At 45.8% G+C, this 60,948-nt stretch overlaps 1 protein-coding gene across 1 annotated transcript; it reads right to left on the bottom strand.

Moving 5' to 3' along the window:
- Nucleotides 1-16,480: 16,480 nt before the first annotated feature.
- LOC129401676 (ral-GDS-related protein-like) lies at nt 16,481-29,405 on the bottom strand. Its single transcript, XM_055124419.1, has 13 exons — nt 29,400-29,405; nt 21,977-22,087; nt 20,454-20,509; nt 20,073-20,163; nt 19,656-19,868; nt 19,043-19,261; nt 18,664-18,767; nt 18,327-18,396; nt 18,012-18,077; nt 17,648-17,719; nt 17,205-17,237; nt 16,764-16,885; nt 16,481-16,589 (listed from the first exon to the last, which is right to left on the bottom strand). The coding sequence occupies exons 1-13, from the start codon at nt 29,403-29,405 to the stop codon at nt 16,481-16,483; spliced, it is 1,272 nt and encodes a 423-aa protein (XP_054980394.1).
- Between the last annotated feature and the right edge of the window lie 31,543 nt (nt 29,406-60,948).

Raw genomic sequence — 60,948 nt, 5'->3', positions numbered from 1 at the left:
CTTTAAAGAGATGTCAACATGTAAAGGCAAGCAAAGCATCTTGCCAAGAGAAGTCACTCACTAATGTTCTATAGTTCTTCCCCAAGGAGAACTAGTCTTGATTTTTCCTTTCTCTGTTAGTAAAAACCATTGTTTTTGTATTTGCCATCCTTCAGAGGCTCTCTGTAATGTCCAGTAATGCTGCCATTTTAAGTCACCGTCTTATCTTATGCTTAACGTAAGCAAGTTCTTTCTGTTATAAGGTTGGGGGAGGTGCCAGCTAATGCCAGCTAGTTGGGAGAGAAGCAAAACACCGGTCATAGAGGCAGCCTTGGGGGGGATTTGGGGGTGACGGGAGGGAACCTGGGGACACTGGTGCTGGAAATAGGCACCGGTGGATGCATGGTTGTTGGAACACTATGACTGAAACCTAATCATGAGCAACTTTGTAAAGGGTCTGTCTCAGTGATTCAAAATAAAACACTACCAAACAACAAACTAATAAAAAAAAGAAGAGCCTGACTTTTACTGGAGGAGAGGATCAAAAGTGTTCATAAAAAAATCAGAGACGCATATTTTGTGAGACTCGAAACACGATCATATTGTAAATTTTCATGTCAACGATTGAAGAAGTATGTTGTCTTTGATATGTTTATTGTTTAATTTTGTGATAAATCTAATGAATGTTATAACCACTTTTTCCCCACTTATCTTTTATACCTTTTGTCTGTTTTTTGGGGGGCCAGACCCAAGAGTGTTTGACTTAAACTCCTGACTCAGTTTTCTTGGCTTAGTCTTGGCTCTCTGGTCAGGAATCTTTCTTGGCATGTTCAGGACCATACTGTGACGTAGAGTTTCCAACCAGGGTCATCTATGTGCAAGGCGGGAGTCTGAACCCCTTCACTAACTTTCTGGCTCTCAAATATCTTGTTAGATTTTCAATATCTTCTTTTCTTTTGAGGGTATAAAATTTAATTAGCTTGTTTTCATTCTTACACTGTTTGGTTTTATGCTATTAGTAATCAGATCAGCCTCTAAATATGTACTAATTTTATTTAGGGACGAGTGATTACTAATTAGTAAGTGAGCCACTGAAGTAACTTGTTCAAACACCACATTTGATAAGGGACAAAATAATAAAAAAGTTTTCTTATTTACATATATACTTTCTTAAGGAAGAAAATGAAAACCCCTGAAAACCATAGATATTCAGAACCCACTAGTTTGGGTAAATTGTGAGCAAATACAGTTTCACAAATTTAAAATATATTACAAAGCATTTTCAAATGTGGAATTTCATTATGACATCAAGTATATTTTCTATGATGAAAATTTTTCCTCTAAACTATAATGTAAAATTAACAAAACAATATGGGGGTTTACTTGCATGAATTTTTTTACTTCAACTAGTAGTTTTCTGTAGATTTTCCTTTATTTTTTGCCAATATAATATTAGACTAATAGATAAGCCAGACTAATGTTCTAAGCAGAGGGACGAAACCCCATGCTATTTCTATAATACTTAATTCCTCTTTTCAAACTTCTTTTGTGAATTTACAGTTTAAAGGTTCACTTGAGACTTGTTTATTGGACACACACAGCAATGCTCAAGGATTACTCCTGGCTCTGTGCTCAGGGATTACTTGTAGTGGTGCTTGAGGAACATCCGAGGTGCTGGGAATTGAACCTGGGTCAGCAACATGCAAGGCAAGTGCCCTACTCACTGGACCATCAGTACTTCATAAAAGAAGTACAACACTTGATTCTTCTCTCTATATATATTTTTTCTTTCTTTCTTTCTTTCCTTCTTTCTTTCTTTCTTTCTTTCTTTCTTTCTTTCTTTCTTTCTTTCTTTCTTTCTTTCTTTCTTTCTTTCTTTCTTTCTTTCTTTCTTTCTTTCTCTTTCTCCCTCTTATTTCTTTCCTTCTTTCCTTCTTTCTCCCTTCCTTCCTTTCTTTCTTTCTTTCTTTCTTTCTTTCTTTCTTTCTTTCTTTCTTTCTTTCTTTCTTTCTTTCTTTCTCTCTCTTTCTTTCTTTCTTTCTCTTTCTCCCTCTTATTTCTTTCCTTCTTTCCTTCTTTCCTTCTTTCCTTCTTTTCTTCTTTCTTCCTTCCTTCCTTTCTTTCTCTCTTTCTTTCTTTCTTTCTTTCTTTCTTTCTTTCTTTCTTTCTTTCTTTCTTTCTTTCTTTCTTTCTTTCTTTCCTTCCTTCCTTCCTTCCTTCCTTCCTTCCTTCCTTCCTCCTTTTCTCTTTCTCTCTCTTTCTTTGAAGTAAAATTGTGTTACTAAAGGAAATCTAAGACCTTGGAGATAGTACCAGAGGCAGGGCACTTGCCTTGCAGGTGGCTTACTTCAGTTCAATCACCAGCACCTCCCACAGGGTCTCTGGAGCTCCACAGGACTGGACACTGAGCACAGAGATAGAAGTCAGTTTGTCTGCTTCATCTATCTGAACACTGCTAGGGTTGGCCCCCAAGTCAAAACTAAAGTAAAGAAACTGTTTAAATAACTGAAAAGGGAGAGAAAGAGAAAGGGAGAGATGCACATCCACGAGAGGACAGAGGGACAAGCCAAGAGGCTACACCACAGTTTGAGGTACGGGCACATCTCCAGTGTCGAGAAGCCCTTCCACGTGCCTTTTAGTTTTAGAGCAGGGCCCTGGCCCGGAGTGCTCTGCATGCTGAAAGGCTAATCGCATCAAACAGCCACTTTTCCACCCATTGAATATACGTGGTAGTTAAGTGGGATAAATTTGAATGACTAGTAACAGAAACAGAGCTGCTACTGAAAATGGCTCGAATCATACATACTGAATAGGAGGATTTTTAGTATCTTTGCAATATGCTATTTTTTCCCCCAGAATGTTGGAATTGCTCAGCGGTGCACAAAGGAAGTTAACTGATCTCTGAAACTCCTGCAGTCACTTGCTTTCGTCTGACTCCAGGCGAAATCCCAACTTCAAGCTGAAGGCTGTGTTCCCTTCCTGCTCCCCGGGACAGAAACCAGAGGGTTCGTTCAGGGGGCAAACCCGGAATGGCCTTGCTGTGGCCTGGCCGAGGGTCTGCTCTGCTCCCTGCACGGTCCATCCGGTCAGGACTTGAGCACCGTGAGTGAGGGACCCAACCCAAGAGGGCAAACCCTCTGCTGCCTGCACTCGTGCAGTGCTCCCCCAGCTGTCGAAACATAAGGAGACTCTTTCTTCCTAGCTCTAACCTTGGCTGTGACAAAGAAGAGGTGGGGCTGTACTCACCTACTTTTGTGAGGATTAAATAAGATAGTATATTTTGTTAATTTTATCGCTTTTTAAATTAAGGTACTTTAATTCAAATTAAAAAATTTGTATTCAGTGTTTTAAAAATTAAGACAGCATGATTTGCAACGTTATTCATAGTTGAGATTCAGGCATCCAGTGTCCCAATACCAGTCCTATCACCAATGTTGATTTTCCTCCACCTGCGTTCTCAGATTCCCCCACTTCTCAGCTTTATTTCCGTGTGTGTGTGTGTGTGTGTGTGTGTGTGTGCGCGCGCACGCGCGCTAGGGTTGGGGTAGCATATGGGATGCCGGGATTGAACCTGAGTCAGTTGTGTGCAAGGCAGGTGCCCTGCCCACGGGACTCTTGCTCAGGCCCTTTTGTGCTAGTTTTGTGTTACATCACAAGATCTTGTTTATGTAGGAAAATATCAGATACGAATACATGTAACTGTCATATACAGTCTGTGTTCACTGGTATTGAGATTCATCAGCCACAGACTGCTCCTTATGCCTAAGATGGATTTGTCTAGATATACTTTCATTTTAGGCAGACTTTTGAAAACCAAAATCTAGCCCATGGTTATACTCCTTAGTTCTGGTTTTGTTTTTGACTTTCAGTTATGACACTGAACATAGCCTGCTATTACATGTGTGTCAGTCTCTTTAGTAGCATGTGTCACGCGTGTCATTCTCTTTAGTGGCATACTGTCACACGTGTGTCATTTTCTTTAATGAAATGCTGTCACACGTGTGTCATTCTCTTTAGTGGCATGCCATCACATGTGTGTCATTCTCTTTAGTGGCATTTGTCACGTGTGTGTCACTCTCTTTAGTGGCATGCTGTCATGCGTGTCATTCTCTTTAATAGCATGCTGTCATGCATGTGTCATTCTCTTTAGTAGTCCCGGTTCTTTTTTTTTCTTTTTTGGGTCACACTGGTGATGCACAGGGGTTACTCCTGGCTCTGCACTCAGGAATCACTCCTGGTGGTGCTCAGGGGACCATATGGAATGCTGGGAATTGAACCCGGGTCGGCCGCGTGCAAGGCAAATGCCCTACCCGCTGTGCTGTCATTCCAGCCCCTAGTAGTCCCAGTTCTTGAGCCCACGTGGCACCTTCGTTTTGTGGGACTGTTTGGTGGTACGTAGTGGTGGGCACTGAAGGCCATTTTTATGTCCTGCTCGTGCAGTCACCTTCGCAGGGAGCTGCCTGAGAAGGGTCTCCTGTTTGGACAAGCAGCAGCAAACAGCTATTTTCCTCAAGGCATTCTGAAGGATTTCTCCAACATTTGCGTTTTCTCCACTTGAATTTGCTGAGATGATATTTATGTTGCTAAAGACACAACTACTGCTGAGGCCCATTATGTCCTATTCAGGGTAAGAAGAAAGGCTCTGACTGAGACGGGGCTTCCTGAGTCCAGGGGGAAAGGCCAGGCAGTTTCTGCAGCAAGCAAACGGTATTAGGAAAATAGATCTTCAAAGCAGCTTCCGCGGTAGCACAGCCCTGTGCAGAATCCCTTCTGTCTGGACTCGTCTGTTTCCTCAGTGAGTGTACATGCCTGTCTTTCTTTGTCGCTTCAGTAACAGCTTCTCAATTTAAAGTTTCTGAGAGAATGCTGCATGGTGGTTCTAAGTTTCTTTGAGTACAAAGCTTCTATTGCATCAAAGTGTGCCTGAAGAGAAAAGCAGAACATCATCCAAGAAGCGGTGTCATTGGATTTCTAAAGGCATGTCTCTTTTGAATTCGAGAGAAGAGAAGGTTTCACAGTAAATGTTTGAGAATAGCAAGGTGAGATCAGCACCAGACGCGAATGATCCTGAAGCAGGATCAAGTGTGCTGAGTACTACAGACAGAGACGGGACGGAGAGCTACAGAGAACCCCCATCCTCACCCAGATCCTCACGCCTTTCAAGAGTTGAGACGAGAACGCGGCTGGCAGCCAAAAGTAGCACAGAAATTTGAAGTCATCAGCTTTTTATGTTAGTGGGGCTGTTTCCTTTTTCTTTTCTTTTCTTTTTTGTCAATCGCAACTACTGAATGAGTTTTATTAGAATGAACATAGGTTGGTTAGGAGTCTTCAGTGTTTCTGCATTAAAAGTACAAATTCTAAACGTGTGATATTTCTTCTTATACAAACTATTAGGCAAATAGAAAATAATAAATGAAGAATTGAGTGGAAGCTGTACTTTAATTGAACTTTGACATAAAATGTGCACTTAATTTCACAATCCACCTGCTTGCCAGTGATATAGATTTAATTTATTCCATGTTTTGGTTGATTTACAACATATAAAATGGTGGTTGTTTGTACATGCAACAAAATGTCTTTTAAAGTTGTCACGCTTCCGCCAGGAGTGATTCCTGAGTTCAGAGCCAGGAGTAACCCCTGTGCATCACCGGGTGTGACCCAAAAAAGCAAAAAAAAAAAATGCTTGTATGTCAATATAAAGAGTACTCATTAGGTTCAAACATTCTTTTTTTGAATTCCTCATTGTTTGTTCTGGACTCTGCATTTGTGAGAGTATATGAAAACATCAACTTGACTTTTATTGGCTTTATGAGTTTTCTCCCAAGTTTTCTTTATCCCAGAGGTGTACTGATATACTCATTTGAATATAACAAGTCAATTAGATTTTCTTGGCCATGGGAAGCCCTTTTTTGTGGGGGGCTTTTTGGGTCACACCCAGCAATGCACAGGGGTTACTACTGTCTTTGCACTCAGGGATTATTCTGGCGGTGCTCAGGGGACCATATGGGATGCTGGAAATTGAACCCGGGTCGGCTGTGTGCAAGGCAAACATCCTACCCGCTGTGCTATCGCTCCAGCCCCAGGAAGCACTTTTTTTTTTTCTTTTTGGGTCACACCCAAGGGATGCTCAAGGGTCACTCCTGGCTCTGCACACAGGAATTACCCCTGGCCCTGCTCAGGGGACCATATGGGATTGCTGGGAATCGAACCCGGGTCAGCCGTGTGCAAGGCAAACGCCCTACCCGCTGTGCTATCACTCCAGCCCCGCAGGAAGCACTTTTGAACTTCCCAAAATGCATTTCTTTATAAACAACATGAACACTGACAAAATTTGACTTCCCCTAGTCTTCAGAAATCTAGATATTAAATACATTTGCAGAATTTCAAGGAAAGTTTTTGTAAGCAAATGACTGGTCTTGGTAAGACTAGTGATTTCTGTAATGTTTTATTCATGAAATCCCTTCTTTTACGCCCCAACTCCATATTATTCTTGCACACCAGCAGCCTTACTGTTAGGATAACTATAAACACAGGCTGCTTAAAAGCCAGATAGAGGAAATAAATATTGTGGAGATCTTTGAAAAAAGATCGGTTCCTAGAGAATTGTCACCATTTGGCCTGATTAGAGGATCTATTGTTTATAGAATGCCATTATCAGTACTAGACAAATGTACATTGCTGTTATCATACATCTGTGCCATGCTTGTATGTCTGGCATAATTAAGGTACTAAGGCTATCTCAAGGACACAAACTTCAATTTAAAGGTACTTAAAAATGCAACTCAGATGATAGCTTTTGAGTCTGAGGTGGGCATGTGGGATATCTCTTTCTAGGCTATCAAATTGAAGAATGCTCAATGCTCATGATTATTACTATAATTTTATGTCTTGCACATGAGACTTTTAGAAGGTTTGCTGTGCTCATCTTTCACGTTCTTAAGTGAGTACTAATTTTGTCATGTAGTATAAGTTTTGGTCTCAGGAACATCATGCCTGATTTAATCCTGATTTAATTTTCTTGGAGGTTTTAAGGAGCAGAGCAGAAAATAGTGTTTGTACTTGATTTATGAGGTGTTGACCTAGGAAATACCAGATGTTTATTTGTTTTTTGCCTTACATTTAAAATGAAAGGAATACTTGTTTGAAACCATCAGACAACGTGACCATGCATATTGTCTTTGCTTTCTTTTTTGCCCCATTAGGATGTTAGCTTATCATGTAAATATTATGTATTGCTATTATAAATTGTACATTCCTGAATGCTAAGCACTATCCAGCCATTCTCTTTGATTGACCTACACTATGCAACCAAATTATTTCTATTATTTTGCAAAGACAAGCAGGACTTAAGCCATTTTATCCAGGTCATTATAGAAAGGAAGCTAGGGCACTGGAAGATTTTTCTGAGACATGTTCTCTATTTTTACTTCAGTTTAAAAAATTATTTCTTATTGTAAAGGTTATTGAATCATTTTAAAGCTAATTATTTGTTTATCTCTACTCTTCCCTAAAAAATATCCTAAAAAAATTTTTTTTTGAGTTTTAAGTCCTGAAACTATTAATACACCCAGAAAGCAGCTTAGTAAGATGGTCAGAGCTGGCGAGATAGTACAGTGGATAAGGTGCTTGCGTTGCGTGAGCACTACTTTTGACCTCCTGAACACTGCAGGAGATCCTTGAGCACAGAGGTAGGAGTAAGGCCTGAGTACTCTTGGGTGTGGCTCAATACCCCCACCCAACCCCACGGTCCATCAAAAGAAAGATGGTGACCCAAGTTCCATAAAATACTGACAATAAAGTTTCTTTTAATGATGAAAATTTGTTACTCTTTGTATGGTTAGAATACCATTCCTCAGATATACTTTTAGTTAAGGACGTACATTGTTAAGCACAGAATAGGCATATGTTTATTACCATAAAGAGAAATAATCTGCGCAGACATACTGCTTAAAGTTCACTGTGACACAAGCAAACTTGTATCATGTCTTCACCTTTTTTTCTTATATTTCTACTTTACCTTTTAGATATCATATTCTTTTAAAAATCATTAAAAATTCATTTCTATTCCTGATAAAGACATGGTGTGAAAATCTCCTATTGCTGTAGCTTTTCTAAATTAAAATCCACTCAAATGAATTCACTTGTTCTATTTTACCCAGATCAATCAATTCTGGATCAGCCTCTTGGGCATAAGGTGGGAGACATAATCATTGCTTTATAAGGATCCTTCAGAAGGATTAAAAGCAGAGATGGGGGATGAAAAAAATGTTACAAATCTGTATTCTTCAGTGTTAATCAATATAATTTACAGTCTGAAGTAAGGCCAGTTCAGCATTTTCCCTTTTTCCCTTTGCCTTGTATTTACTTCCAGGTTAGATCATGTGCCAGTTGTTCTCAAGAGTTGCCATCATTGCTGGAGTGATAGCACAGCGGGTAGGGTGTTTGCCTTGCACGCGGCCAACCCGGGCTCAAATCCCAGCATTCCCTGAGCACCGCCAGGGGTGATTCCTGAGTGCATGAGCCAGGAGTGACCCCTGTGCATTGCTGGGTGTGACCCAAAAAGAAAAAAAAGAGTTGCCATCATGCCACAGATAATTTCTGAGTACCTAATGTTTGATATTCCCAGAACAAATCATGCACACAGAATTTAGAGATCATTATAGATATTAAGAAACAAAGTACTCCAAATAAATATGCTGATATAAATATCTAAAATAAAATATACTGATAGCAAATAATATCTATTATATAATAAGCATATTGTCACTTGTCACTTGTCATCCCATTGATCTTGAATTTGCTCGAACAGGCGCCAGTAATGTCTCCATTCATCCCTGTCACATGCTAGTGTAGCCCAATAGGATCTGCTCGCTCCAGGAACAGGAAGAGCCTCAAACCGTTCATTAGGGGTTTTGACGAAGAAGTCTGACCATCTCGTTGGTGGGCGGCCACTCGGTCTTTTGACATTCTGTGGAATCCAGTCGGTAACAGCTCTAGTCCAGCAGTCATCTCTAAATTGCATTACGTGTCTGGCCCATCTGATTTTCGATGTCTTAGCAAACGAGACAGTGTCCCTGATAATTGTTCATCGACAGAGGTCAGAACTTTGGATTCCTTCTCTCACTTGAGTGAAATGTGATATTCCAAGCAGAGCTCTTTAGATTCATCTTTGGGAGACCCCAAAGCATTCTCATTCTGTTTGTGTAGGGCCCAGGTCTCTGAGGTGTATATGTTAGTGCAGGAAGAACGGTGGAGTTGAAAAGATGTGCCCAGAGCCAGAGGTTCTTTGTACTCTTAACCACTTCTTCAACGCTCTTGAAGGCGTTCCACGCTGCTCTCTTCCTCCTGCGCAGTTCTGGCACCAAGTCTTTCCACACATTGAGTTCTTGACCCAGGTACACATTGCTGCATTCAGAGATGTTCATTCCATTGAGAGCAAATGGAACGTCAGAGACTAGTTCGTTTTTCATGAACATTGTTTTGCTGAGATTCAGCTGCAGTCCGACCATTCCACACTCACGGTCGAAGTTGGCCAGCATTTGTGCCGCTTGGCTAATGTTTGGTGTTATTAGAACGATGTCATCAGTGAAGCGCAGGTGGTGTAGTTGCCGACCATCCATCTTCACTCCCATTCCTTCCTATTCCAGTCGTCTCATGACATTCTCAAGGGTGGCACTGAAGAGTTTTGGTGAAATGGTATCACCCTGCTGAACCCTTCTCTTTTTGTCAATGATCATTTTTTTGTAGAATGGTGAGATCCTGGTGGTGAATCTGTAATACAACTCACAGAGGATCCTGATGTAAATAAATATATTATAGACATATAATATCTATAGGCTCCCCACTTCCTTGGAGCATCCTGCTGACCCTTGGCAATTACAGAGGCTGGAAATGATGGTAATCTGCCATCTGACGCACTGTGCTCAGGACATAATTTCCTTCCCTGATGTGGCCGTGAGATTCTCCCCGGAGAAGTGGACATGCCTGGCAGCTGATCAGAGAAAGCTCTACAGGGACGTGATGCTGGAGACCTACCAGCACCTGTGGGTCCTTGATTTACATACCCCCTGGGACAAGACTTCTGCATTGAATTGCTAGCCCTGGCAGTTGAAGACCTACGGAACCCAGGCACAGCCATGCTCAAGGCCATTCTCCACATGTTCGGACGAGCCTCACACATAAAGAATCGGCAGAGGAACCCAGGTGTGTGGGACCCGGGGCCGAGATCTCCAAGGCTGCTCGAATCGGGACTAGGCCTCTTCCACCCAGATCTCCCATTTTCCAGTACCTAGGCGGTCACACCCAGAAACTGCCCCCGGTGCCGTGTAATCCCATCGACGGCCAACATCCAGAGACTATAAAACCAAGCTCCCCGAAGCCCATAGCCGCTCATCTGATAGCCTAGTTCTACCTCTTGCAGAACGTGGCAAGCTACTGAGAGTTTACTGCTGCATGGTGGAGAGCCTGACAAGTTGTCTGTGGCATATTCATATGCCAAAAACAGTAACAATGATGGGTCTCATTCTCCTGACCCTGAAGAGCCTCTAATGAGGCCCTGTTTGGAAGTAAAGAGAGGCTGCTAAAATCTCAGGGCTAGGATGAATGGAGATGTTACTGGGCTTGCTCGAGCAAATTGATGATCAATGGGATGACAGTGATACAGTGATAATAAACATATTATAACATATATATCAATAGACATAATATAGATGTTATTAATATCTATAATAAACATAATATAGATAATTGTAAGAGTTTCCGGGTCTTGTTATTAATAGATATAATAATATAGATATTATTAATATATAATAAACACTATAGATATTAAAAAACAAAGTACTCAAAACAACCCAGAGGCTTGTCTGTGGAAAGCAATAGAGAAGTAAACAGAGTAGAAGCCTTAATACTATTTATTTCCACAATATATAGAACAATCAGTGGTTTTTAGTCAATAATTAGTAAGCCGTTCATAGACTAATTTGTGATTACTCTCCTATTTCTCCAAAGTCAAACTAACACTGGAGAAAATCCAGATATGAAAACAAAATAATTATTTACAGAGTATGGCATGATTATAAGCTGGTTATATAGTTTGGGATGTATAGTGAAAGAAATTTTAAAAACATAAACTTGGCTGTGTATGCTTTATTAAAATAAATTTTATCTTTTGAGGTTTATAGCATAGTTTAGTGGAAAGTAAAGGCAGTGCTCATAAACTCACTGCTCTTCCTTTCACCTATATGACCCTTGCCTCAGCCCCCCACTGTCAACATTCTTCAGGAAAGTAGTGCATTAGTTCCAGTTAGTGAACTTCAGATTGACATATCATCTTTAACCAAGGCCTATACAGGATTTCCTTTTGGTGTTATACATTCCCCAGTTTCTGACAAATATAAACAATATGCTGCCTGCCTTAATATTTTTTTTATTTCTTTGCAATTTCACTCTTCCAAAATTTGTGCATTCACCGTTTTTGCTTCCCTTCTTTCTAAACCGTAGCAATCACTGATCTTCTAAATGTCTCTATAGTTTTGCCTTTTCCAGAATGTCATACAATTTGAATCACAAAGTGCGTAATCTTTTGACATTGTCATCTTTCATTTACCACTATGCATTGAAGTGTCCACCAAACTTTTTATGGATTATAGAAGGTTTAAATTTTCTATTAAAATTGGAATTTGAAATAATGTATTTATTTTTAAGTTTTTCAATATTGCTTGGTCACTATGTACAATTTCTTTATCCATTAATGCTGTAGGATTTTCTGCTTCTAAGTGTCAGCAATTTATGAACATTTTTAGTAAACACCAGTGATTATTGTCATAATAACTTTTCAAGTTATTTGCCTAAATACCAAAGAGCACAATTATTGGATCATCTAACAATAATGGCACATTTATTTATTTATTGGTTTTTGCTTTTGGATCTCACTCCGAGATGCACAGGGGTTACTTCTGGTTCTGCACTCAGGAATTACTCCTGGCGGTGCTCAGGGGAGCATATGGGATGCTGGGAACTGAACACAGGTTGGCCACGTCCTACTCATTGTCCTATTGCTCAGCCCCCAGGCACATTAATTTTTGTACAACTGCTAACTGTCCGCCATTTTGCATTCCCATCTGCAATGAATGAAAGTTCCTGTTTTCACATATCCTCCTCAGCATTTGATATTGTCTGTATTTTGGATATTGGTCACGTTAGCAGCTGTGTAATGGCATCTCATTGTTTTAATTTATAGTTCCTAAATGATATGTGATGCTAGGTTTCTTTTCATGTTTGTATGCCATCTGTATATCTTTGGTTAGGAGCCTACTTAGGGCTTTTGTACATTTTCTTATTTTTTTAATTGAATTACCGTGAGATACAGTTATAAGCTTTCATGTTTGAGTTTCAGTCATACAATGATCTAATACCCATCCCTCCACCAGTGCATATTCTCTGCCACCAATGTCCCAAGCATATCCCCCGCCCACGCTTGTCTTTGATGTTTTTGACTAAATTTTTGCATTCGATTCCATTTCAAGCATTTACTGTCATATGTGTGTGTATCAATCAATCAGTCAATCACTGTATCACTGTCATCCGTTGTTTGTTGATTTAGTTGAGTGGGTGCCAGTAATGTCTCCATCGGTCCCAGCCCTGAGATTTTAACAGCCTCTCCTTACTCGTCTTTCCCAATGATTAAAGGCTCTTTCAGGGTCAGAGGAATGAGACCTGTTATCATTACTGTTTTTGGCATATCGAATATGCCATGGGGAGCTTGCCAGGCTCTGCTGTGTGGGTGGGATACTCTCGGTAGCTTGCCAGGCTCTCTGAGAGGCATATATATATATATGAATTTTGCCATTTCTGCACAGGTCTGTCCATGCAGTCCACGTATCAGTCATGTCTGCCCTTTGACAGAAAAGTTACTCTCTTTGCCAAGACTTTTGCCTACACATAGGGCAGTGCTGAAATTGATGGAATCAACCCCTTACAGATTAACCAGTGATCCACGGGGCTTGGTCTGAGGCATGATGTCTTAGTGCTTTTATTGCACTCGGGGGCCCATAACTTCTTAGTGGGATTAGGATGCTGTGGCTCAGGTGGTTTGTTTTCTTGAGGATGCTCCTCTGTTGGTCATTTTCCCTTCCCTTCCCTGCCCCCCTAGGACTTTAGTGTATGTGATGGTTACTCCCAGGTGGCCCTAGTAGTTGATAAATCACTTCTGTGTCTCTGTGCGGTATCTGGGGAAGAGATGGCCCTGGGGGCCGGAGTAAGGAGGACCGTGCCATGCCCAGTGCAGATGGGCACCATCCAGTGCACTGAGGACTGAGATAGATCCCAGAAGGTGGGAAGGGGTGAGTTTACCGCTCTGCTTGATCCAACACCCATCTTCTCCTGTTCTTGGGCATTTTCAGTGTGATCTTTGCATTCATATGGGGACTTCACACTGTCGGGCCCCAAATCTCTGTCCTTTCCACTGGAACTGAACTCTACCTGCTTTTCTGATCCTCCAGCCTATGTACTGATAGCAGCTGGGGATGACAGCTCTAGTTGTCCAGTTTCTCTAATGAACGTCTGTCTGTCCTCTTACTGTTACTGGGTAACACTAATATAAAAATTCTGCCTAATGTTAATGACTTTCAAACAATACTACTTCCACTCAGATCCACATCCTAGATATGCTTTTGGGTAAAAGTGTCAAGTCGGGATTATTCTATACATATGTGATAAACAATACCAAGATATGGACATTGAAAATGGATTGAAAGGTGGTCAGAAGTTACAGACTTCTAGTATAAAAAATAAGAAATGCACAAAATGATTATAACTAGCCATCTGAAGGATATAGAAGAAAGTGGTGAAGAGTAAGTCTTGTTTCAGGAGATATGTTACAGCGGGCAGGATGCTTGGCAACCTGGCAGCCCTGATGGTCCTCTGAGCCCAGCAAGGAATTATCACTGAGCACGAGGCAGGAGTTAGCCCTGAGCATCATCAGGTGTGTCCCGAAAAACAAAATTTTAAATGAGTTAGGTCGCTTTTAAAAACAGATTGACTTTTGTTGTAGTGTTTAAACTATTCTGTGGACTTTCCATAACTCAAGTCTACCCTTCTCTTCTTCCTCCTCCTCCTCCTCCTCCTCCTCCTCTTCCTCTTCCTTATCTGCATCCTCCTTCTCCTACTTCCCCTCCTTCCCCTCCCTCCTTGTCATTAACATTGTCATCCCCCTCCAGCTCCTCTTCTACTGATCATCTATCCTTCCTCCTTCTGATCTTTCATCCTCCTCCTCCTCCTCCGCTTACTCTTCTCCTTGCCCTTTCTCTACTACTCCCCCTCCCCCACCATCCACCTCGACACTTCTCTCCTGCACCTGAATATTGCATCATCTCCTGTGGTCTTGTCCTTTAGAGAAACTCTCCTGAGTTTTGATCCTCTAAGGGACATATTTTGTATTTGAATCCAGGGGAAACCCAAGCAGTCTCACGCTGGAGGTCAGCATGTCCTAGAACTGTGTGAGGTTCCCTCTCCAGCCTCTTGTGGTCTCCACATTCCAAGTCCAGATGTTCTCTGAGGCCACCAGACCTGTAGCCTCAAACTTTTTGCTTCTGCTGGGGTGGGAGGAGGGGAGCTGTTGGTCATACCCAGCAGTGCTCAGGGATGACTTCTGGCTGTGTGTTCAGGCATCTCTTCTGGCGTGATTCAGGGGGATATAGGCAGGGCGGGGGATAAACAGTGACGCCCACATGTAAGGCAGGTGCCTTTACCAACTGTCTCTTTCTTCCCTTCAGATCAGTGGGAAGAGCACGGGGCCAGGGGTCGCCAAGGAGAGTTACAGCTGGAGCCTGTGGCTGAAATTCCTGCTCCGAGAGCTCCTCAGTGAGAGTCTTCAGAGCAGGTGCTCTGACCGTGGATCTTGCCGAGAGAGTGGTGAATGCGGCGTGAGGGGGCGGTTCTCTGGGGGCTGCTCTTGCAGTCCGTGTGGTGGGACTCTCTCTCCACTGGGAGGCGAGGCCACACTGCCGGTCAGCTTGCAGAAATGGAAGCGTTCATCTCTCTAGTCGGTCTACTTTGGTCGAGTTGTCATTCATTTCAATTTTCAAGGCGGGGCAGTTGGTTCTCCAAATGCAAGTTCCCAAGGCGGTAGTGCTCCTTGGCCCTGCTGGCCAGGGCTCCCCAGGCTCCTCCATTAGTGCTCTGGGGAGTCCAGCATGGCGCCCACCTACGGGATCCTGAATCAAACCCAGATGGTTTGGTGCCTGAATCAGACCTGGATCAGGCATTGCTGAGTTGCCCTCTGTCCCATCCCGAGGACATACTTCACCCTGAGAGGTCCCTCCTTGGGAACTCCAGCCAGATTCACATGAAGTATAACCCTTGCTCTTCTACTTGGTCTCAGTGGGCCAATAATACCGAAGGTGAAAGCAGATTGATTGACACTGGACAGTGTGTTTGATGGGGTGTGTGGGGGTGCTGAGGGGTGCACTTTGGAGCTTACTTGTAATAACTGCATTTCTCCTGTTCCCTTCTCCCTGCTTTACATGTGACGGAATTTCAGGGGAGCAGCATCAGCCCTTCTCTCTGTCCCGTTGCTCCCAACCCACCCCATGTGCCTTTTCAGAGCCACGAAGCCCTTCCTGTGCTGCGCTGCCTCTTTCTCTCTGGGAACTATGGCCTTTTCACAGAGCCTGGGAGCTTAGGTCCTTGCAAGTTCATTTGTTTCAGTAGTTCATGAGCAAGCTTAGAGTTGTGCTCCGTTTCCTCGGTAGCTCACGTCCACCTTGTGGCCAGTCTCCCCTGTGTAGCAGCGTGGTCATGCTCAGTTGAGCGTCAGTGCCCCAGCCACCTCCCACAGTGGGTCGCTGATGGGCGTTCCGTTGGATTCTACGTCTGAGTGCCGTGAAGAACACAGGATTGGAGGAGCGAGAGCAGCCGCGGGGAAGCAGAGCACACCTTCCTCTCAAACGGACGGATAGGCTGAGTGCACCGGTGTAGCTCTTAACACGTGTCATGCTTCAGTGTGCGGAGGCCTTTCCTGACGCATGCCCAGGCAGTGCTCAGGGCTTCCTGTGGGGCTGTGACCCGAACCCTTCATGATAACCACGTACTTCAACAGTTGAGTTTTTTTTTTTTCTTTTTGGGTCACACCCAGCGATGCTCAGGGGTTACTCTTGGCTTTGCACTCAGGAATTACTCCTGGTGGTGCTTGGGGGACCATATGGGATGCCAGGGATCGAACCCGGGTCGGCCGCATGCAAGGCAAATGCCCTACCCGCTGTGCTGTCGCTCCGGCCCCAACAGTTGAACTTTTTGCAAAACCCATAAACAACTCCTAATTCAAGAGAAAGGAAAGATTGTGCCTGGTGAAAGTGGAGAAGAGGAAGTGGAGGAATCAGCAGCTCTCAGGCCTTGACGTGAATAGGGCTTTAATAGAATCTGATTAAAGTAGAGCATATCGAGACCTACGTGTCTGTGTCCATGGACAGACGGCAACATGCTCTCCGAATGTCCCAAGGGGCCATCAGGAAATGTCTAGCAGGAAGAAGGTGGCAGTGTTCCAGGGCTCCGGGTCTGCGGCTGCCCTCCTGCCTGGCAGGGGTCTGGGCTCCAGCAGGCAGGAGAGGGCATAGCTGAGGGGCAGAGGGACAGACAGGCCTCGTGAGGCAGAGTCCTGTCACAGCCCCGTGTCTGCCCAGGGCTGGCATCTGGCTTCAGCTGTTCCCGCACAGTGAGCCACACGTGTGACCCGAGTGGGGCCCAGCAAGAGCCCAGGCTGGCCCTGCCCCGGCCGTGCCTGCGCCCACCTCTCCTCCCCGCTCAGCCTCTCCATGGTCCGGAATGACTCCATGAAAGAGTCCACGGGCTCCAGGTCATACGCGTCCGAGTCTCCCTGCAGCAGCACAATTTCATTGAGAATGTGGTTTTCCTGGGAGGAGAGGGGAGGAGGACACACAGCCTGGGTCCTTCTGAGCAGGGACCAGGTGAGGGCGCTGTTGTCAGGGGAACTGTGAGATGGGGAAGGCGCTGAGATGGAGACGGTCCCTTCTGACCAGGACGCTGTCCGGCTTAGTTTTCTGGCCCTTGCTTTGGGGAGAGGAGGTTCAAGAGGCGGCCTTGCTTGGTGGGGCTCGGGGAGCACTGTGGTGCTCGGGGCCGGAACAGAGGCAGCCACGTGCGGGGCAAGCACCTCTGCCCCAGAGTCTGAATGCCAGAAGCCTCCCCGCACCCAGCAGCACAGTGCTTACCCTTATCTCCCGCTGCTCCAGGACAATATCACCCTGGAAGGGACAGGAGGAGCATGAGGAAGAGCCCTGAGGCCACCAGCCCCCCTTCCTGCAGCTCTAGCCCAGGGGCCCGGTGGGGGCACTGACTGAGAGCAGGAGAACCCCCAGCCCAGCCTGAGCCCAGAGAGGGCAGCTGCAGCTGTTTCTCGGGGCCAGCACAGCCCCGTCCGTCTGGGTCACTGAGGGGCGCTCTGTGCAGCCTTGTGCTTGCCCGCCTTCCCTCTGCGCGTCCTGAGTCAGCACCGCAGCCGGTCCAGCCCCGCTGCAGTGCCCCCAGCTTGGTGTGGCTCTCTGCTCAGGCCGCCCACAGGTGGCTCTGCCTCTGCCCGGTGCTGGGCCTTGGAGCTGGGGCGCTGTGTCCCCAGTCTCCAGGCGGGATCTGCTGCCCGCCCAGGCCCGCTCACCTGCAGATAATCCTCCATGTAGTGCAGCCTCAGTAGCTCCGCGAGCGCCTTGCCCAGGAAGGGCACTGCTCCCTGGGAACACGGGGCAGAGCTAGAGACGCGCTCAAGGCCTGAGTGCTCCCTGCTCTGGCCTGTCCCACTCTCGAGGTGGATGGAATGGCTGTCCCTCAGGGCAGGGTCACTCTCTGCTCCCATTCTGCTGCTCCCAGCCGCTCCTCGTGCTGGGGTCTGCGAGTGGGACATTCCCGTCCCCGAGCCTTCCTGTGGCCCCTTGTGCGGCTCATCCCATCGTGCCAGCACTGAGGCCCGGAAGGTCTGTGGAGCCCCGCTGAGCCTGGACTCCCTCCCGGAGCGGGTCACGAACCTTCTTACATTTCCTCTCTAAGGTATAGGGCTTCTTTAGCAGCGACACCATCCAGCCTTGTGTCTCCTGCGGGGGACGATGGCATGGACTCAGCTGCCTTAGCCTCCGTCCCTTTGGCTCCTGCCCCCTCCCAGGGCAAGTCACACAGGCTCTGCCAACACCCCAGCCGCCTCTGCCCCAGCAGCCAGCACCCACGGGCCTCTGAGGAAGCAGAGTGTGGCCCCGGGCATGGGCCCCTGGCTGAGACCCAGTGGGAAGGGAAGGGTCTGTCTGCAGCACCCTTGCCCTTCTCTCTGCACCCGGCCGCCTCTGTACCTCGAAGAAGAGTATCCTGCTGTGTTTGTAATCCGTTCTGCAGAGTTCTTGGAACTTCCGCAGCCTGTTCCTGGGGAGAGGGCACAGCACAGAGCAAGGTGAGAGTCCTGGAGGGCGGGCGGAGAGGCAGCTGCTGGCGGGGCAGGGCCGGGGGCCTCAGTGCTGATGGGCCCCTGGGCAGGGGAGGAGCTGTCTTTGGGAAGGAAGCACTGAGACGCTGTCCCCATCCAGGGCCTGCCTTGTGGCTCTCCTGAGGGGTCCCAGCCAGCTGAACGGCCCGTGACAGACACGGGTGACAGCCCTCGGGGCCTGTCTCTGTGGAGAGCGGCCTCCCCACCTGCACACGTGGTTCCAGGTCTTGTGCAGCCTCTGCAGGGTGCTGCTCCGCAGGGCACAGAGGATGGCGTGGAGAGCAGAGAAGCTGCGCAGATGATGGCACCCCTGGGTGCGAGAGGAGGAGCTGGCAGCGGGCTCGGAGACCGTGGGCTGGAGCGTCCATGCCCGGGGTCCCAGAGCGCCTGCGAGCTGGACAGCGACCGTGGCCCCCAGTCCCGCAGGTAGGGAGGAGGGTTCCTGCTCCCGCGGAGGCCCCGGGCAGCCAGTGAGTGTCCAGGGCCGGCAGCACTCAGGGGCGGTGTGGCCTGAGCCTTGGTCTCCCACCCCGTGTGAAGGGGCACGGAGGGCCCCCTCGGCAGGCTGCTTGGGCCCTGCGGTACCTTGGCCACCTGAATCCAGTGCTCCACGCGCCGAGCCCTGTCCCGGGCGCTCATGGTCTGGACTCCCAGGCACGAGGTGATGACGCAGCTGACGATGTTGTTGAACTGGGTGACGGTGGCCTGGACCGTGGGGGCCGTGTGCTCACCGCGCCCCTTCTCTCTCCGCCGGGCCCACACGGCGCCCAGGCACTGCTGGGGAACCACCTTCTTGAATAGCTCCTGGAGGGAAGGGAGAACGTCGGCCTGCAGGCACCACCCGGGAGTGTGGGGCACAAGGGGTGCAGGGCGGGGCTGCAGTTCCAGCATCTGCCGCTGGGCTCTGAGCCTTGAGCACTGCACTCTCGAGTTGTGGCCAGCGGCACCTGGGCCCCTGAGCTCTGTGCTCAGCCTGGCGCTCGGAGCCATGTGGACGGAGCTGGGCCACCCCAACAGCAAGGCCTCCTTGCTGTCTCCCTGCAGTGACCTCCAGCCAGTGCCTTGTGCAGGGGACACTGCCTTGTGCTGGGCGCGGAGTGGGCACCGCAAGTCTCTGCCCTCTCTCGCGGAGAAGACTCGTGTGACCCGTGTGTCTCAGTCCGTCCCCAGGAGCCCAGGAGCCCAGCGCTGTGCTCACCAGGTCCATCCAGGTGAGCTGCTCGGCCATCATGCGCGGGGGAAAGGCCAGCACGTCCCACGCAGTCCCCCGGGGCTGGCTCTGCCCGGCCGCGCTCTGCGAGCAGGAAGCTTCCGCAGATGGGCCTGGCGCAGGCTCTCCCTCGGGCACGGCCCGCTCGTCCCCAGCGGAGGTGGCTCCAGGGGCCCAGCAGGCCGTCAGAGGCTGCAGCCCCTGGGGGGTAGGAGGCGGGGAGGGACACTCGGCTGGGCCCGAGGTGGCCTCCGGCTGCGGCTCTGCATCCAGCACCGGTGCCGTCCTCAGCCCGGGAGCCGGTGCTGGAACCGGAGAGAGAACAGATGCTCGCAGTCGCACAGACAAGGCCAGAACCCGGGCCCTCGGGAGGCCCACCCTGCCACTCCCCTGCACCCTCCTCACCTCCTGGCTCCGGCCCCACATGCCGCAGTGGGTGGCAGCCGGGGGGCAGACAGCTGGAGGCCCCGCCCAGGGTGGCTTGGTCGCTGGGCTCCTGCAGCAGGAGCGGGAGCGGGCGCGGGCTGAGCAGGGGCGCAGGGCCCGGGAGGCCAAGAGGGGCAGAGCGCGCTGGGGAGAGCCGTGGGGGAGCAGCCTCAGAGGCCTGCCGCGGTTTCTTCCCAGGCGGGATCGCCCCGGGCCGTCCCGGACGCTCACCCGTGAGACACTCTGGGCAGGAGCTCTGGCGGGGTGAGAGCAGGAGGGAGCCCCGGCCCCCCGCGGGTGGGGCGGCTCAGCTCCAGGAGGCTGGGAGCAGGGTGCGCAGGGGGTCTCTAGGGCTCCTACCTGATGGCCTGCCCAGCGCTGGCCTCGGCTGCACAGGGACTCGAGCTACTGCCAACCTGTGGGAAAGAAGAGCGTCAGCCCGGGGGACCGGGCACCTGCAAGAGGACCTTGGGCTGAACTCTGGCCCGCAGTCCCACTACTTGGGAATTTGGGGCATGGGGGATGGCGCCCCATGGCACAGAAGGAAGGACAGCGCGGTTCCCGGGGCAGTGACCAATGTGGGCCGCTCTTTGGGCATTTCCTTCTTTAGGTCAGGGCCGGGCTGGAGCGATAGCACAGCGGGGAGGGCATTTGCCTTTCATGCGGCCAGCTGGGGTTCGATTCCTTTGCCCCTCTCGGAGAGCCTGGCAAGCTCCCCGTGCGTATTCGATATGCCAAAAACAGTAACAGCAAATCTCACAATGGAGACGTTACTGGTGCCCGCTCGAGCAAATCGATGCGCAATGGGATGACAGTGACAGTTCAGGCCTGGCCTTTTAACACCCCCAGATGAGTAGTCTTTGCTTCAGGTATTGTCCTGTGGGTGCTGGAATCATCCACAGTGGAGATGTGAAAGCAAGAAGAGTTTTGGATTTCAGTTGTCTCCCCGCTCTCACCTGGGGAGAGCTGAAAACTGCCCTCACCAAGACTCTGGGACATTTTCCCCCAAAGGGCTCAGCTGTGCAGTGCTCCTGTCTTGAAGGGCAGAGTGTGATGCCTCCAGCCTGCCACGGCCTTTCCTGTGCCCTGTCTGGGAGTTGTCCCGGCTGGGAGGCCCTGCGAGCCCTCAGATACCGTAGGTCAGTGTGAGCCGGTCATGGCTTGGGCGACGGCTCCTCTCCGCAGAGAGGGAGACGGACTGTAGGGTACTGTAGATGTGTGTTAGGATTGAAGTGTCTGTGGACTGCGGCAGGTGCTCGAGCAAGAGATAGAGTCTGTAGGAAGAATCATCTTCTGACAGCCTGCGTGGGTAAGCGCTTTGGGCTCCACAAGTTAGTCCTGGAGGGCAAAGAATGTTCCTGTACCAAGATCTGAGGTTGTAGGTGCTGTGAGGTCAGTGGAACCTACGACCAACCACCTGGAAATCGTTCCTCTGAGAAAAGCACATCTCCGGCTGCTGAGACCCTTACCTGGACTCTCGAGCTGTGTGGAGACTCATTGTAAAGAAACATGTGGAGTAGCCTCATGCCCTCCCTCTGTCTGTACAGCCCCGAGTTTCCTGTCCTGACCTCTGTGGGCCAGGAAATACCTCAAGGACCCGGGAGCTGATGCTCTTTAGGGATTAAGGTTGGTAGCAGAACCAGCAGCAGCAGAAGCTCGTGAGATGGGAGACACATGGGGAGGGAACATGAGCACCAGCATGCTCCTGCGTTCCTGGAACCACGGGGCCATTTCTCCTCCTCACATGGCTGTCGCCAAGTTGGGAATGTGCCGTCTTGCTTGTGTTGCTGGGACAGTGCCTAGGAGACTGTGGCTGTCAGCCCGTGTCTGTGCCTCGCCGTGGCCTGCTCCTGGGTGTGGAGCCCGTGTGTTCCCTTCCTTACCTCAGGCTGGGCCTGCACTGGATTGGCGGGCTGGGTCACCCGCGTCTGGTCCTGGGCATCCGAGAAGTGGAAACCTTGGATGTGCTCCTCAGAGATCTGCTGAGTGGAGCTCTGCAGCACACAGCCATCCCCCAACAGGGAGGGTCAACACGTGCCCCTCGGGGACCCAGCCGTGTCCCTGCTGAGGGTCCCTGGGCGTCTCTAAGTTCCCTCTTCAGAGAGCAGAGCTTCTGGGTCAGGGTTGGCCCACGGCTGAGTGAGCTTGAACCCAGTCCTGACTCTTCCCCTTCCTGCCACTGGGTCCCTGGTCATCACCGTGACATACACAGCTGGCTTCCAGCACCCACTGACCTGCTGCTTCCAGAGTTGGGGGACCCTAATAAACTGCCCACACCATTTCATCAACTGTCTTAGTCGGCCTCTCTTCCCACCCCATTTTCTCTCAGACACAAACACACTCACACGTGCACACAGAGAGGCCTTCCCAGCCCAGAGCTACTGTCTGGAGGACTCCGTAGGTATGTGGCATCACAAGTATGTGCCGGCCACTGTTGGTCTGCCCTGGCCTGTGCTGCTTTACCTCTGAGTATCTCTGAGCAGAAGACTCGGGCCTTGGCCTTGTCGGAGGCCCAGAGCCTCTCAAAGGTGCAAACAACTCAGAACAGTTGTCAGTTGACTGTTTGTAGTCCGTTGAGTGAATAGAATGTTGGTCCCTTTTCCTAAGGTTGGAGTCCGTGACCAAGGAAGTGAGGTCACGGCTCCGTTGGCTCATTTCCTGCCTCTGTTAGCCCTACCCTAATAACTTAATCATTTGCAGACTTTATGCTCTCCTCCTTGGCAACTGCTTAACTGTAGCAAATCTTTCCTGGAAATACAACTATGTCAATGATTTGAAGAAATAGGATTAAATTGAATCTTTTTCTGATTACTGGTTGCCTCAAAAAAATAATGTAACTGGGGCTGGAGTGATAGCACAGCGGGTAGGGCGTTTGCCTTGCACATGGCCGACCCGGGTTCGAATCCCAGCATCCCATATGGTCCCCCGAGCACCGCCAGGAGTAATTCCTGAGTGCATGAGCCAGGAGTGACCCCTGTGCATCGCCGGGTGTGACCCAAAAAGCAAATAAATAAATAAATAAATAAATAAATAAATAATGTAACTGTGTATCTTCCTCACATATTCCTTTAGTCTCGAACATACTCACTCTGAACTCAGTTTCCAGACTACTCACAAAATTCTAAAAATACTTGTTGAAAATCTATTTCAAATTAAGGAGGTAATTTTATTCTGTATCTCATTTTTAAAAGCAACAGGGTGTTTTAATTTTTTTTTATTACAGGAAACTTAAATGCAGCGTCTTATACATCAAAAGCTTGTAATGTAGCACTGAGCCTATTTCTTTCCTCTTTTTCTTGTTTCCTTTTTCCTTTTTTTTTTAAAGTGACTGTGAGATACACAGTTCCAATGTTTTTCATTATTTAGTTCAGTCATATAGTGTTCCAGCAGTGCTCCATCTCCTCGGCCTGTGCATCTCTGCTAGCATTGTCCCCGGCTTTCCTGTCCCCCGCACATCCAGCCTGCTTCTATTGCATACACCTTTCTCTCTCTCTCTCTCTTTCTCTCTCTCTCTGTACCTCTTTCCTTTTTTACTTTTAATCGTTAATGTTTGCGGTAATAGTACTGAAATGGTGTCATGCATATCCCTTCGCCTCCTTTCAGCACTTTGTTCTTGTCTAGAGTGATCATTTCCCAGCATCATTGTCCTTGTGGTCCCTTCTCTGTCCTGATGGCACCTTTCTCACAACCCCTTGTGGCAGTTCTACCACAGGCCACTTCTTGGTATTTTTACCATACTATGTTTTTGATATCTCCACAATGAGTGTTTACATTCTATGTCTATTTCTCTCCCTCTGACTCATACTTAGATTCTCCACTTCCATCCATTTATAAGCAAATTTTATGGCTTCATTTGTCCTAAGGGCCATGTAGTATCTTCTAGTGTAGATATACCATCATTTCCTTTTCCACTAACCATTTCTCTGGTATTTTTTTCAATTAAAAGATTTTATTTTTTTGTTCTCTGTTTTTTAGGTTATTTTCAGATTCTGACTATTGTGAATTCTGCTGCAGTGGAGATGAGTGCAGATGCCGATTCTGTATTGTATATTTGGAGCCCTAGGTTATATTCTAAGGAGCAGTAATGCTGTGTCCTATGGAAGCTCAATTTCTATTTTTTTAAAAGTATATCTATGTTGTTTTCAAAAAGGCTGAACCAGTTGGCATTTCCACCAATAGTGAAAGATTGTTCCTTGTTCTCACCAGCACTGGTTGTTCATTTTCTTTTAGATGTGTGCCAGTCTCTGTGGTGTGAGATGATATCTCATTGTTTAGATTTGAATCTCCCTGGATAATCAGTGATTACATTTTTAGATGTGCCTTTTGGCCAGTTGTATTATTTTTCGAAGATGTTTCTGTTCATCTCTTCTCCCCATTTTTGACGGGCTTGCATGTTTTTTCCTTGTACAGTTCTACCAGTGCCTTGCATGTCTTTGATGTGTGTGTGTGTGTGTGTGTGTGTGTGTGTGTGTGTGTTTGTGAAGTAGAGTAAGTGCATTGGGTCCTCACTGAATCTTGAGACCTGTCCAGTGAAGAGCAGTGTTCCTATGTTCTACCTATCCAAATGTCCTTCCTCATTGCATCTATCTGGTTCTTAGTCATCTTGGGATGACATAATAAATACAAAACACTTGAATTTTCACAGTTCTGAGTACTGTGGATGCCCAGGATTAGGGTTCCAGTATGTTCATCTTTGGTGATAGCCTCTGTCCCAACATACAAAGAACCACCTTCTCACTGTACTTTCAAGTGGCAGAGACAGCTCTCTGGTGTGTCTTGTTTCATAAAGGCAGCAGCTCTATTTGATGGTGCTGCTGTTTTGACCTCATTAACCTTAACCACTTTTGAAAGTCCTCATCTCCTCTAAAGTTAGATGATGGATTAGGATTTAATAGATGGACTTTAGGGGTAGTATGGGAATACAGTTCAGTTCATGGAAACTAGCCTGTTATCTTACATAAAATGACATCATGTGTTCATTGCTGTCACAGCGCAATATCAACTAGAATAATTTCTGGGGATATAAAACATGGTAATTCAGACAATGACATGTTTGAATTTATACCTTAGTGCAGTCTTTTAAGAAATTTAGAGCTGAAGTTTTATTCACCTCTTAATGTACTTCTTTGTATTATTTCTCTTCCCTGAGGAAATTGTAAAAGTTGGTTGTCCAAATGACAAGCCCGTGAAGGATATGGAATCAGAGTCAAGGGAGCGTGGAGTTGGAGATCAAAGAGCTTCCAATTATTAGCTTCCCCGGGCACTTCGTCCTTGAAAGTTTTTAGCTCTAATACTCACTCAGGTTCCAATTCTCAGCTTTTTATAGGATAAGAAAACTCATGTTTTCTTAAAGTAATGAGATGAATATTTAACATGAAATTATTGAGGAACCCTTCTGTCTGTGCAGAGGCCTACCTTTATTGACTTGGGGACACTTAACGAATATCCTACTCTTTATCCTTTATGTTGTTATGCCTCAGGATGGAGCTCATGAAACATATTTATATAATCGTTATGACAAGAAGACAGAACATGATGTGTTGTTTCAGCACTAGGATTTGCTATATTGCTATGTCTTCCTGATAGTATGAATAATAGTAATGGAAAGTATGAACCAAATATGTACCAAATTTAAGGCTGCTTCATAGTTTATCTCCATTCCTACAAAATTCCTATGATAGAGATGAATTTCACTCCTATTAGATAAGAAATGCTGGGAGTAAAATGATAATTTATTTTGAAGTTTTTTTCTGCCCCTCCCCACCTTTTCTTAGGGGCAGCTATGCTCGGGGCTTGCTCCTGGCTGTTTGCTGAGGGATCAGTCATGGTGATGGTCTGGGGGTTTTATGGAGTTCAGGGGATTGAACCTGGGGATTGTGTGCAAGGCAAGCAGCTTAATCTCTGTGCTATTTCTTTGGTTCTTAGTCTTCATTTTTTAAAAAAATGAATCACCGTGACATGATTCACACACTTACAAAGTTCACAATTGAGTTTCAGTCACACCCGTCCCTTCACCAATGTACCTTTCCCACCACCAATGTCCCTAGCGTCCCTCCCCCCTTACCACCCCAGACTGCCTCAGTGGCAGAAACTTTTCTTCTCTCTTTCTCCTCCTCCCTCCCCCATCCTTTCCTTTTAGCCAATAAGGTTTTCTATATTGTTAGTGAAAGGGTGTATATAACTTTACCTCCTTTCAGCAGTCAATTTTGTCCAGAATGATCATGTACAACTATCATTGTCATAGTGGTTGCTTCTCTGTCCTAACCGTACTCCCCCACCCACATCCACCCTTGTGGCAAGTTTTTTTTTTTTACTAAGGACCATCTGTCCTTTACTTTTCATTGTCTTTGAGTATTATTCTCATATTATGTTTTCTTTTCTATCCCACAGATGAGTGTTGTCATTTTATGTCTCTTCTGTCTTTCCCTCTGACTCATTTCACTCAGCATGATAGTGTGAGAACTCCTCTTGTAATAGCTGGGAAATATGACAGAATCCCAAGTGGATTCCCCCTAAGCCCCCGGGTCTCTCTCCCATAAACATAAGGTCACAGGAGGAACTTGCACAAAGCGACCAAGATGCTGGGGGTTTCTAGCATTGTTGCCCTACTCCCAGTTCCTTTGAAACTGGAAAAACCATAGGCACAGTGGAGACCTCTTTGCATGCAGTTTACGAGCCTGACAAGAGAATTTTTAGGTGTGTATTCATAAAATGAATAAGAAGCCCGTGGCTTGTATTCCATACCTGTATTCCGTGGTCTTGGGCCACTTCCCACCCAGGACAGCCGATGCCAAGGGCGGATGAAGGAGGAGACGAGGGCCAGGCTGATTGGTGATCACTTGCCGTTTATTCCATTCTCCCAACACTCCTGTTCCAGTCTCATTATGCTCCCCATTCTAGTCTCACTCTGCCCCTCATTCCTGTCTCCTCCTGTCCCCCTTGTTAATCTTTCTGTGATCAGAATCGCCATCCTTGTCTTTCCTCTAGTCTCTCCCAACTCCCCCCAATCCTTGGCGGTAACAACCACACCCAGGTCTGGTAGCACAATCAACATATGAAAGCCCTTCCTGCAGCCAGATCAGCTCAAGGGCAAAATACCACCCAGGGTTTTTTCTCCTTTTCTTAGTCCAGTAACCATTTAAACATTCATCTTAATTCTCCATCTTAACATTAGTGATTTTGTATGAACACAGTAAGAGATACATTAAGCTTGTAGGGTGGCTTTCCTGGGGACATCTCGCTGTAGATCGCAGACTACAGTGGTCAGGCCAGATTAGTCTTTCCTAACCCTAGCAGGGTCCTAATCCAGTCCTAATCCAAATACTTTTTGGATCATGATCATGACAGAGTTTGTCCATGACCATGCTCCTAACTTATAGTTAAGTATTATGGCACTTTGGCCTGGCCCATTTCGATGCCAGGGTAGCTCACAGTTTGTTCTGGATCCATCCAGTCCCTCATTGGAATCCAGCTTTTGGGGTGCTAGGAACTAAGGGCAATTTAGGCTTAAGTCAAGAAAACAGAGGCCCAGGACTGAATATTATTTGGAGTCAATTAACTCCCAAGTTACAAAAGCATAGCATTAACTATCTTCCTGTGTCTATACAGAAAGGACATTGCTCTGAATTAACTATGCAAAGGACATAAGGGAAGAGAAAAGCAATATTTACAAGCTAACAGATTCTGATTAGGAGATAAAGGTGATTGACCTCGTTGGGAAAGCAGAGCACAAACAAAGAGGTTACAGATAAACACAGAGGAATGGGAGTATTGTGATGGGAGTAACCTAATAAATCCAAGTTCCCTGTGGCAAGGCAGAAATGACAAACCAATGTTATCCTTCATTTGGGGTTGGTTTACAGTGTGATCTGGTACTTTAACCTTACCCCTGTGTTGATATCAGTGGTGATTTTTCTTGAATAATCACTTTTTGTGTGTGTGTGTGTGAGAGAATTAAAAACTGGCACAACCAAAGTTGCCACCTTGGTCACTTACTCTCAGGGAGAATAACTGAAGGACACAAATATATCCCAATATAAGGAAAAATTAAAAATAGATAAAAAAAATTGGGAGACAACATGTTCTCTTGTGTGTGGCATAGGGAGATGAGATTCTGCAACTAGAGATTTGATGATTGTCTTAAAACTGACATTTGATTTGGGAGTGGCTGCTGGGGTCATGTTCAGTGGTGCTCAGGAGCTACTTATACTTTACGCTCAGAATTCACTTTTTGTAATGCTTGAGGGGTGGGTACATATGCAGGTATGACGAGGTACAAGGGCATACAAGGCATCTCCCTGATTTACACAACAGTTGATTGACATGCAGCAGAGCTTGTGACTGTGATGTGTGTGTGTGCTCATAAGAAGGATGGAACTGAAATTGTAGAGGACAAAGAAAAATTGAGAATGGGGGAAGTGATCTGAGTATATAGGCTGAGAGACAGGAAAATAATGTGTTTAGGAAATGTTAAGAGATAAGAGGATTTCCAAAAAGGATTTGGGCCAGGGATGAAATTAGGAGAGCCGGTATGGATGGGCTGAATCAGTTAGTTTCTAGGGAATGGTTTGACTCTCTGGGGTCATTGCCACAAAAGTGGATTATGTTTTTGTTTCTGCAGTAGCTTGGGAATGCCAAATGACATTACAATAGCAATGGTCTGGCAGAGTAGATAGTCTGAATCATGTACAGTAAGCACTAGTTTTCCACAAAACTTTTTCAAAAATTCCTCTTCAAATTGTTTGCCACTCACCCAGACCTCCGAACCCTGCAAAGCCCCTCCCCAGCCGAGGCTCCCTTGGAGCTCCTGGCCAGAAGGGGCCCTGCAAGCCTCAGGAGTGCATCAGAGGGGACTTCAGGCTCCAGCAGGCACCTAAGTGACTCCCCCAACCAACAAGTACAGCGACATGGTGATGGTCTTGGCTTCTAGGGTAGTGGCTGCTCATACAGCCGCAGTTATTTTTCCCTTTCCCAGCACTTTGGACTCAACAGCTCAGCGTCCATTACCTAATTCTAAAGAGGACATCCTGGCTATCCCAAACACATTAGGCCATAGACCATTAGCCTATTCCAATTAAAATACTCCCAAAATTCACCAAAATAACAATGAATACAAAAATCTGAATAAGCCATACATAAAAGAACAGACCCCCTGAAGCTGCAGTACTAGCCAAACATAAGGCAAAGAGGAGCACCAAAGAGGGAGTATTCTTAAAAAGGAAAGAGGAGGCCACCATAGACCAAGCCCATCTAGAATCCTTTCTTGCAGTGAGAAGAGGTCACTGATAATGAACTGGAGGGACCCACCTCCATACTACCACAGCAACATGAAGAGACTGCAGATCCCCACCACAAAGAGTGGGTGAAGAAAAGAGCCCTGAAGCCTCAACAGGGAATTCCAACAAATATAATCTCTCCATTAAAGAATTCAGAGATGAAATGTTGAGGATGTTCAAGGAGTTCAAAGAAACAGTAGAATGGACAGACAACAAGATACAGGAGGAAAGGAGAACAGAAATAAGCTACAAGCAGAAATGTCACTAATAAAAGATTCAGTAGATGAAATGAAATATTCAGTAGTTTTTTTTCATTCAACAGTAGAATGAAAACAGCTGAAGACAGAATCAGTGAGCTTGAAGATGAGCTGCAGAAAGCATACAAAAAACGAGATGTAACAGAAAAAGACCTCAAAATAGCACTCGGGCAAATAAGAGACCTAGGGGAGAAATTCAAGAGGAATAACATAAGAATCATTGGAGTATCAGAAGGACAGGGAGGCAACCCCAGTGAAGTAGCAATAGTTAAAGGTATTATCACTGAGAAGTTCCCAGAGCTGAAGAATTCAGGCATCCAGATCAAAGGAACCCAAAGTTTACCAGCTAAAAGAGACCCTAATAAAAAGATTCCAAGACATATAATCAGAATTACAGATACCACAGATAGACACACAATACTGCAAGCAGCAAGGTCAAAGAAGGAAATCACATACAAAAAGCATCCCTTAGATTTACAGCAGACTTATTAGAGGAAACCGAAGCCTGAAGACAATGGTGGGATATAGTGAAAAAACTCAATGAAATGAACGCTTCATCAAGAATACCCTATCTGGCTAAACTCTCACTCAGACTTGAAGGACCGATAGACTATTTCATGGATAAACAACAGTTCAGGAACTTCATAGACTCAAAACCAATCTTAAAAGAAGGACTAAAGGAGCTACTGTAAGACAAGAAAAAAAACCTTATCACCACAACAAATCTCCACAGAGAGATGGCACAAAACCCCATGACAGTAATCTCTCTCAATGTCAACAATCTAAATGCACCAACTAAGAGACATAGAGTGGCAAAGTGGATTAAAAAAACTGAATGCAACATTCTGCTACCTATAAGAAACACATCTGAGCAGTCAGAGCAAAAAAAGACTCAAAGGCTGGAAAACAATTCTTCAAGCAAACAACTATTTACAAAAAGCTGGGGTTGCCATACTAGTATCCGACAACATAGATTTCAGCCTGAAAAAGATTAGAAGGGACAGCGAAGGACATTTTTTAATAATCAAGGGATATGTGCAACAGGAAGAAATCACACTCTTAGACATATATGCACCCAATGAGGGGCCAGCTAAATACTTAAAACAACTGCTAATAGACATCAAGGAGGACATTGGTAGCAACACAATAGTAGTCAGAGACTTCAGCACCGCCCTGTCACCTCTTGATAGATCAACAAGACTAAAACTCAGCAAGGAAATACTGGCTTTAAAGGAAGAAAAGGAAGAGAGAGGGCTAATAGATGTATACAGGGCTTTTTATTCCCCCAAAACCAAATACACATTCTTTTCCAGTGCACATGGAATATTTTTCAAGATAGAACAGGTGCTGGGCCACAAAACATACCTCAATAGGATCAGAAAGATAGAAGTTGTATCAACTATCTTTTCAGACCACGATGCACTGAAGATAGAAGTTAATCACAGAAACGAAGAAGCAAATCAAACACCTGGAAATTAAACAACTCAATGTTGAGCAATGAGTGGGTTAGGAAGGAAATCAAGGAAGAAATCAAGATACCTGGAAACAAGTGAGAATGAAGATATGAGGTACCAGAACTTGTGAGATGTAGCTAAAATGTTGTTGAGGGGGAAAAAATTATAGCTTTGTAAGCATTTATCAGGAAGGAAGAAAGGGCCCACATCAATAACTTGACTTCACAGCTCAAGATGTGATCTTGGACTCTGGGCTCAATGGGACCCAGGAGCAGAGATTCTCTTCCTGCTTCTCCCAATCTCCGGTGACCCAGGAGTTACACCCACAAGCCACCTCCTGCTGGTGCCAGATAATCTCCTTATCGGCCACCCTCCAGAACTCACGGTTGCTTCTCCCGGAAGGGAGCATAAATTGAAGCCCCTATAACCATACCACTGGACTCTGTGTCAGGGGTGCCCCAGAAGGGGGTGGGTGAGAGCCCTTACTGCCCCAAGGAACCTAGCCCTGGCAGCTGACCTCCACTGCCCAACCGCCGCCATGCTCCAGGCTGCTTTCTACATGCTTGGGCTGAGCCTTACTCACGACCGAACATATTTCTGGGTGACACATCATCATAAAAGGAAATATATATGTATATATATATAAATTTATTTGCATATATATATATATATACACGCATACATATATGTGCCTCTCGGAGAGCCCGGCAAGCTACCAAGAGTTTCCCTGCCTGCACAGAAGAGCCTGGAAAGCTCCCCGTGGCATATTTGATATGCCAGATACAGTAACAATAACAGTCTCATTCCCCTGACCCTGATAAGAGCCTCCAATCGTTGGGAAAAATGAGTAAGGAGAGGCTGCTAAAATCTCAGGGCTGGGACAAATGGAGATGTTACTGGTGCCTGCTTGAGTAAATCGATGAACAATGGGATGACAGTGATACAGTGATACCCCTCTGATAAGGCGTTAATATCAAGGACATACAAGACATTGGTTGAACTCTATAAGAAGAAAACATCCAACCCCATCAAAATATGGGGCGATGAAATGAAGACAAATTTTCTCAAGAAATCCAAATGGCCAAAAGACACATGAAAAAATGCTCTTCATCACCAATCATCAGAGAGATGCAGATCAAAACAACAATGAGATATTATCTCAGTCCACAGAGACGGACATACATCCAAAAGAACAAAAGCAACCGGTATGAGTGTGAATGTGGGGAGAAAGGGACTTTACTTCACTGCTGGTGGGAATGCCGACTGGTTTTGCTGTTTTTGAAAAAACATGGATTTTTCTCAAAAAACTAGAAATTGAGCTCCTATTTGACCCAGCAGTACTGCTTCTGGAAATATATCCCAGAGATGCAAAATAGTACAGTAGAAATGACATCTGTGCTTGTATGTTTATTGCAGCACTGTTTACAATCGCCAGAATCTGGGAAAAAACCAGAGTGCCTGAGAACAGATGACTGGTTAAAGAAACTTTGGTACATCTATACAATGGAATACTATGCAGCTGTTAGAAAAGATGAAACCATGAAAATTGCATATAAGTGGATCAACATGGAGAATATCATGCTAAATGAAATAAGTCAGAAAGATCAGGACAGACACAGAATGACTGCACCCATTTGTGGAATATAAAGTAACATAATAGAAGAAGAACACCTAAACATAGTAGAGATAAGGGCCAGGAGGATTCCCCCATGGCTTGGAAGCCAATCTCATGTGCTAGGGGAAAAGGCAGGTGGGACGGAGAAGAGATCACTAAGTAAATGATGGTTGGAGGGATCTCTCGGGATGGTAGATGCGTGCTTAAAGTAGACTATGGACCAAATATGATGGCCTATATTAGTGCCTATATTGTGCACAGATATTAGTGCCTATATTGCAAACCATAACACCCCAAAGGAGAGAGAGAGTAAGAGGCAGGAGGTGGGAAGAGGTGGGGTGGCGGAAGGGACACTGGGCACATTGGTGGTGGACACTGGTGGAGGGATGCGTAATCAAACATTGATTGAAACGTAATCACTAAAAATTTTAAGTCTGTAACTGTATCTCACGGTGATTCATTAAAATAAAAAAAATTGCCATTCATCTGAGAAACCAGTGCATAATAATCTAATTCTAGCATCTAATTCCATTTTACACATGTACTTTCTAGTTTAGTGACCATGGAGAAAAGAAAATGGGTAATAGAGTAAAATCTAAATTATTCGGTCATAATGGTTTGTGCAGTATTTAAAAAAGTGTCCTCTGTGTTCATTTTTCACTGTTGTATAACAAATTGCCATAGATAGAATTGTCATACACTCAGTGCCATTTACCAGTGAATAGTTCTGTTGATCAGACATCTGGATATAGCCTCGCTGGGATTTGCTCAGAAGCTCTTCCACAGCTAAAATTAAGTATCACACAAGACTCTCATTTGAATTCAGTTCTTGTATAAGGTCACTCAGCTTATTGGCATAATCCATGACCATCCAGCGATGTGGCTGAGATTCTTGTTTCTTGGTTGATTGTCTCTTTGGGGGGGTCATTCTTAAATCTTAGCACCACATGCTGTCCCATGCCACGTGACTGTTTGCTACCAATAACCGTTTGCTCCTTAAGTTGAGTGGGAGAATATCTCTATGGTTTGAGATCTCTGACTTCTTTTTCTGATGTCTGGACTCAGATCTAAAACATTTATGGTATCAGGTTAGTTGTAGCACTGCACTGTAGCACTGTTGTCCCGTTGTTCACTGATTTGCTCTAGCGGGCACCAGTAATGTCTCCATTGTGAGACTTATTGTTACTGTTTTTGGCATATCAAATATGCCACAGGGAGCTTGCCAGGCTTTGCCATGCAGGCGGGATGGCATTGTTCTTGGTAGTTTGCCAGGCTCTCTGAGAGCGATGGAGCAATCCAACCCAGGTAGGCAGCATGCAAGGAAAATGCCCTACCTTTACAGTCAATAATTACCCTTTGGTTTAATCAAAACACAACTGACTAGTAATCTTATTATACCTGTAGACCCTGATTGACATGTAATTCTGCATCATAACAATGATGTCTCTTTATTCACTGATTCTGCGCACACTGAAGGGGGGAAATTGTATACATATGTAACTGTGAGAGTGTGATTCCATTCCCACTCAAGGGCCAGTCAATGAAGAGACATGTTGATTGGTTGAAAGAGAGTTTCATTAGCCACAAATCTAGGTTGGAAGATGGAAGGATTAGGAACTAATCTCTCCTATTCTTTTGAAGTTATCCTCTCAACCACTCAGTTCAGATGTATTCTGAAGAAAGAATTTATGAGAATCAAAATCAGAGCAAACCATATGTGTTATAGAAAGTGAAAGTAGAAATAGAGAGTAACAGAAAAGTGGAGTAATGGGCACTTCCTGGGCTGCCCAAGAGAGGGCATCACCACGAGTACTCTGGATTTTCGTTTTCTTCCTTCCTCCTCTGGTCCTACTAGTTCTCTTCTCTTCCTTTCTTGAAATTGGGTGGAGTTTTTCCAGAATTGTGAGGATAATTGGACCTTGTCTGCACCTGTTCAATTATTGAATGAGCTTGAGACCTGATCTAGGTGGGCTTTGGACTCCTGTGTTTCTGTTTTGGTCATCAGCTAGAACAAATTTTCTCCGAAAATAGTTTCATTCATGGGTTTGTAGGAAACTCCTCCCTGCCCCCCTCCCTTTTTACTACCACCTGCTCTTGTCTAACTAACTTCTGCCTAAAACTCACAAGAAGCACATTCTGTAGAGAAAAAGAGCCGGGAAATAGTTTTTAAAGAGTGGCTTGCAGATCAGTGGGTGCCTGAAAGATCAGTAGATTCTCTAGCTGGGTTCCTTAAGTTAAAGCTTATCTGCAGACCCAAACAAAGGTTTGTGGGTCAAAGTTAGGTGGTTGGGAAAGGACAAGATGAGGACAACTGCCTTGACCAGAATAGCTTTATGTTTTTTTAAAATTTTGAATTCAACTATCAATTTTTTTTTGGTCAGTTTCAGACATGTGTACCAGAGATGTAACGTATTTTAGTATTCTTCCATGTATAGTATCAGAAGCATCTAGAAACACTATGTTGTGATGATTAGCTCCATCAGATCTGGTAAATTCTAATTCTGACTTTTTTTCTGGCTTTGACAGCAGATCATATGCAAGAGATTATCCAAGATCTGCAAATTGGACATTATTGCTACCCCTTTCTTGGCAGAGATCTAAATAGGATGTGGATGCATCAGTTTGTGGATTCATGATTGAGTACAGGTATGTGGATTCATTTTGCAGCCATAAACCAAACTGCTTTTTTTTTCTTTTTTGGGTCACACCCAGCAGTGCTCAGGGGTTACTCCTGGCACTGCACTCAGGAATTATTCATGGCAGTCCTTGGGGGACCCTATGGGATGCTGGGAATTGAACCTGGGTTGGCTGCATACAAGGCAAATGCCTTACCCACTGTGTTATCGCTCCAGCCCCAAACCCAGACTGCTTTAATACGCTGCTTTCTACATGGGGCACTGCACAGTTATTAGTGTTGTAGCGATTGTGAACGGCTATTTAAATGGATTGATCTGGCCAATATAATCCATTCTCCTTTTATTTTGTCCAGGCCTGGAGGTACTAGGAAGGAAGAGTACAGAGGGAAAGTTCTGGAGCACCTAAGGTGAGACTAAGGCTTGGCAGCAGCCATTCAAGCTCTCAAGCTCTCTTCGTCCAGGCTGGCTTGTGCAGGGTTTGCCCGAGCTGCCCACACGGAGCTTTTCTACCCAGGTGAGAGCTGACGTCACTCGCCAGGGTGCTGGCCCAGGAGTAGAGTCAGGAGAATTCGATGGTTTCTTGGACACACCTTTGTTCCTGCTAGGGTTTCTTTCAGAGGGGTGCAGCCTTCCCCGGGTCTGTGCTGGGGCCGGATACAGGTCTTAGCCAGCCTCGGCTCCTGTGCTCACAGTGGGCCCTGGCAGCCCTGGGCTGTTGGTTTTATTACCTCCCAGGAATTCATTGGCACGGGGAGGGCTGGGCGGGGGCTCCCGGTCTGCTGGCCTGAGTGCATCACCCCTCTTGGAAGCTGCCGCCTCTCTCCTCCCCACTTAGCCTAGGTCACACGGGGACCCCATCGGCGTCCGTTTCACTTTTTTCCGATTGGACTGTGTCTATCCGTGATTCAAAAGCAATAATGATATCAGGTGTTCTGTAGAAGCTTGCTCTTGCCTTCAAGGTGGTCCTAGCGCCCTGATACCCGCTGTCGGGAGCACCCCGGCGCCCCAGCTCCTTGTCCCGGACCTTGGCGCTGCGTGCTGGTACTTGGCCGCAGGAGCGCCGTGTTCCCGGGGCCCCTGCACATGCCGTGGTCAGACCTAGCGAGGCGAGAGGGATCACAATCAGTGCTTGGAGAATAATACAGCTTTTTTCTGAATAGCCGGTCCAAGATTTCCTTAAAGCTTATCTTTGTTTACTTTTCTTCATTTGGAAGAAGAGCTCTCGTGATATAATCTCTGTGGACCCTCTTAGTTCATCATTTCAAAAGCCTCCAGGTTCTACATTGCTCGTCCTGCAGGAGTCCACCTGATGAGGAAACCATGTGGCTAGAACTGATGTCACTTTTCACCGAGATTCCCTCAGGTTTCATGTATTTTGTTTTAGGGCCAGCACCAGGGATTGAACCCAATACCTCAGAAATGGAAGGGATCTGTGAAACATTTCTGGCCCTGCCTTAAGATTTTTTAATCCTGTCACAATATACTGAAGGAATTTAAAAATGGTAGCGTTATGGTTTACTTTTATTGTGGGATGATAAATACAATAGTGCTATTTCTAAAGACACTTATAATTTACCAATTTTAATTTTATTTGGGCAAAAGTTTTATGTTGGAAGTAATATATGTTTATTCTTAATTTGAAACATATTTCACATTAACTTTTAGAAAAATATTGTTCTAATCAAAGTCATACTTTAGAAAATTAATAATGACTTCATACTATCTTACTTTCCAAATTTTTAAAAATTCTTCAACACACAAGTTTATTCATGCAGGAACTATTGAATACCAAAAATATAGTTTAAATCATTTTCTATAGTTTTTCTTGTTTGCTTTAAGTAGCGGAGCATAGGGACTTGGCTGAATTTAATAAACATATGCAATGTATTACACAGATTTATAAAAGAGCAATTAGGAGACTATGGACAGATGAGCAGGGGGAGAGCTGTGCTGGGTGCTGCAGGGCACTAAGTAATGGGAAGTCATTCAACAGTTTGGCATCAGAAGTGCTTACCAAGTATTTTTCCTCCAATTCATCACTAAAACAAATGGGGAGAGTAATTAGAAATAAAGCAAAGCCCTGGGCAGTGAGCTCTCTTCTAAATTAGAGTTTCAAGTGAACAGTCATATTTGAGTCCTGCAGCTACTGTCACCAGGACCACTCTGAACCATGGAGTCACTATAGTCCTTCATTTAATGTCTACATTTAAACATTTGATAGTGAGATTTCTGTTTCGTTTTCGTTTTCTTTTTTTTTTTCTTTTTGGGTCACACCCGGCAATGCTCAGGGGTTACTCCTGGCTCTACACCCAGGAATTACTCCTGGCAGTGCTCAGGGCACCATATGGGATGCTGAGAATCGAACCCGTGTCGGCCACGTGCAAGGCAAATGCCCTACCCGCTGTGCTATTACTCCAGCCCCTTGTTTTCTTTTATATTGATCCAAGGATATTTGAAACATCTGTCTACCTGTGAGTCCATCTGTCCATCTACTACTAAAATGAGCAATAAGACTGAGTGCAAAAACCAGTCTGGCCTACCAGTTCAAACAAGTGATTTCTATGGAAGACATAGGGGTGCTTTGTCAAGAAGCACATTATCCCTGCGGAGTTTGGTCATTTTAAGGTGGGAAGGAGGTGAATATTTAAGTGACTCTGATCGTGAAATTTTAGAGATTCTGGAACAGAGTATTTCTTCTTTATTGAAGAATAAGAAAAGGATGCTGGTGGAAAAAATTGTCACTTGTCAGAGAGCAGATATTCTGGACATTTAAAATAATGTATGGATTTAGAAATTCAGAAGGGCAAAGATGACAGCACCAATCGCAAAGTTCATGTGCATCATGAAGCACAGTTATAGAGGCAGGTCTTTTACACAACATTCTTCCATATGATTATCTTAACTGTTTGTGGAGGGTTGGAGACTTAGAACTGTTAACAAGTCTTCCCCTCTAAAAAAACACATTGTTGAATATTATACGAGGAATAACTAGAAAAAGCTGTAAGACATATATATGTAAAGAATCAATGTGTGACTTGTGGAAAATCTTCCTTCTTGATTGAATTGGGGACAGAAAAACTCCTAAAAAGGAACATGTTTCAGTGGATAAAGTATTTGAGTTTTATTTTTAAATTTTATTTGAGGAACTGTGATTTAAATACTTGAAATGACAGAGTATCATGCATATAATGTTCCCACACTCTGTCCATCACACTCTTCACCAGCATGTTTGTTTAATGACGTAAGTTTTGAAGAGCAAGTGAGTTCCAAGACTCTGAAACGTGTGCAGTGAAGAGGTAGGAGAATGTTTAGCGTGGGTGAGCTAGATAGGAAAATTAATGGTCAGTGTTCACTCCCAGTGTCCTGTGAAATTTATGCCTTAGCCCTTCCCAGTGCTGCTTTATCCAAAGAGTAGAAGTCAGTTATATTTTGTGAAAACAACAACCCCCCCCCACACCTCCAAAGACACATACACACACACACACACACACACACACACACACACACTATTTAAGGTTATTCTAAACAAGAAATGTATAAAAAGTCACAGCATCCAACAATTTCAGTATTTTGTCCTTTATCCTCACCTCAAGGCTATTTTATCCTTTATATTTCAGTTAACGTATGCTGAGAGATTTCAACTCCCAGGGTTATTTTGCTTTAGTCACTGAATCCATCTTTGCAGCAGTCAGCCTGAATTTCACACACCATTGTGCAGATTCACAAGGCTGCAATACAGTATTTTTGTCCTTTTAGATAACATAACAGAGTGTTTTCTTCATAAAAATAAGAGAAAAACATGCAATGACCAGAATCCTGCTCCTTAGTGTGTATAAAATATTAGAAAAGCATGTGTAATTAATATGTACTGAGACATTGAGTATATGTCAAAGTGATATAAATCCATTTCTGAAGTCTAATGATTAAAAATACTGGATTTATGAATTGACTATTGAACTGAATGCATCTTCAATATTTGGATCACTTTGTTTTATTTAAATTAATTTTTTCAGTAAAGCAAGTCATTTTGTTGTTAGAAATTTACTTAGGGAACTGTGAGGGGAGAGCAAGAGAGAGATACACGTTCCAGAGGATCACAAGGTCATCCGGGGGAGAAGTAGAAAAGGACTTTTGGGGAGTTATGTACGATTTTTCCAAATCGCCTTGGCTTGGGATTCTCTGCATATATGTAAGTTAATCTGGATGTTGTCACAGGAAAATTCTTGGAGTCTAGATTTTTATGCCATGGCCTGTACATTGCCCAGTAGTTTCATGTTTGGAGGGACCCAGCCTTCTCTGGGTGATGCCTCAGTTTATCTCCAAAGAGCTCATGATTTGCCTTTCAAAGGGATATGGTCTTCATGTCTTTGGACTTCTTAAATTTATTTTTTAAATTTATTTTTTAGGAAAAAGTTTCTGTGATCACACACGATGGTGCTCAGCGCCAACTCCTGGCTTTGTGCTCAGGGATCATTTGCCTGGGCTCTGGGGACCGGCTGTGGTGCTGGGGATGGAGTCTGGGTCAGCCTTGTGCAAGGCAAGTGTTCCCATCTGCTGTTCCCGCCCCAAGGGCTAGGCAATTTGCAAGTTTTATTATTTTCCCCAAACTATTACCAAGAACCCCTTATTCCTGTGTTTGTAATATTCCCCTCCTAAGATTTCACCCCCTTAAATTGTTAAGGGGTGCAACAGGGGTGAAGGTCTATCTTCGGTAACTGTCTTGGCTAATCTCTCACTGATTTCATGTCAGTAGGGCCAGGAAGTGGCTTGTTGGCTTCAGAGCTGTTGGTTTGGAACAGAAGTCGGTCAGACAGCATTCTAAAAAATATTAGACCCTGGGGGAGGAAAGCTTTCCCTCTCCCAGGGAGAGCAGAGACTTAAAGAAATAAGAACATAATCACCAGAACATAAGCTTTTGTTCTTTTCTTTTGTGTTCTGACGAGTTAACTATTGAAAAAAATGCTAGCTCCTATTTTTGCTGGCCTTTTGTGAAAATACATGTTCCTTACCTTGGAACAGGAGTAAAGTCTAGTTCTTCTTAAAAAGGAGTTGTAAGCCCTCGGTGGGTTCATGGTATGAAGCAATATATCCCACCTACTTCTGTGAGTGTGTTGACTCTTCGTAGGGTTTGGCCGTTGGTTGAGTTAGCTGTATCTGATTTTATCCTAGGGAGATGGACCCAACTAGAAGTCCCATTCAGTTTTACAGCAGTGGGGGTGCTTAAGATAACGTGATGAGGTCCCGTCCATTTAGGCAGTAATTGATGCACAGTGGATCCAGTTTTCCAGGTTTTTCGTAAGAGCCAACTACCAGGCTGAATTCTGGTTGGAGTTAACTTTCCATCTGGGTGAGGTTAACGGCGTTTCCATCTCCTTGAGTTGCCTGCTGCATCTGTCCTAAATTAGTAACGTGCTTAGTCAGTTTTAGAATTTCTGAGTCCAGTCAGAAGACTGTTATTAAAAAGGGTCTGCCACAGGGGCCAGAGTGATGGTACAGTGGGTAGAGCGCTTGCCTTGCATGCAGCCAATCGGGCTTCAATCCCTGGAACCTCAGGTGGTCAGCAAGCCTGCCACGAGTGATCCCTGAGTGTCCTCTGGTGTTCAGGACGGACATCATCCTCCAACTGATGGGTGAAATTATAATTTTAAGAAAAGCATCTAATATATTGCCTCTGTGTCCCATACAGAGTTTTAACTGCCAATGACAAGAACTGAACAATAGATTGAAACTAAATTTTTAGAAGAATAAATATGCAATTAACGATTTGTGTCACCTACTTTCTTTCACCCTCTGCTGCAAGCTGACTTGCTCCTTCATCACTTCACTCAGATCGTTCAGGGCCCAGTGTGTGAAGTCACTGAGCACGGAACATCCTCATTTATCTTTTGGTGGTATTTGGGGATATTAGCTCATTCCTCTTTAAGAGCTCCCGGTCTTGAACTGGCTTGTCTCTTACTCCTTTCCAGATCTTGTTCTTTTGCTTACCCATTAAATGCTGATGTCCCTGGGGCATTTTGGTTTAGGTGCTGATTTACTGTAACACTCTGTAATGCTTAAAGCAAAAAGCTTAAGGCTTAATGCAAAAATTGCCCAAAGGAAGTATATATGTTAATGTCTTATTGAAAATATGATCACCCTCTTTTTTTGACCAACCTGCTATTTCTATGACTGGTTTTCTGTAATAGATAAATAAAAACTTCTTATCAAAAGAACTAAAGGTGCTAATGTTTATATCTCAGTCAGGCTATAGAATTAACAAACTAGACAGAAAATACAATAGACTATAAAAGGAGCAGGGAAAAGGAAACAATGAGAGGTTGTTCTTTTGAAATCCTAATTCTAAACATATGTTTAAAATTAGCCTGTATATTACATATATGCCGTTTTTTACATTAAAAACCTGTATGTTACAAAGCCTGTACGTTGTACTAATTACAGAATTTGTCTGAATGTTCAGAATTAGCCTGTATGTTACATATATTCTTTCATTCTCATTCCAAGTTTGAAAATCATCCAGTGTGAAATGCAACTATATGTTCTGCCTGTCTGTGCTATGTTCTAAATGGCCCTTGGAATAATGGCATAACGTTAAATATAAAATGAGTAAATATTCTTTCTAATACAAATACTAGATTGCATAAATCCAAGCCGAAGAAAACAATTTTTGGATTTAATTTTTATTACTGCTTACTGCCCATCAAGGACTGTATGGCAGGTACTTTTTTCCTTTCTAAAAGCTAAAAATACTTGATAGACTATACAACTAGAATTAGCCAATGCTAGTGAAAAGAATTAAAATACATTATATCATTACACTCTAGAGCATTCATCAATTATAAAAAAAATATTCCTGATATGCTCTGATTTATTCAGATATCAGCCAAAGAATTGTGACCAGTTTAGGATGGAGAAAAGATACAAACAATTAAATTCAAAGGAAGTAAATTCTGGTGGTAAATCGCAAAAAAAAAAAAAAGTCCTATTACAGGAGAAACAGGGAAAAAAATGAAGAACTTAGAAAAAATGTAGAATATATACATGATATTTTAAAGTAATTTACATATATGTGTGTAAATTTTACGTATTTACATATATGTGTGCTTTACATATATGTGTGCATGTGTATGTTTTGCTTAACCAAGTGACCAACAAAGAGTAAGTGAGTTATGGCACTTCTGAAGTTTCAACTGTTTGAAACTACTCTTCTGAATAATATTCAATGATATGGGAGAAAGTTCACAAATTAATATATAACTCTGAAAATATTGATGATGCAATCTAATTTTGCATTTGCTTGTCTTTATATGCCATGTATACAGACATATATATGCCATGTCTATAAGAAAAGACACAAATGTTAATCATGACTATTTATGCAATTATAAATATAGGTGAATTTCATTTTAGTTTTATATGTTTCTATATCTTCTAAGTTTCCACAATGAACAAATATCCAAACAATACTGTAATAAACAAAAGTATGCCAATGAGTTCCTGCAGATAAACAGAAATGAAAATCAATGTTTTAGCAAGATAGATTTAAGAAGTGACAAGCACATTCTGTATATAAAGGTGACTTAGATATACCTCCTTAAGGAGTTCCCAATTTATTTGTGTGGGTTGGAAGACAAATATTGTAAGCAGATTATTACAATGCCATATTTAAGATGTGAAAATAGAATTATGCAGTTAATGACTGTGTTATAATTTCTAACACACATGCTGATTTATTCTAGAATATTTGCATTAATGATGACATTTATTAGAATAGCCAGAATGTAGCTATCTGCATTTCAGCATGAGGAGCCTGTGAGAGTCAGGTAAAGGCCTGCAGAGCTGGTGGAGTGATACCTGATCAGTTGTGTTTCCCTGACTTAAAGCTGCAGTCATCCATTCTCACTGTCATCTTGTTGTTCATGCTCGAGCGGGCACCAGTAACGTCTCCATTGTGAGACTTGTTGTTACTGTTTTTGGCATATCGAATACACCAGGGGGAGCTTGCCAGGCTCTCGGAGAGGGGCGAAGGAATTGAACACGAGTCACCTGTGCAAGGCAAACGCCGTACCTGCTGTGCTATCGCTCCGGCCCCCACAGTCATCCATTCAGCATATAAAATTGTTCTTTTGCTCACAGAGTCCTTGAGAGCGCACTAGGGCCTCGTATGCCCAGGGCAGCCAGGAGGGTGTGGCCGTGGGCAGGGAAGAAGTTCAGCGTTGTCTCTGGCCTCCGTCTGGGTGAACTGGAAGCGGGGGGCCAACGCCAGCGTGGTCTGAGCCTGATGGCGCACAGCCCGGGCTGATGGGAGGGGCAGCAGAGGGGGCCAGTGACGAGTCAGTTCAGGGAAAGGCTGACTCCAGGAAGGGGAGGTCAAAGGGAAGGTCTATGGGTTGTGGCAGCACACAGTTTGGGGGCAGAGGCTCAGTCTCCGAGCAGTCTGGACAGAAATGACGTGTACTCTCCTTCAGGGTTCCCAAAGACAAGCCACCCCCCACGGCCAGCCACGGTGAAGGCTCGAGCTATCTCTGGGGAGCACTGGGTCCCCTGCCAGCAGTCGGTCGCTGTTGTCTGGACTCAGTGCTGGAAGCCATTGCCTGCAGGACCCCTGGAGTGATCTCACAGGTCCCAGTCGGGGCCCTGGGGAGCTGCAACAAGCAGCATGCAAGGAGGCCTCGCTCCCTGGAATCTTCCGTCAGGGCATCGGGGGTGGCAAGTGTTCGTGGGGTGGCAGGAGATGTCAGTCAGGACGAGCAGCCCGACAGGAGATGTCAGTCAGGACGAGCAGCCCGACAGGAGATGTCAGTCAGGACGAGCAGCCCGACGGCAGGAGATGTCAGTCAGGACGAGCAGCTGACAGGAGATGTCAGTCAGGACGAGCAGCCAGACAGGAGATGTCAGTCAGGACGAGCAGCCCGACAGGAGATGTCAGTCAGGATGAGCAGCCCGACAGGAGCTGTCAGTCAGAACAGAGCAGCCCAAAGGCAGGAAGCAGGAAGGCCAGGAGGGGGAAAGGTGGTGACTGAACAGCAGCTGGTTTTGTAATGGCCTTTCTACCTTCAGGCCAAACCTGCTGCCCCCAGGCAAGGGGACCTGCTCGTGTGTCCCTGGGTCAGAGGGCACCGGCCTGTCCCCCTACGCAGCTGGGCGTTTGGAGCCGTTCTGCTTGGCATGCAGAGACACAGTGGTTAAAACTGCTCTCACTGTAGTGATGACCCTCACCTGGATCACGCCAGGTCATTCACTGAAAAGTCAGATCCTGGTGTTTTGAAGCACGTTTCCCAGCAAGGACAGAGTCGGCGACATCTTAATATCCAAGAGGCAGTGCTTGCATTTTTTGTGGAAATTCACCTGAGCTTTTTATTTCCCCAAAGACGTCACTTTATGCAGTGGCGTTGATCAGTCAGTTCAGACTGGAGTTTTGCTCTGGCTGCTAATTTTATGTGCAAGGGAATGTGACTCCGTGAGCAGTATTATGCCTGTAGCCCATCCCTCTGGCATGTGAGCACTAGAAACGAAACCACCTCTGTAGGATAACATAGCCTCAGTAGTTTAGGTTTATTGGGTTACTCCCGTTACAGTGCTCCTATTCCTCTTTGTTTATTTGTAGCTTCTTTCTTAGTGTTCTGTTGACTTGTAAATAATGTTTTTCTCTTCTCCTTGAGTCCTTTGCATAGTTTATTCAGAGCAAGTCCTTTTTGTATGGACACAGGAAGACTTAACAAATGTTATGCTTTTGTAACCTGGGAGTCATTTGACTCTACATGATATTTTCCTCCAGGGCATCTGTTCTCTTGACCTAAGCCTCAGCTGCCCTTACTTCCTAGCATCCCCAAAGCAGGGTCCCGACAACATGGGACGAGAAGGACCCAGGGCAAGCGGTGAGTTGTGTGCTACCCTGGCATCGAGATGGGCCTGGCCAAAGTGCCTAATGCTTAACTCTAAGTTAAGAGCTTGATCATGGACAAATGCTGTCACGATCCAAACAGTGATAACTAGATTCGGACCCTGCTAGGGTGAGGAATGATTAATCTGGCCTGAGTGCTGTGGTCTGAGCCTGTGGCAAGATGTTGCCAGGAGAGCTGCCTTGCAAGCCTCAATGTATCCCTTGCTATGTCCATACAAAAATAACTCATATTAAGATGTTAATAAGTTCCTGGACTAAGGAAAAGAAAAAAACCTTAAGAGTGAGGAAGGGCTTTGGAATGCCCTGCCCTCAGAAAGGGCTTTCTTATGTTGATTTTGCTACCTGGCTGGGTGTAGCCTAGAGGGCAAGGTGGGAGAGACAAGTAGGGGGAGAGATGAGAGAAGCCAGGGAGAGAAAGAAGCGGCAGTAGATCCAGAGAGAGGCCGGAGCTGGGAGTGTGGGAGATGAGAAAGATGGAAGATTGAATAAACGGTAACTAATCATCAACCAGCTTGGTCCTTGTTCTTCCTTCGCCTTTCCTTGACCACCGGCCGTCCCGGTCCAGCCCATACACCGCGGTTCCAGGGCACCGGACGCGGGCGGTGAGACAGAGCCGCCTAGAGAGCCCGCGAGTGCACTCGCCTCTCGGCGAGCTTTAGTTTTTTACATTTGGCGTCCCTGGAGCGGGCACGAACTACCAACTAAAGGTAAGAATAGCGTTCAGTGCACCCCACTCTAGAAAGTGAGTGGGAGATCAGCATTTTTTCAGTGTGCTGCGGATTAGAATCCGAACAGCAATCCTCCACTAAGATGGGACAGATTCTGGGCCTTCCCAAGATTTTTCATTGTTTCTCAAGCCAAACTGAACAGGGCAAGCCATTTATGGATTTGATTCAGTGTCTCTCCCGCAGAACAGGAGACCCGGAACTCTGCATTTCCAGAGACCAACTCCGGTCCTGCTTTAAGGTAGTTTATGCAGTTAACCCATGGTTCCCTGATGAAGGAACTCTAGAAAGTAAGATTTGGAAACAAGTTAGGAAAAATGTCTATAAGGCACCTAAGAAAGGGACTAAGATACCCGGGAAATTCTGGATTACATGGGAGATTGTTAATTCTATTCTTCTGTTTTTGAAAAGTGCAATTGATGCGGAGGAGAATATTAGGAATAATAGGGCCTCAGCTCCTCCCACACCTAAGTCTCAAAAGGGTTTTCATAGTAAAAATATTTCTGAGGCTGGTGAATATAGCTCTACTTCCAGTGCATTAGATGGAAGTGATGCGGGTTATGAGTCTGCTGCCACTTACTCAGATTCTGAGTCCGAGAGTGACTCAGCCAAGCGGCCTCCAGACCGCTCGGGACATGCTCCCAATCGCCCAGTCCAGGCAGAGAAGAAGCAGCGGCCTCCATCTTATCGAAGGTTAAGGATGGATTCTCTCAGTCGTTTCAAATAGGCCTGTGTCTCGTACGGGCCTACATCTCCGTACTGTAGGGAGTATCTTGCATACTGGAGTAAAAAGGCCTACTGGGCACCTCAAGATTTTCACAGGGTTGCTAAGACTTGCTTAAGCCGTTCTCAGTACTTGGAATGGAGAATGTGGCTCTCTAATGAGGCCAAGGCAAAGCTTCAAGGCCTAGGCCATGCTGGACAAAACTTTTCAGGTATTCAGTTGACTTGTGAGATGTTAATTGGTGAAGGGAAATGGCGCGACCCAGAAAGGCAAGTCACCTTGCCTCGTGCTATTCTTGCTTATGTCCGTGACGCAGCCCTGCGTGCATGGGAGAAGGTTGATGCAGAAGCAGAATTTAAGGGAAGTTTTAGAAAGATTGTCCAGAGAGCCTCAGAACCTTATGCAGACTTTGTAGGAAGATTGATGGAAGCCATAGAAATGCAGGTTGAGGGTAAGGAGACTCACGAGCTGTTGACTAAACTATTGGCCTTTGAAAATGCTAATGAGGAGTGCCAGGCCATTCTGCGCCCTATTAAGGAGAAGGAAGACATATTCGGGTACTTGGAAGCATGCTGGATGTTGGCTCTGCTAAACATAAGGTGCAGGTCTATGCCTTACAGAGACAAGCTCAGAAAAGATGTTTTAATTGTGGAAAACCAGGCCACTTTCGTAGAGATTGCAATGCGCCCCCAAGCCGTGCTACGAGAGCACGTCCTGGGCCCTGTCCCAGGTGTAAGAAGGGAAACCACTGGGCCAGAGACTGCAGAGCCAGACTTGCACCTCCCGGGCCGCCCTGTCCCAGGTGTAAGAGAGGAAATCATTGGGCCAGAGATTGTTGCTTTAATTTTGATGTAGTGGGTGACCCCAATTCGGGAAACCTGCAAGGGGGACAGCCTCAGGCCTCTCAAAATCAGGGGTTGTTCTCAGTTGCAGCCCCTTTCCCCAGTGTGGAGTTTGAGAGCTCCAATCAGTATAATAGCTGCAGCCAGGGACGGCAGGAAGTGCAGCCTATTTCCTGCCCGATACAGTTACTACAACCCCTTTTCAGTATAGAACACTGCGGCCTTAAGCCCACCACCTCTGCATTATCTCCCTTAACTTTTATTCAACCTAGGAAAGAGGCCCGCCTCTGCGAGCATCTGCCGAGAGGATCGGGTACCGGGAAGAGGAGGAAACTTCGGATGATTCCAGAGCGTTTTCTCAGTTTCTTCGCAGGTTTCCACATAGAGGAAAATATGAATAGGCATTAAATGTATTGCATTAAGTGCTTTGAATTTCAGCCAGAGTGACAGGGTAGCAGGTGGGGCTCTCGCCTTGCACACAGCTCACCCAGAGTCAGTGCCGATTCCTGGCCCCCTGGGCGGCCCCCCGGTTCTGCCAGCAGTGGTCCCTGAGCACAGCCAGGAGTGAGCTCCACTTTGTTTCACCCACAAAGCATAAACAGGATTTTAATTTATTTGCATAGATTAAAATAATATGGTAGTCATCACAAATGGACTTTTATTGGTTTATTTTCTGATCGTTCTATTTGCCATTTCTTTAAGTTTTGCAGGAATGAGCGATATGAAGCAAGTTTGTGACACGCTTGCTAGGGTCAGCCTTGGAGGTGGGGGGGAGCCTGGGAGACTGGTGGGGGAGGGGCCATGGGCGGTGGGGCTGCTGTTGGAACACTGTATGTCTGAAACAATGCTATGATGAGCAACTTTGTAAATCACGGTGCTTTAGTATAAAATAGTAAAATGAAATAAATGTATCACATCACTGTTTTAGTTGGACGCTTTGAAGGACCTGAGTAACAGCGCTGTCTGATGCAGTCCTCACTGGCCAGTAAGGGCCATGGACCTTGCCGCTGTCCTTCACCTGTGCGAATACATGTGGCTGGCAGAGCCTGACTGTGTCACTCTGAAGGGAAGTGATCTAAAATGAAATACTGCTCTGGTGAGGAAAGTCGGAGTTGGGACTAAAACAATGACCTAGAAATTATAGTAATGATTTGGAATAAATTACTAAATATAAGTATAAAAGGTATTATTTAAAAATATAACAATATAACAGGTTTTATTTGGAAAATTTGAGGAAGGGCATGGGGGTGGGGGGAGAGAGAGAGGGGAGACAGACAGAGAGAGAAAGAAAGGGGGGAGGGATTGATTGGGGCGCCACACCTGCTCAGTAGCAGCACGTGTGCTTGAGTATGTGCACACCTTCCTTTATCGCTGTTGGAGTTTCTCCCTCAGTGAGTCCCTTGCAGGGGTGGGTGCTGGGGGAGAGCGGGTCCTCTTTGGCTTTCCTTTCCTGCCCTTTGTTCCTGCTGGAGCTTCTCTTGGAGGGTCTGTGCTGGGTCCCGGGAAGGTCTTCTCAGACACAGGGGGTCCTGGCAGCCTTCGGGCCAGCTGGCTTGAGCACTTCCCAAGAGCTCATTGCCATGGGGTCCTTCCCTGTCTCCCGGCCCGTCTGCTTCAGATCCCCCAGGGGGTTCGCTGTGGGTCTTCCCGGGGAACGTGAGGGATGGTCTGTTTGCTGGAGCTTCTTCACGCTGACTGAAGGACCCGGGCTCCTGCCTGCATCAGGGGTGACCGCCCGTGCCACCTTCGCTTGAGTGGAGCCCAGGTGGTGACTCACTGGGCTTCAGCGTTGTCGGGCTGAGTCTGAAAAGCGAGGACGTGTTTGGAACTCGAGGGGTGAGAGGCTGTCGCTGCTTGGGGAGGGAAGAGTGGCTTGCTGTTTCAGAAACACTTTCTCTGGAGTAAGGCGGAAATTAAAAAATCAAAGCAACGTGGCACTGTGTTGCTGTGGTGATAAGGATGCAGAGTAATGATTTCTTCAGTCATGAATTTGGTGGATAGAGAAGATTTATTATGTCCAGGTTGTCTTATGCACATGGACACACAGGCCACTCCTTTCTACTGGACCTGATAACATAGATATTTGAAGAAAGGAAATAACTCCTTAGAAAGATGGATGAGTTCCTTGAAGTGAGGACACCCACAGGGCACCCGAGGCGCTAAGTAGGGCGTCAGCCCAGCACTCAGAATGCACTTTGGTCTCTAAGTAGGGCATCAGCCCAGCACCCAGAATGCACTTGGGTCTCTAAGTAGGGCATCAGCCCAGCACCCAGAATGCACTTGGGTCTCTTTCTCTTAGCAGCCGTCGGGAACGGGTCCTTACACGTTCCTGCAGTGGGAGTCTATTCCCCAGGAAGTCTATTTTCTGATTTATTCCCCCGGTCTCAAAGGCTCGTGGGTGATGGGCTTTCTCTTTCACTGTCTCGGGCCGCAGTTTCCCCTCTGAGGGGGAGGGAGAAGCACGGAGACAGGGCTGCTCTATAAGCAGGCAGACTTGTCAGCCGTTGGCCATAACAGTTTTTGCTTCCAGATAAGCGGAAAATTTTGAATTAAATATTCCAGCACTAAAATCAGCCCGTGAACATCTGCCGCACAAAGAGAAAGTGAAGCTTCAGCTCGGAGGGAGACCTGAATGCTAGCGAGCTTCTCCCTCTCCTTCCCTTTAGCCTCGCCACGCGTGTGTAAAGTTAGTGATTGGACTCAGATTGCCGGGTCAACTTATGTTGAAGAAAGTTTAAATTCTTCAACAGTAAGTGTGTACTTGCCCTTCATAAGCAATTAAGACCTTAGGGTAAGGGCTGCATCTATGTGTGTGTGTGTGTGTGTGTGCGTGTGTGTGTGTGTGTGTGCGCATGCACACTTCCCTGTTGTATTCCAATTCTCACTTCCCTATGAGCGCCCCACAGTGCTCAGCATAAAGCGATGCGTTCTTGTCTCAGAGACTTTCCGAACAACTACTTCCCTGTAAGAGTTTCAGTACTGCTTGATGTTGCTGCCGATTTGCGATCGGACATAAGCATTTCTGGAAAGCGGTGTGGAACTGGACAGGGAATTTTGTGGCGGGGCCAAGTGAAGAAGTCTCCTGAGGAAGTGGCAGTGTTGGTCTAGTGTCCGTCTTGGAGCCTTTCTGGTATTAGTTGTGGACAGGCACTCTGGCCACTAGTGGAGATGTGGATAAGACATAGGCAAGAGTCAAACAGACAGGAAATACTGGGGGCCCCAGTACCGCGTGCTGCACCCTGACTCCAGGCTGTTCCCACGAAGCATTCCTCCCTGCCTCAGTGGGTCCTGGTGCTCAGCTGAGGCGGAGTCTGGTGGGCGAGAGCCCTGGAGTACTGGTCTCAGGCTTCCTCCTCTGAAATGCAGGCTGGCTGTGAGCCACGTTTGTAGGCTCTCGGGGGCCTCCCTGGATTTCTGACTCGACTCTAAGATCTCAGGAGAGAGAGGCCTTTGTCTCCTTATTTATGGTGCTGGTGACGGGGTGGGGGGATGGGCCGTACCCAGTGGGGCTGCGCTCAGGGATCAGCCCTGGCGGGCTCAGGAGAAATACGCGCTCTGAGAACTGGGCCAGGTTGGCTGAGTTCAGGCAAGAGCCCCACCTGAGGAACTGTCACTCTGGCCCAGCCCTATTTCCTTTATCTGTGAGGGGCTGGGGAAAAATTCTTCCACATTTTTTCTCCTGACTAACTGGGCATCAGCAGGTGGCAGGGTGTGTGACACCCTGGACAAAGGGCCTGTACCCGGCGAGCAGCTAAAGAAGCGGGTGGAAAGGGGGGCGGTCTGTGGGGCTGGGGTCCGAGTGGGCAGGGCAGAGCTGCAGAGTGGTACGCTGGGTCCTGCTGTGCTTCCAGGGAGGGGAGGCAGGATGCAGGGATGGGATGGGCGCTCCCAGGACGCTCTGGCTTAGCTGTGGGGACGCGTCGTGCTCCCCCCGGCCCCCCGGAAGAGGGGAGATGGGAAGTCACACCCTTCTCTGTGCCTTTCTGCACTTCAGCCCTTACAGGGGCTTCGTTGCATTTCACCTCAGACAGGGGTGTTTGCCCAAGGGCAGGTCAGTTTGAGTTTTAATAATAGACTTCCTGGCAGACTGGGTACTTTTCAGTTATGGGAGAAACTAAGAGCTCCCCTGGGGTAAACAGGCCTCTCCGTCAGCACTGTGTGCCGCTGCTGTGTTTGCTCCAGGGGTTCAGAGGGTGAGGAATGGGTCCACTTACTCGGGCATCTGCTCATAGAGACCTGAAGGCCACCCCCCTCCCCCGCCCAGGGACCCGGCATCACTGAGCTGTAGCCTTTCTCTGGACTTCCACCCACACTGGTGTAGCTCAGCGTCACCTCACTCAGAAGAGGCGCGCTGGGCCGTGACATGGGGGCTGGCCTGTGGTGTTTTCTCAAGAGTGAAGTGGCCTTGTGTGGACTTCTGTTAATTTGTTTTTTGTGGGTCGTTGACATGCTCCCTGTGTGCACGTGCTCTCTGGCCCCGGTCTATAGGGAGCGAGCTGCTAAAACTCACTTTGTAAGAAGAAACTTCTGGATGGAGTTTGACCCAAGAACCTTCCCCTTATTGGTTAGAAGCAGGCATTTCAAAGTTCTTGCTTGTCAACCCTGAAACATTTCTTTGCCTGCGTCAGCAGTTGGATTGGGGGTGGCGGAAGTGCTGACAGGCCAAATCTGTTTAAGCACTTCCAATAACGCTCATGTGCTCAGTTAATCTTGGAGCAATTTCTAGGCTTGACTCTAAGCTGAGCCTAATGAAAATGGATGGGATAAAAATTGGATTAAGGTGCACTCCATCCTGGAGTGATTCCCAATCCGGCTTACCACACAGCACTTACTTTTCACTCATTTTGTGAGACTCTCTCTGCTCTGATATTTCCTAGGTAAAGCAGTTCATTAAAAAAAGAAAGGTATCAGTGTTAAAAAGTGACATATTTACTTATATTGGTGATATAAAAATGATATTATAATAAATGATATTATATTAATATAATAAAGGATCATTTATTAGAATATAGAAACCATTTATTATAATATGTAATTTATCTTATCATTGATTTATATAAAATATGGTATATTAATGATAATACATAGTTGTAGGATAACATAGCCTCAGGTAGTTTAGGTTTATTGGGTAACTCCTGTTACAGTGCTCTGTGTTTATTTGTAACTTCTTTCTTTGTGTTCTGTTGACTTGTAAATATTGTTTTTCTCTTCTCCTTGAGCCCTTTGCATAGTTTATTCTGAGCCATGTCCTTTTTGTATGGACACAGGAAGGCTTGTAGCAGATGCTATGCTTTTGTAACCTGGGAGTCATTTGACTCTACATGATATTTTCCTCCAGGGCATCTGTTCTCTGAGAACCTAAGCCTCAGCTGCCCTTACTTCCTAGCACCCCCAAAAGCAGGGTCCCAACAAGGGACGAGACGGACCCAGGGCAAGTGGTGAGTTGTGTGCTACCCTGGCCAAGGTGCCCAATGCTTAACTATAAGTTAAGAGCTTGGTCATGGACAAATGCTGTCATGATCCAAACAGTGATAACTAGATTTGGACCCTGCTAGGGTGAGGAATGATTAATCTGGCCTGAGTGCTGTAGTCTGAGTCTGGCAAGATGTTGCCAGGAGAGCTGCCTTGCAAGCCTCAATGTATCTCTTGCTATGTCCATCCAAAAATAACTAGCATTAAGATATTAATGAGCATTTGGACTAAGGAAAGGAGAAAAACACCTTAAGAGTCAAGAAGGGCTTTGGAATGCCAGGCCCTCAGGAAGGGCTTTCTTATGATGATTTTGCTACCTGGCTGTATGTAGCCTAGGGGCAAGGGGGGAGAGAGAAAAAGGGAGGAGAGAGATGAGAGAGTGCTGCAGTGAATCCAGAGAGAGACAGAGGTAGGTAGGAGTGTGGGAGATGAGAAAGATGGAAGATTGAATAAATGGTAAGTAATCAGCAACCAGCTTGGTCTTCTTTCTTCCTTCCCCTGTCCTTGGCCCATGGCCGTCCCGATCCAGTCCGTACACAGTGGTTCCAGAGCACCGAACACGGGCGGTGAGGCAGCCACCCAGAGAGCCCACAAGTGCACACACCCTTCGGCGTGCCTTAGTTTTTTACACATAGTGATGATAATATATAGCAATATTATATTACATGAATCATAATGTCTTAGATTGTGAGAGATATATAGTAATCCAGTTTTCACTCTCATTTTGTAAAGAGTGAAAATCTAATGCTACTTGTTTTGCTAAGGGAAACATGAGGAAACAGATTATGTATGAGTGAAATTTCTGAGAATGCATTGGAAATGTAGAAATAATATGAAAAAATAGTTTGGTATCACTTGTATCACTTGTCATCCCATTGATCTTCGATTTGCTTGAGTGGGCACCAGTGACATTTTCATTTCTCCCTGTTGTGTAGCCCAATGGTATCTGCTCACTCCAGAAACACGAAGAGCCTCAAACTGTTCATTCAGGGTTTTGATTAAGAAGTCTGACCATTTCGTTGGTGGGAGGCCACGTGGTTTTTTGACATCCTGTGGAATCCAGTCGTTAACAGCTGTAGTCCAGCAGTTGTCTCTAAATCGCATTACGTGTCTGGCCCATCTGATTTTTGACGCCTTGGCAAATGAGACAGCATCCCTGATTCTTGACCGTCGACGGAGTTCAGAACTCCGGATTCCTTCTCTCACTTGAGTGAAATGTGATACTCCTAGCATGGCTCTTTCAGTTACTCTTTGAGATACCCAAATAGCGTTCTCATCCTGTCTTCGTAGGGCCCAGGTCTCTGAGGTGTATGTTAGTGCAGGAAGAACGGTGGAGTCGAAAAGATGTGCCCAGAGCCGGAGGTTCTTCGTCCTCTTAACCACTTCTTCGATGCTCTTGAAGGCATTCCATGCTGCTCTCTTCCTCCTGCACAGTTCTGGTGCCAAGTTGTTCCTCACGTTGAGTTCTCCACCCAGGTACACATAGCTGCTGCATTCGGAGATGTTTGTTCCACTGAGAGCAAATGGAGCGTCTGTTTGTGGCTTTCCCACTCTTGGCATTATTCTCGAAGTCATGGAGGTGCTGAACCAGTCAATCATATTTGTCGTTGATGTTGTCAAGGACGGCATCTTCCCACGTTGCTGCAATAGTGCCAAAGAGCTCCCAGTTGGTGGTCATTCTGGGAGTTCTCTTCTTAAGCTTAAACTGTTCAGTCCTTTCTCCCAGCTTTGTGAAGTAGAATTTTGTATGAAGGAGACGGTGGTCTGATCCTGTTTGGAATTTTGGGACAACAGCGGCACCCGGTCAAGCAAAACCTTTGTGATCAATTTCATTGTGGAACTGTCCACCGGGAGACTCCCATGTCCAATGTTTAGATTCGTCTTTCTGGAACCGTGAGTTACCATGGATGGTCTTGGTCAACATGATGAACTCAGACAGTCTCTCACCCTGTTCGTTCCATTCTAGGCCATGGGTCCCAATGTGGAGTTCTTCAATTGACCTTCTAGGTCCTATCTTGGCATTAAAATCACCTACAATGATATCTAGAAGGTGTGGTCTTCTTTATAGAACTTCTCCAGCTCCATGTAGAACTTCTCAATTTCTTCTTCATCGTAGTTGGATGTTGGTGCGTAGATGACGAAGATAGAAACTGCTGGCAGTGAGCCACATCTATTCAAGCGTAATTGTCCTATTTGGGTTGTTAGGCATTCAAATGAATCAATGCTCATGGCCAAGTTTGTGTTTACAAGGACACCGACATCACCAATACCTCTACTGTCACATGTTCCAAGGAACAGTTCTTCTCCAGTGTTGAAAATGGCATGATGTGATTGATATCTTCTCATTTCGGTCAGACCAATGACATCGTACTTGATCTGCGCTTGCACCATCAGGTCCTGGATGGATGCTTCTGATACCAGTGTACATGCATTGAAAGTACAAAAGTCATTTTAGCCCTTCTTCATTTAGGCAGTCTAGTTCGTCCTTGAAATTTTATCAGCCTCTCCTTGCTCATCCTTCTTAATGCTGCCATATTGGGGGCTCTTTCGGTGTCAGGCGAGTGAGACCCATTGTTGTTACTGTTTTTGGCATATCTAATATGCCACGGATTAGACAGGCTCTGTCATGCGGGCAGGATACTCGCGGTAGCTTGCTGGGCTCTCCGAGAGGGATGGAGGCTTTTAGGGCGGCCTCTGATCGCCTTACAGTTGTTCCCATGGTTCACACCATATTTGAATCCCATCAAACATGGTGCAAAAATTATGGAAAATGGGTAGCAAGTGTCTTGTGTGTTGCACAGCCGCTTTCCAGCCACCACCGTGCTCCAGGCCACTTTTCAGACACTCGGGCCGAACCTCACGCATGAGTGAAGCCCCACAGAACCAGGTAAAGCAAAACTTTGCGACCTTGGACTCCAGGCTCAACGAGACCCAGAAACAAGATCCTCTGTCGGCCTCCTCCAATCTCTGGCTCTCCAGGGATCAAACCCAGATGACCCACCCTACCCGTTTGGTATAAGTAAATTTGTTATATAAGTAAATTATTCATTATTATAAACTATTTATTATTATAAGTAAGTTTATTAGTTTGGTATAAGAAAATGTAAATGTAGATAAAAATTTATATTTATTTTTAATAATAATAAGTTTTATATACATATAAATTTATATATATATTATATGTAAAATATAAAAAACAGGTGGTCACTTTAATGAAGATTACCTATTTTTAGTTCAGTTTGTTTTTGTCAGGGCCTCCACCAATGGGGCCGCTCCCTGAAGTGAGTGGGGTCTGGAGACCCACTCCGTGTCTCACTTGGGCTCAGCACCTACCCCTGGTGCTCGCTGCCAGCCACAGCTTCACTGTGATTATATAGAGGAAGCCTTTCCACGACCTGCATGATGCCCTGCACGTCATCCTGGCGAGCAGGGGTTGAATCAGAATGAGAGGAGTCAGAGAGTCTTGGGTATGTTTCATGTATGTTCCTTGCGCTTTATACGGCCCCCTCAGCACTGCTAGGGTAGCCCTGAGCACAGGGCTGGGAGTCGCCTCTAGCACAGACTTGGAGCAACCCCTGCTCCCTTCCTCCCCACAAATAAAGGGAGCCCTTTGCTTAGAGCTTCAGTTTGTACTGGACTTGGCTTAAAAAACTGCCTGGCTGGAGTAGAATAGCTAAAGAACAGCCTCGACACACAACTGTGGCACTCTGAGTATGCCTGCCTGGGATTTAAGTCATCATGGTGGATTCCTGGACTCGAAGGGAAGAGACCCTGCTGGACCCCTCACAGGTGCCCACAGCCGTAGTTTGTCTTCCAGCCACCGAGTATTCCCGGGGGAGGTGCAGGCTGTGGTGTAGTGCTGCTGTGAGGGGTTTGTCTAGATGCTCTTAGCAACGGGAGAGCTGAGTCTTGCTGCTTGTGAAGAAAGATGGAATTTGAATAATGGATTTAGCACTTTGACTTTCAAATCAGCCCAGAGAAAGGTCTTCATTTTTAATTTAGGGATTAGTTCAAGCATCTTTTCCAATTATTTTTAATTACTTATGTTACTGCTATCATATGTCTGGTTGATGGTAAATTTGGAATTGGTTTCATTTTGTAAAATGGCCAAACCCTATGATTTAGCAATCTGCATTCTAAATATTTACCCCAGAGAAAACATTTTTTCCCCCATCAGCCCAAGGAGATATGCACGCATGCTTATTGCAGGACTATTTGCAAAATATAGTTGCTAAATGCTGAAAATATTCAAAATGTCTTTAGTAAGATAATTTATGGAAACGAATTGTATTCTATCTGCATGAGGTGCACCATAGAACATTTGCGGATAAATAGCTAGACTTTTATGTGTCAGAAGGGAATAACAGATCTGGAAACCTCCACGGGCCGAGCTAGTACCTTGCATGCAGGACTCTGGTGTCAGTCTTTGCCCCAGCATTTCCAGGAGCAAACTTTGAGCACTGTGCTGAGAGTAATTCCAATTTAGCTCCAAGCACCAGAAGACCCGGCCACCGATGCCACCCGCCTGCCCGTAAAAGGAGTGATGTGAGAAATGCAAGGTAGGTGAGAGAGAGGAGCTTTGAAAACCAAATGAAGTTTGGTATTATTTTTCTTAGCTAAAGAGCACTAGATATTTTTATATTTGCGTATCATCATCATCATCATCGTCATCATCATCATTATCATCCCGTTGATTGTCGATTTTCTCAAGCAGTCTCAGTAACGTCTCCATTCATCCCAGCCCTGAGATTTTAGAAGCCTCTCTTTACTTGTCTTTCCCAATGGTGCCGCATTGGAGGCTCTTTCAGGGTCAGGGGAATGAGACCCAGCATTGTTACTGGCTTTGGCATATGAATATGCCACAGGGAGCTTGCCAGGCTCTGCCATGTGGGCAGGAAACTCTCGGTAGCTTGCCAGGTTCTCCCAGAGGGAGAATTAGGCTATAAGGTGTCGGGGAGCTTAATTTTACAGTCTCTGAATGTTGGCCTTTGGTGGGATTACATGGCGCCGGGGGGCAGTGTCTGGGTGTGACCACCTAGCTACTGGAAAATGGGGATTTTTGGTGGAAGAGGCCTAGACCCGATCCGAGTAGCCTTGGAGATCTTGGCCCCGGGTCCTACACATCTGGGTTCCTCTGCGGGTTCCTTCATGTGTGAGGCTCGTCTGAATGTGTGGAGAGGGGCCTTGAGCATGGCTGTGGCTGGGTTCTGGAGGTCTTCGGCTGCGGCGCTCTGCTCGGGGCGGGGAGGGAAACTCAACCTGCTCCCCTCTGAGGGGCCCTGGTGAAGACAGCCAGGTGCAGGGGCAAGAGACTCTGCCATATTTGCCTATGTTATGTTTATATATATATTTCCACATTATATCATACATACATATATTTAAAGAAGGGAATTAATCTAAGGACTAAATCATCTTGGAAGAAGACAAAGTTAAAATGAAAATAATACTTAAGAGGCACTTTACGTAGAATATGTTTTAATTTATTGCTTGTGTAATAAAAAGAGATAAGTGAATTGTGAGTGGAAGCAATTTCATCAAAGTGCAAAGGGCTATTCTGAATGTGGAAAATGAAGATTATTTTATTATATGAACTTTTTTAGTTATTAAAAACTGTTCAAAGCTTACTTTCAAAAGTAAGAAAAAGGATTTTTATATCCTTATATTGTTGGAATCTCATTTCGGAGGATTATTAAAATATATGATTTAGACACAAAAGAATGTTGGAATTGAACAGCTCACTGCAGAGATGCCTTCGGACCTTAAGCCGGGCCAATTTCCCCTTATTTCACTGGGAGCCTTAAATGGGAGCAGACATCGTTCTTCCACCTGCCCCCTAAAATCCTTAGCGGCCGCCATCTTCCAGAACCCAGTGAAAAACCCAGGTACTCGGGATTAGTGACGGCAAACTCCAGGCCTCAAGGGACAGGGGATAGACCAGCGCTTCCCATCTCCCTGTCCCCATGGGACCCTGGAGGTCACACCCACGAGCTGTCACCAGCGACTATTTAGGCTCATTAATTGCCGTGATCCAGAGACACACAAAAGAACCTGAGAACCAAGCAGCTTGCTGCAGAGATTTCTCCAGACCCTAATTATCTAAGATTGTAGATTTATAGGAGTGTGCAGTGCTCTCGCGACCACGCGACATCCTGTGTTGTTCATAGAGGGCAGGACACATGGGTTATCTAGCATCTGCCTGTTCTGCAAGTTTGAGTGGTGGTGGGAAATTCGAAATGGTGGTGGTGGGAAGGTGTGATGGCGGTGGGACTGGTGTCGAAATATTGAATGTGACCCATTATTGCAAACAACTTCATGAAATTACAAAAATAAAAAATATATACGATTTAATGTGAGAAATAAGTCCTTTTAAAATAATTTTTAAGTTGCTCAATTTAGGAGTAACCAAATGCCACATTATTTGCAAAGTTTCTTTTACAATATTCTCAGGCATGTTAAGTGTCGGTATTCTAGGTAGTGTATTCTATTTAACAAAAAAGTAAAGTCTGTTGAATATTTCAACTAAACTATTTTGATTGCTAGGCTGGAGAGATAACTCAAGGTGCTTCCCTTGAATTCCACTCACCCAGTTTGATTTCCCGTGTGTGGTCCCCTGAGCCCTGCCAGGTGTGATCCTTGAGCCCAGATCCAGGCGTGAGCCCTGAGCATTCCTGGGTGTGACCCCCAGGCAAAAGAAAAAAATTGTAGTAGAAAATAGTGACTGTGAAATTGTATGTGTTCTCACAATGTCAAATCAAGTATAAGATTATAGGAATTATTTTTTTCTGGGGTCCTGATCAGAGTCTCAGGGTGCCTTGCTGGGCCGTTTGGGCCAGACTGTTGAGTGCTCGACCTTTCTGTGGAGGTGCTTCTCCAACCAGAGTGTGGGGGCTGCCAGAACCACACCCATCAGTGTTCAGGTGGCCACACTTGCCAAAGCGTGAACTCTAGCCCGAGTGGAGCTCTCGCCGGACACGGGAAGGGTCTGAGTGGAATTGGTCTTGCGTTAAGTGCTCTAAGACCAGACAACTGTCTATAGCAATGAGGGATTTCTTTTTTAAAAAAAAATTAATCGAAGGGAAGTATATATTTTTGTTTTCACTGGTACCTTATAAAACTTCCCTGACATGAAACCCTTTGAATATCATAAATTATCAGTCACTGTCACTGTCATCTCGTTGCTCATCAATTTGTTCGAGCGGGCACCAGTAACGTTTCTCATTGTGAGATTTATTGTTACTGTGTTTGGCATATCCAATACGCCACGGGTAGCTTGCCAGGCTCTGCCGTGCCGGCTAGATACTCTCCGTAGCTTGCCGGGCTCTCTGAGAGAAGCGGAGGAATCGAACACGGGTCGACTGTGTGAAAGGCGAACACCCTACTGCTGTGCTATGGTCCAGCCCATAAATTACATACTCGTTTTATTTCTCCAGTTCCCTGTGTCTCGGCACTCTTGGTCTGGCTGTTTCTTAGTTGGGCTGTCTCTGTGAGGGTAACAGTCCAGCTCTCTGTAAGACGGACACTCAGCCCTGCACACTGGGTCTGAATACAGGACACAACGCTCCATTCAGCAGCCACAGGGCAGGCCCAGGAGAGGAAGCTGGAGTGACAGATGCCCCAGGGGAAGTGAGAGAGAACACTGAGCGTGGTGCCGTGGGTGCCCTTAGCCCTGGAGAGAGGCACACACGCTGGCCACACTGAGAGCACAGGACACGGCCAAGCGCTTCCCCTGGTGGTGACTCCACACGCTGGCCTGGGCCGCCTCCGCTTTGCCGGTCCCTGCTCCTGACGGTACCACGCTTCGGGGTTTGGACCCCGCCAGGCTAGAGAAGACCCCGCGCTCACCCACAAAGCTTTATTTAAAAACAAAAATTATTTGGTCACCCTGAAATGACAAAGTTACTCATGATTGGGCTTCAGGCGTATGTCATTTCAACACGGCTCCCTTCACATGTGA

This window comes from Sorex araneus, chromosome 2 (genome assembly GCF_027595985.1).
Source record: "Sorex araneus isolate mSorAra2 chromosome 2, mSorAra2.pri, whole genome shotgun sequence".
NCBI lineage: Eukaryota > Metazoa > Chordata > Mammalia > Eulipotyphla > Soricidae > Sorex > Sorex araneus.
The sequence above is the reverse complement of the archived record's forward strand: the minus strand, read 5'-3'. Positions and strand labels throughout refer to the sequence as shown.

What these genes read in the sequence shown, in the direction of transcription:
- LOC129401676 (XM_055124419.1), bottom strand. An exon ending in AGCGCTGGGCAGGCCATCAG is followed by an intron (nt 20,164 to 20,453) that starts GTAGGAGCCCTA and finishes CTCCTGCTGCAG; the next exon opens with GAGCCCAGCGACCAAGCCAC. An exon ending in ACTGGATTCAGGTGGCCAAG is followed by an intron (nt 18,768 to 19,042) that starts GTACCGCAGGGC and finishes TCTCGCACCCAG; the next exon opens with GGGTGCCATCATCTGCGCAG.